At 33.7% G+C, this 72089-nt stretch overlaps 5 protein-coding genes and 1 long non-coding RNA gene across 9 annotated transcripts in view; 5 read left to right on the forward strand and 1 right to left on the reverse strand.

The window, feature by feature from the left end:
- The window catches only part of LOC121219035 (uncharacterized), a 3668-nt gene extending 2734 nt beyond the window's left edge, over positions 1 to 934 (forward strand). The window contains exon 3 of the long non-coding RNA XR_005915556.1: positions 687 to 934. This is a non-coding gene — a long non-coding RNA (uncharacterized lncRNA). The remainder of the gene's footprint in view (positions 1 to 686) is intronic.
- A 3284-nt stretch (positions 935 to 4218) lies between these two features.
- Positions 4219 to 15050, forward strand: LOC121219036 (pre-mRNA-processing factor 39). 3 transcript variants are annotated; one of them, XM_041096465.1, is made up of 15 exons: positions 4219 to 4487; positions 4911 to 5128; positions 5249 to 5332; positions 5722 to 5831; positions 6393 to 6622; positions 7201 to 7368; positions 8084 to 8450; positions 8947 to 9090; positions 9775 to 9927; positions 10016 to 10132; positions 10850 to 10930; positions 11027 to 11164; positions 12211 to 12519; positions 13654 to 13770; positions 14656 to 15050. In XM_041096465.1, exons 2-15 carry the CDS (start codon positions 4951 to 4953, stop codon positions 14773 to 14775), a joined length of 2316 nt encoding a protein of 771 aa, XP_040952399.1. In that variant the 5' UTR covers positions 4219 to 4487; positions 4911 to 4950; the 3' UTR covers positions 14776 to 15050. The 3 variants fall into 3 exon arrangements, with proteins under 3 accessions (XP_040952399.1, XP_040952397.1, XP_040952398.1); XM_041096464.1 differs by having other exon boundaries at positions 4255 to 4487; positions 5246 to 5332; XM_041096463.1 differs by having other exon boundaries at positions 4253 to 4487; positions 4911 to 5332.
- A 14287-nt stretch (positions 15051 to 29337) lies between these two features.
- Positions 29338 to 34010, forward strand: LOC107952729 (nuclear transport factor 2). The gene is made up of 9 exons (XM_041096852.1): positions 29338 to 29735; positions 29838 to 29972; positions 30090 to 30399; positions 30827 to 31143; positions 31493 to 31703; positions 32010 to 32143; positions 32224 to 32292; positions 32989 to 33067; positions 33613 to 34010. Exons 1-9 carry the CDS (start codon positions 29703 to 29705, stop codon positions 33753 to 33755), a joined length of 1431 nt encoding a protein of 476 aa, XP_040952786.1. The 5' UTR covers positions 29338 to 29702; the 3' UTR covers positions 33756 to 34010.
- Positions 34011 to 35086: 1076 nt separating this feature from the next.
- On the forward strand, positions 35087 to 37952 carry LOC121219037 (uncharacterized). 2 transcript variants are annotated; one of them, XM_041096467.1, is made up of 5 exons: positions 35088 to 35306; positions 35689 to 35823; positions 37103 to 37290; positions 37604 to 37805; positions 37919 to 37952. In XM_041096467.1, exons 1-4 carry the CDS (start codon positions 35248 to 35250, stop codon positions 37795 to 37797), a joined length of 576 nt encoding a protein of 191 aa, XP_040952401.1. In that variant the 5' UTR covers positions 35088 to 35247; the 3' UTR covers positions 37798 to 37805; positions 37919 to 37952. The 2 variants fall into 2 exon arrangements, with proteins under 2 accessions (XP_040952400.1, XP_040952401.1); XM_041096466.1 differs by having other exon boundaries at positions 35087 to 35306; positions 37604 to 37952.
- Positions 37953 to 45769: 7817 nt separating this feature from the next.
- LOC107952733 (auxin-responsive protein IAA11) lies at positions 45770 to 49001 on the forward strand. The gene is given in 6 exon segments (XM_016887895.2): positions 45770 to 46341; positions 47252 to 47577; positions 47851 to 47890; positions 47892 to 47984; positions 48486 to 48547; positions 48627 to 49001. Coding segments are annotated over 6 exon segments (939 nt in total). The 5' UTR covers positions 45770 to 45976; the 3' UTR covers positions 48680 to 49001.
- Positions 49002 to 49037: 36 nt separating this feature from the next.
- On the reverse strand, positions 49038 to 52704 carry LOC107952732 (MDIS1-interacting receptor like kinase 1). Its single transcript, XM_016887894.2, has 2 exons — positions 49775 to 52704; positions 49038 to 49685 (listed from the first exon to the last, which is right to left on the reverse strand). Exons 1-2 carry the CDS (start codon positions 52458 to 52460, stop codon positions 49279 to 49281), a joined length of 3093 nt encoding a protein of 1030 aa, XP_016743383.2. The 5' UTR covers positions 52461 to 52704; the 3' UTR covers positions 49038 to 49278.
- Positions 52705 to 72089: the final 19385 nt, after the last annotated feature.

Raw genomic sequence — 72089 nt, forward strand, 5'->3', positions numbered from 1 at the left:
GGTGGTAATTACATGTTTATGATGATCTAAAGGATTGAATGGATCGAATATGGAATTAAGAGCCAAGTGAACTTAGTGAATGATTAGGATATAAATGACATGTCATTAGGGTTTAAAGTATCAGGTACTATGTACCGGTGATTATGTTATAACAAGTACTTTGTACCGGTGTTTATATTGTATCAAGTACTATATACCGGTGTTGGATACCTTATTGATGGTTGAGATCCAACATTTGTTGTGGATTCTCCACAGCTTGTGTGAGCAGCATCGAGTAAAAGGTTAATGTCCCTATTTATAGCTCGTGTGAGCAAAGATAATTACAGCTCATGTGAGCAAATCTATCCCGAGTATCCGAGGTTAATTTACTATAGTTCTCCAGATGAAACTAAGTTATGAAATCAAATTGAGATGAAAGATTATTTGTATAGAGATATTAACCCTGAATTGAGTATGACTACTATAATTATTGTGTTACTTATATGTATGTGATGAGCATTATGTGATAATGTACTAACCAAGTTGGTTATGGCATGAATTGTGTAAGGTGACAAAGAATACCATGTTTGTATGTTATTTTCAATTATTGAGATATTAAAAAAATGTTAGGTATGTTGTGTTTAATTTCATACGAACTTACTAAGCTTTGAGTAAACTTACCTTTGTTTCGTTTTTCTTCCTTGTAGATTGTTGAAAATCGAGATTCAGTTGGATCAAGTTGGAGCTCACACTATCCACAAATTCCTTTGGTAGACTTTTGAACATTTTGCCGATTATAAGTGGCATGTAATTAGGTGTAAATGGTTATATATATAGTGTGAAGTTGAAAATTATGTTTTTTTTTTATTTTGTCGAGGATATAAATGTAATGTTTGAAAGTGATGATATTATTTTGGTTGGTTTGTAACATGAGTTGCATGCGTGTTTTGGTTAATGTTGTGCATATTATATAATGAGTTTTGGCACATTGAATTGATATTTATGTGAGGAATGCATAAGTATTGATGTTGGGACATGTTTGAAAGTGAATGTTTTAATTTAGCTTTGTTGAAATGTGGTGTCAGTAGTGGCATATTGGTTAGGTAATTAGGAAGATGTTATAAGTGGTAAATTGGCATAAAATGTGTATGTTTTGAACATGGTTAGGTTGGTGGAAAAATATACATATTGAGTTCCCTTGTAATGGTTGAAATGTGCTATGCATTTAGAGACTTGTTGCATTACACGGTTTGACACATGACCATATGTCACACACGGGTCAGTGACACGACCGTGTGCTCTTTAGATATTAGGAAGCATGTGTACACACGGTTCTTGAATGTCATATGTGCTGGCCACATGCCCGTGTGAGCATTGTTGATTTAGTCATCTAATTTTCACACGGTTCCAGTAGGATAAATGGTCCAGCTAGAGGGGAGTGTTCAATCAAATCGAACGAAAAATTTTTGAGTTAATCGAGTTGACGAATCCTATTTTATCATCCTAACTCGATTTGAAATTTTCTTGAATCGAGTTGAGTGAGATGGAATTCGAATCAAATATATTCATTCGAGTTAAATTTTAAAAAATTATTTGGGGTCATTGTAATCACTGTCATCGTAATCAAAATTGCCTATCGTAATCAAATTTGTTATTAACTTTCATCCCCTCATAATTTATTTATTAATCTTTTATGTATGGGTTAGCTTCTTTGCTTGCTTAGTTGCTTCAATTATTTTCTGATTTTTGTCATTATGTGTTTTGAAATTAAAAATATATTAAATGTAAAAAAAAGAGATTCTTTTAATAAAAGTTATCTTAAAGATAAAATGTGAAATTGATACAAACATAAAATTTTAACATGAATATTTTATGGCATTATCAATAATTCAAATTTAACAATAAATTATAAAGATTTAATATGATTAAACGATTCGGTAATATAAATAATACAAAATGTGAAATTTAATTTAATAATATAAATAGTAGATATAGATAAAATTATTAATATTTAGGTTTAAGAATTTCTTTTGGATGATTTTAATTTTTGATTTGGGGGTAAAATGTGGGAAGTAAAAATTTAGGGGGAAAATAAAAAGTTTTGAAGGTTGATAAAGTAAAATTTTGGGGGGAATGTAAATGAGGGGTAAAATTTTGGGGGGATATTCAAAAAGAATTGGGGGGGATGGGTTTGGGGTAAAAAGGGGTGGGATGAGAGGGGGAGTAAAAGTTTTGAGAGAAAATAAAGAGGTTCGAGAATTTGGGGTAAAAATGTAAAATATTATAGTTTGATATTCAGTTTATTTGAATTCAAAAACCAAACTTGATTCGAACTCGAAATTTGAAAAAAAATTGAGTTGACTTGAATAATTCGATTAACTCAATTCGTTTAACTTGAAATTCGAATTTTTTCGAGTCGAATCGAGTTTTACTCACCCCTAGGTCCAGTTACACAGACATGTAATTCTATGATGATTTTATGTTTTTTGGTCCACACCACTTCAATGAGTTTCATAGCCTGACTATACGACTGTGCGATTTCCTTCTACACAGTTGCAGTTTATCACACAGCTTGAGCGCACGTAAACTTGATACTAACTCACAATTGTTGACAAAAACATAATAAATAATTGTAGTGCATTTATTATTGTTTATCTTATGTATTTATGAGTTTAAAATTCGTTTTACTCACAATTTAATATATTATTTATTTTAATTTCGTACATATTTAATGTGTTATTATGATTAATTAATTTTAAACCATCCGTTTCATTATTTATTATTTGTTATTTTTAAACAATTATTTATATTCTAAATCTTTGATTTTTACATGGATACACGTGTGATAAAATTTTTAATATTAGGACTATAATTTTCTTAAAAAGCTTACTGCTGAGAAAATATATTCAATTGAAAATGTTTCACCTCTTAAAAATAAAATATATGTTAAACAATAAAACTTGAATAAATTTCAAAAGATTTATACAAATATAAGGTTGATTTAAATAAACATGCTGAATTTTTTAAAATTTAAAGATTTGTGTTGATTTTTTTTACTTATTGATATATACTATTTTTAAAAATAGAAAGTGAAAATGCACCATATAGGGGGCGTTTTCACTAAAAACTAACAACTTAACATTTGGTCAGATGGTTAAATGTTAATATTTTTATCATTGATTTCTCTTATAAACATTTTTGTATTTTTAATTTCACTTGTTTAAAGCTTTTTATTTTTATTTTTAATTAATGTTTATAATTAATAAATATATTACTTTTAAGTTTTTTTAATTAATAACTCTTTTATTTATAAAATCAAATAATAAATATGTAATTATTTTTTGAAAACATCAACTAATTCTTTTGATATATATATATTTTTTATATATAATATTTATATGTCAAATATTTATTTTTTTCACCTATATTGTGAATATGGTGATTTCTAATATGGATTGAAAAATAAATATTACACATATAAAAATTATATTTACTAAAAAAGTAATATTTGCAATAATTATTTTATTTTATAAATGAAAGAGTTATTAATTAAAAAGGTGAATTAAAAATAAAAAAACTTGAAAGCAATATATTTATTAATTATAAACATTAATTAAAAATAAAAAATTGAAATAAAATGAAACAAAAAATACATATTAAAATGGCTTACAAGAAGAATTAAACTTGGGACTCAAAGATAGAAATGTAATTATTTAACCATCTAATCAAAAGAGATAGCGTGTTAAAAATATTAATTAAAAAAATTAAAAAAATATTAAATAAAAAATACAAATGTGAAAGAGAAGAATTAAACTTGAGATTTAAAGATAAAAATACTAACACTTAACCATCTAAGCAAATAAGCAAAATTATTAGTTTTAGTAAAAACTTAGTCCTATAAAATGCATTTTCAGTTGACGTGACGCATTTTCACTTTCTCTTTCCAACATATATATATATAGATAAATATAAAAAAATTAAAATTTTAAAAAATTCAACCCAAATATAATTATTAATTTTTATAGTGTTGTAAAAATTTCCCGTAAGTATTTTGAAAGGCGAACGTGAAATATGGGATCCCCAGTAGTTAAATTTATTAATCTGGTTCATAAAATGAAGAAGGGAGGCCCAGTTATGTAGGTTCCTAAATTTCCGCCACCTGGCACCACCAAAGCCCTCCTGAAAAAGGCCACGGTCCAGAATAAAGCCATCACCCAAAAACAATAAACGGCTCAGATTCACCTCCACCTCCACCTCCACCTCCACGTAACCCAAAGAATAAAAACCGCCACGCCCACTTACCCTACCCTTTCCTCTCTCCTATTCGTTCTATTTGCTTCGTTCCTCTCTCTCTCACCAAAAAAAGAAAAAAAGAAAAAAAAAAGAGAGTGCAAAACTCTTAAAGAACTTTCCAAGAAAACCTAATCTAATTTTACCAACTCAAATCACTCCAAACTGTTGAATCCAGAACTCGCCTCGCAAAACGACGCCGTCTGCTGCTCCTTCCGGTACGTACCCAGCCTTTTTCCTTTTTCTCCCTGTATCAATTCCTCCAACTTAGGGTTTTGTTTTGCCGAAACCGTTTAAAGATTGGCTAGGGATTTGTTTTGAAGTTTGGAGTTTTTAGATTGCACTCTTTTACTTTGTATTGAAGTTTTCTCTGCGATAAACAACTTTATTTTTCCTGCTTATTAGTTCTACTTATAAATTATTAAATTTGGCCATTCAGTTTTTCAGCACCTTTCTTTAAAAAAAATTACGTTTTTTTCCCTGTATATTTGTTTGTATGTCCGAGTAAGTAAAAAATTAGCAAGTTAGAACTGAAAAACAGGCGTTTAGTTAATTCTTTTATGGAGAAAAGTTTTTGTTTATTTTTGGTTGGTATAGTTTCCCTGTAAAATAATGACTTGAAATACTTCTCTTGTTGTTAGTTTGAGTGTGCATACTCCAGGTTTAAATTCCTGACCTCGAATGGGAGATAGTGAAGCAGTAGTTGCCGACTCATCAGCAATGATGGATTATACTTCAGCAGCTTATAATTCTGCCGGTTCTGGCGCTTACTCCTCCCAGGCTACTGGAGATCCTACTGCTTCTGGTGGTTACCCAAATTCTGCTGGTCAAGAAGGTCAAAGCAGTGCAATGTATGACGGTAAGCCAGCTGGTGGATCAACAGATGAGACTGCTGTTGCAGTTGAAAATATTGCAGCAGATGCATCAAAAGCTGCTGGTTGTAATTATCCTCTAAATGGAAATGTTATTAATGCAGCAGGAAATGCAACCACAGTTGAGAATGGAAATGCTTTTGATAATTTAGGTGGAGCTTCTGCTGCACCAGAGTTTGTGGATGGTTCTGGTATGTTTTTCTCGGGCATGTTTGTCATGTATATCAGTTATGCACAAAGGCACTAACAAGTGGGCTTAGTAATGATTTTAATATTTTGATTCATTTTTCTGCTATTTGTATCTCAAGTTAACAAGCCTATTGTATGCCATAATGACTTGAAACTCTGTTAGCACAGAAACAGCCTTTGTCTCTTGGCACTCTGCCATTAAGCTTTGTTCCTGATCAACGTGATGTGGGTGTTGTTCTGGGGACATCTGCAGTCTACACTTAGTTTTGATTAAAAGCATCTTATTCAACATTTTACCTTCCCCTTTTATTATTGTTATTATAGTGTTTAAGTTTTAGAAAATTTGAAACTCAATTGTTTCTTTATTTTTATTTTTATTTTTGACATCTAGCACCAACCATGTCTGCTGAAGAAGAACGTTTATGGAGTATTTTGAGAGCCAATTCGTTGGATTTTAATGCTTGGACTGCATTGATAGAGGAAACAGAGAAGGTTGCAGAGGTATGTGAGCATGAAAATTTGTTGCATGGGAACAATTGCACAGACTTGTTATCTTTTACATGTTGGAAATTTCGTGAGCTAGTTACCTGTTTCATGGGTTTAAATTGCATCTGTGCATGTGTTTTAAGCCACGGACATAATGGATTCTTATCATGGTTAATTATGTTATTGGTGGCAGAGAGAGCAAAAATTGCGGAATAGCAACCGTGATGCCATATCGCATGTGCTATTTAAATCAGTGATATGTTGCCTAGTTAATATCTAATTTTTTGCCATCTTTATTTTTGTATAGTTTAGTGGAGACTATGTAGTTGAAAAGAGGCCCGATATGCTTAAAATGAATATAATTCGGGGAGGGACTGGTGGTTCACCTTAATAATTTTGTGAAAATTAACAAAAGTCGCATGTAATTTTGTTGAACTTTTCTTTAGTTAATATTCTATTTTCTTGGGGGTTTTTGCGTTGATTTGAATTCCTAGGTTATGAACTTATCCTCATTAATTTTCTATCTAAGTTTGCGTCTCTTGTCTGCCAATTGAGTTTTCATCTGTCCATATGCAGAACAATATACTGAAAATTCGGAAGGTTTATGATGCTTTCTTGGCTGAGTTTCCTTTGTGTTATGGTTATTGGAAAAAGTATGCGGATCATGAAGCACGCATAGGCTCCATGGACAAAGTTGTGGAGGTCTATGAAAGAGCAGTTCAGGGAGTGACATATTCTGTGGATATCTGGGTGCTATATTGTGCTTTTGCCATTGAAACATATGGAGATCCAGAGACCATCCGAAGGTAAAAACTGCTAATCTACCCATTCTTCTTCCTGGTTTGCATTAGGAGACCATGCTTGTATGCTTTTCTCAGTTATGTAAATCTGGTGATTGTTGCTGCTTTCAAATTTTATTTTTGTATGCCTTCAACAGCAACTCCTTACATTCGTGGCAGAGAGGTTTGATAGGGATATAATTTAGGAAGTCTTTCCCCCCCCTTCTGTTTATTCCCTTAATTTTGAGGCTAATGTATGGGTGATCGTTGAAACAATTTTAGGTTTTTGACCATGTTCCTGAGCTCTTTACACTTCATGTAGTTATCTTTGAGTTATTACTTTAACCTTGATAATTTGAGGTGCATCAATATGCAAAATGCTTTTAGGAAGATATCATCCAGTTAAGAGCTATATGGCCTCAATCACTGCTCTATTTTAAACATTTGATTTTTACCTGGAAGGTAATGCAGCATATGTACACGTCTAGAGTAAATTGTTCCTTCATCTTTAACATTGCTCCCTCTGTCTTCTGTTTGTTGACTTGTCTGCACTGCTGTATGGTTTTTCATATGTGTAATAACTATTCTGTTTCATGGTGTTTCAGGCTTTTTGAACGAGGATTAGCATATGTTGGAACTGATTATCTATCTTTCCCTCTTTGGGATAAGTACATTGAATATGAATACATGCACCAGGAGTGGAGTCGCCTTGCTGCTATTTATACTAGAATATTTGAGAACCCTAATCAACAGCTAGATAGGTATTTCAACAGGTAAGCCTATTTTGTGTCTCTTCATATTTAACTGTTCGTGTTATTGGCACAGTTACATTAGTTTACCATGTTCCTTCATTTATCTGAGGTTTTTTTACTGAGATTGGCTTAACTTACGCAATAACCTTGTTATCATGGTTCATTTAGTCGTTATTCTTAAAAAAATTACCTACCAATTTCGGCGAAATTTTTACTTCAATCCATTAAATCCTTTTTTGCCTTTGCATCTTAAGATAAATCTCTTTCCTTCTGGTATCAAAAGTAGATATTAAATGGAGTATGGTGCAATATCCTCTATTTACTAATTGAATTTTAAGTAGTAGTGGTTTCCTGTCTTAAGTTGTTTTTTCACATTGTATAATCTTAGCAGCAATTGCTCAGGGTTGTTTCAAGGCTACAACATGCTCATCCAAAGCATTGTTTTTTAATTGTTTGAATGTTAATGTTTGGTGACGTTTCTTTTGATTTAAAAGAATGCATGTGTAGTCCTGAAGGAGACACTAGAAAATTTGGGGCTTTTAACTTGGAGACGAGTTTGAATATTGGGGTGGGGGGTGAGGTTTATGGGTTGATAGAGGATAGTTCAAAATGCAAATGCATTTTCTCATTAACTTTTAAAATAGTGATTTTATGGATAATTATGCAGTAGTGCATCATGTTATTTTGCTTACTATTCCCACAACTTCATTATTCCTTGATGCCTATTGTATTACAGTTTCAAAGAGTTGGCTGGAAGTCGACCTTTGTCAGAATTAAGAACTGCTGAGGAAGCTGCTGCCAATGTATCAGGCCCAGTTTCAGAGGCTGATGGCCAAGTCAATGAAGGAGAGGTTCATCCTGATGCTGCAGAACAAATGCAGAAGCCTCTAACTGCTGGCTCAACAGAAGCAGAAGAGTTGGAGAAGTATGTTGCCATTAGAGAAGAACTATATAAAAAGGCCAAAGAGCTCGATTCTAAGATCATTGGTTTTGAAACAGCTATCAGAAGGCCTTACTTTCATGTGCGGCCCCTCAATGTTGCTGAGCTTGAGAACTGGCATAACTACCTGGACTTTGTAGAAAGAGAGGGTGACTTCAATAAGGTATTTGAGTTTGTTTTTTCCATCTTTCAGTTTAGCTATGGTTCGTAGTGTTCAGTTGCCCTGTTTGTTATATATTGACTTACAGTTAAGTAACATCTGCTGCATCATTTGCCTTATTGGCTAAATCGTTGGGTGAAGCAACTTTTTAAAACGGGAAATGTACTGAGACTAAAGCATGGACCTTCGATTTGGTTTCTTTGAGGCTAAGTACTTCAAACGCTTATTTTTTCAGTGGACATTTTTAGGTTTGTAATGTATTGAACAGTGAATTCATTTTATATATTTTAAAGTTCCAATGTTATGCCTGCAGGTGTGTTCTTGTCTTCCTAACCATTTATGTGTCAGGCAATGGGGGTCCCATCATATTTGAGGGGCCTCTCTGTTCCAACAATGGAGTATTTCTTATGCATTTCTCCTTCTGCTTTGTATCATCCATTGTTCATTGTTTTGCTGCACCAGATCTCTGTCTAATTTTATATTTTCATTTGTGAATTAGGTGGTCAAATTATATGAAAGGTGCCTTATAGCATGTGCCAATTATCCTGAGTACTGGATACGATATGTTTTATGTATGGAAGCCAGTGGAAGCATGGATCTTGCTAATAATGCACTTGTGCGTGCTACGCAAGTCTTCGTCAAGGTATGAAGTGCAGTTTGTGTTTGTTGTATAAATACTACTTGGATGAATTTTATCTCCCTTCTAGAACAGCCATTTGAGTTTTAGTTGTCATAGTTAAACCTTTTCAACTTTTTACTACTGTCATTTAAATATTTTAAAGAATTTAAGAAAAAAAAAGTTTGGAGCATATCTATCAATGTTTTTGCTTTGGGGTTTGTTTTGGTACAATTTATCAAACAGTTGAATAACACAATATTAGTGGGAAAGTGGGAGCAGTATGGTTTTCAGTCATTTTCACTTGTAATTTTTAAGTTGTTATTAACGTATAAAAAATCATTGCACCTCTTTAAAGATGGCGCAGTTTAGGAGTTCAGAGCCTTTTGTCAGAAAATATTATTTGATGGAAATGGCACTTCCCACTTGTATATTCATCTGCTTATTCTGTGCCCTGACTGAATTAATTGAAGAAAGAACATGTGTTTCGTTTATTTTATTTTCATGGTTAGGGAACTATTTGAGCTTGTGATCTGGTTTTTACTATCACACATGGCTCTTGATTATATATATTAATTTTGGCATCAGTGTGCAAAATGAGTATAATTGCTAGGTGTTATGTGGCAACTTAAAAAGTGACATCATGCTAGTTGCTGCTATTTGTGGTGTGTTGCATTTTACTGATAATTATTAGTTATCAAAATTCTACAGAGGCAACCAGAGATCCATCTTTTTGCGGCTCGATTCAAGGAGCAGAATGGGGACATAGAAGGCGCTCAAGCTGCGTATCACCTTGTTCACAGTGAAATATCACCAGGTCTTCTTGAAGCAATTATCAAGCATGCAAATATGGAATGCCGTCTGGTATGAATACATAGCATACAGATGTGTTTTTACTTCTGCTAAATGTTTTTACTTGTTCCAAAGGGGTTGTTTTATCTTGATTCTGCAGGGGAAACTGGAAGATGCCTTCTCTTTATATGAACAAGCTATTGCCATTGAAAAAGGAAAAGAGCATTCTCAAACATTACCAATGCTGTATGCACAGTATTCTAGATTTTCTTACTTGGTAGGTGGCTGTGTTTGTGATACCTAATTTTTTCATTATGAAATGGTTAATGTGAAATGGAAATGGGATTTTTCATTGGTCCAGGAGCCAATGTTAATATCATTATCATTGATCTTTCTTAAAGAATGAGTTGAATTTTATGCGTCACCTTTGTCTGAACCTGTGTCAAATATGTGCTTTCTAATATTATACTGCTAATGTTCCAAATAATTACTCTGTTACCACTGCCATATGCACATCTCTGTGCTCTTTTCTAGTTCATTTTATGGCTTGCATGACAACCAGTGTCCAATCATCATTCTTAATTCATCATATAGTTCACATATGTACTTTCTAAAACTAAATGGGTAGTATGTTGTATCACAGAATTACTTTGTTACCTCTACCATATTGACATTTCTGTTCTCTTTATAAGTTCATTCACATGGCTTGCCTAACAACCAATGTTCAGTTATTATTTGTAAATCATCGTATGATTCACACCAGAAGCCAGATTAACGTCTTAAAATTCCTTAAAGAATAAGATGAAACGTACACCTGACATATGTTATGTCTCTTAAGGATGTTTTTATGATATTAGGTCTGTGTCTAAGACTACAGAAACTTTTGTTGAACTCATTTTTAGTCTGATTGCCTCTTACTTACAAGTGTTTATTATCTTTGTTAAATTCTCACTAATGTCCCGATTCTTATTCCCATTGATATTTTTTTGGGTAGGTTTCTGGAAATGCAAAGAAGGCCAGGGAAATTTTAACTGGAGCACTTGACCATGTCCAACTGTCTAAACCATTCCTTGAGGTTCTGTCTCTCTCAAACACAAACCCCTTCGTTACATCATTTTGATCATTCTCCTCAGGTATCTGATTTCTGATTTTTCTTTTGTTGTACATGTAGGCCTTAATACATTTTGAAACAATTTTACCACAACCAAGGGAGATTGATTATTTACAGTCATTGGTTGACAAGTTTATATCCCCAAACTCAGATGGCAGTGCTGCAGACAAGGAAGATCTATCTAGCATATTTTTGGAGGTAATAATTTTTGTGAAGATGCAAATGACCTGCTTATTGACTGCAGTCTGTGGGATTTCTACATTTGGCATTGAGTGCTTAGTGATTAAAATGTACTCTGCTTAAGCTTTGTTTATGTTATTTCTGGTTATGGATTAAATAGTGAGTCACGTGTGGAGGTTTGGTTTGGCTGTGAAATGGAAATTGCTGATAATCATAACCTTGATATCAGTTTCTTTTAACACCAATGAAGTGGTGCAGCTAACTTCTTAGTTTTTAAGTTTCTTTTTTTCCTTAAACTCAGATACCATCCATTATTTCCTTCACTGAAGTGGTGAAGCTGACTTTTCTTACTATTTATTTTAAAACTTAAAACATATTCTAATTTTATTAAATATGAACTTACTTCAATTTAATTACGTTAAAACTTTGTTAAATCATCAAAACTCTAAGCTTCAACATCCTTCAAACATTGAAGTCCTTCAGAACCAAATATAGATATTGCCAATCAAAAGTGAACATGTATTTTTTTCCTCTATTCTTTATCTATTCTACTATTTGTTTTCGTTTTAATTCATTTTCTCCATGTGTAATTTAACTGATTTTTGTAACAGATTAGCCAGGGAAATAGCTAGCTAATGTCTAATGATGACTTCTCATTTCAAACTTTGTTTTATTTTGAAATAGATTAGTAAGTGAATTGTTAGACTTGAACAACAAATTGAGTTTATAAAACAAATTATATTAAAATTTATCTAAAGTAACTATTTATTATATATTACATAAAATTTCATTTATATTTTACATATATACTTTTATATGTATGCGCCTTATTTTACTCTGGCGAATGCTTTTATTTTGTGTCTTGTGCCTCGGGCCATACAGCAGACTTAGAGAGTGCACCTAGTGCCTTTGACAATAGTAGTTTGAAGATATAGTCGTCGAATGCTGTTGAAATATCTCAAGTTTGAAGATTTTCTTTCAAGATTGTTGAATGCTGTTTGGAATTCTTAAATATTCTAAGAAAGTTTTACTGGTAGCTTACTATTGAAAAAGTGATTTTGCAGTTCTTGAGTCTCTTTGACGATGTACAGTCCATTAAAAAGGCAGAAGATCGGCATGCTAAACTATTTTTACCTCATAGGCCCATGTCGGAATTAAGAAAACGTCATGCTGAAGAATTTTTATCTTCAGATAAGACAAAGCTTGTGAAATCTTACTCTGGTGCCCCTTCACCTGGCCAGTCTTTGATGGGTGCCTATCCAAATGCACAAAACCAGTGGCCAGCTGGTTATGGGGCACAGCCTCAAACTTGGCCCCCTACTACACAGGCACAGGCACAGGCACAACCATGGACTTCTGGCTACAGCCAACAGGTAGATTGCACTTCCAGATATAACTTTTCATTGTAACTGGAACATCCTCGTCTTATTTTCATACTATCCCAGCCTGTGAGTATGTTTGATATTAGGAGATATTGTTAACTGGTACTACTTTAGCATACACCAAGGGCGAGTTCAGAAAAACTGAGACACAAGATATTTTCGGGTAAGTTGATATTAGGAGATACTGTTAACTGGTACTATTTTATTTGGTGATGGTTTAGACTTGTATAACTGGGCGCCTTTAGTTTATATCTGCTATTACAAGAACTTCGTATTCCATGAAAAGTTTAAGAAGGCTACCTTGTTTTGATCAATATAATGCCATGTTCATAATAACTTACCGGAAAATATCTTGCGTCTCAGTTTTTCTGAACTCGTCCTTGGTGTATGCTAAAGTATTGAGGTTGGTATCTTTTTTCATGTCATTCTAGATTCACTTTTACAGCTGTGATGATCTTTGGCTTGCACTTATTATTGACTGGTTGCAGGAGTTAAACATAGGATTTCAGAGCGGTAGATGAAATGGAGTGGATTTGCAATTTGTGTGATCATAAGTTTCACTGGAGCTTGATGGATCATTTTTAGGATGCTAGCTAGATCAGTAATGTTGTGCAGTTTAAATGCTCAGCAAATAAGTAGCAACATTTCATGAGGAGATGAGAATGTTAGGATTGGAGGTGTGGGTGTATGAGGAAATACGGCATGATGAATAAATGTAGAAGATAACATACATGGCAATAAACTTACATTAGTTTGGACATGAAATAGGATATACTCTAGTGGTAAAGTGTGATCTAATGGATATTCATGTAAATAGGAGAGGAACGGATGGAAGTATAACTTATTACCTTTCTTTCAAATTAGTGAGCTGATGGTATGATCTTAAATAGAGGATAATGATTCCTTACGATATATACATATATGGTAGACTATGTAAAGGTGAAAGGCTTAGTTTGTCAGTCCTATTTCTTTGTTATGCATGCTATTACATGTTTGGATTATGTTGCCCTCTTATGAAGGGAAAACTAGCTGAAATGTGAGCATGGGATTTACGGTGGCAATTAATTCTTTGTTGAGTTTATATGGTTTCATGGATTTCATACTGTGTTCCTGTTCAATTTGTAGGCTGCATATGGTGCATATAGCAGTTATGGTAGCAATTATGCAGCTCCACAAGTGCCCACATCAGTTCCACAAATTGCCAGTTATGGTGTTTACCCGACTACAACATATCCAATGCAGGTATTCAGTTTTCTATAATTGCACCCTATACATTTCACAGCTGATTCAAACTATAATTTCACAGACTAGTGATACAACAATCACTCTAGTGCACCAAGATCATTAAGGCTTTTCTTGGTTATGTGGAAAAGAAATGAAAAGAAACTTATTAAGATGGAAATTGGAGGAAATAAGTAAAAAGATGAATATATATTTATATACTTCTTTCATTGAAGTGCTTGGTGGGAAAAATAGAAGTCCAATAGAATGGAATTTTCTTTTTATCCTGTTCTTGATAGGGTGGAAAAATAACAAGAAAGTCAAAGTTATATTATTTTAGTTACTATACCTTCTGTAAATTAAGATAAATAAAAAATAAAATTAGAAAACGATGGATAATCTTGTAAATGTGGACACTTAGTTCATATTTCTCTCATTTTTTGTTTTCTTATAGAAATGTATTATCTTTCCTTTCACCTTTTTTTTTTCCTACCAAGGGCACTTAAAAGTCATTTTCTTTTTACCTTTTTCATCGTTTTTTACAATCTTTTCACTTTCTGCCTGACTAAGTGCACACATAAAGGCATCAGGAATTTCATCCCGGTTGCTGACTTGCTACACCGACCTTTTGAAACTTGGACCTCATGTTCCTCAACACCAAACAGTTGGGAGAATTTTAGATATTTATATATATTGAGATTCTTGTATATAATTACAAAGGGTTTGAATGATCCTTGGCCCTTAGTAGTCCCATATGTTACCGAATTTTGTAACAAGAAACTTGTCCCTCGTTTGATCTACTTAATAACTTAGGGTAGTAAGTCAGTACTGGAGTTTAATGTTTTTGGATTGATCAACATTCAAAGTTGATAGTTTGGGCTAATGTTTGGCTTTGATTTTGTGTAGAGCTTTCCTCAGCAAAGTTATGCCCAACCAACTGCTGCCACGACTTTAACCCCAGCGCAGCAACCTCCTCCTGCTGCTGCTGCAGCTCCTCAGGCTTATTATGGTGGACCTTACTACTGAGTATCCAGTTTCTTTGGTGTCCCTAATTTTTCCTTATTTGGGTCTTATGCTTATCGCGGACTGTTTCTAACATGGAACAGCTAATCAGTTAAGCCGAGGTGGACATTTTTGGGTCTTCGAGCGGGGGGTAGATTTTGAGAATACTAATATGTTTTAGTTGACAGTAGTATTGTGGTGTCCTTTTTTTCACTTCCAATTTTAGATTTTTTGTCTGAAGTTTGTACAAATGCTAGTAAATTATGAAATTATGATGTGATCTGTAGTTGGGTTTCTTATTTGAGTGACCAAATTGGAAAAAGTAAACACGAAAGAACTTTTAATTTCCAGAATAGGTGCAAATTTTGTTAGAATATCTTCTCAACTAATGGGCTATCCCCTGCATTTATTCAAATTATTTTGAGCCCAAAAGAAGTAGCTCGAGGCTTGTTGATTCCATCAATCTTTGTAATGTTAAAGTGATTATTATATAAAAAATTGAAAAAGAAAATAGTTTGAAAGAAAAATATGGGCAATTTATCAGAAAAAGTCTTTTTTTTTTTAATTTACCGAAATGGGCTGATTTTTTGATTATTTATCGGAATAGACCATTTTTCGAGAAATCGCGCTCATGTCAGCGCGATGTCAGGGTAAATGGCAGAAGGTCGCGTCCACGTCAGCAGGTCACGCTGATGTGGACGCGACCTCTGTGCGTGAACAGTACCCCCAACGGTCAAAAATTTGACCGTTGCCCCTCCCCCAACGGTAAAAAAAAAAAAACATAAATACCTCCCACCCCTTTATGTTTTTTCACAAACAAATCCTATCTAATTTTTCCTTTCTAATCCTCTCAATTTCCTTTTAAAATTCTCTCAATTTCCTTCTAAAATTCTCTCAATTTCCTTCCAAAATTCTCTCAAACTCATATTTAATTTTAATTTCATTCCAAAATTCTCTCAAATCCATTTTTTAAAATAATTATAATTTTTTTTTATATTTTTTTAAAATAATTTTAAATTTTTTTATATTTTCATCAATGGCCAGATCATTTACTCGTCTTGATAGCAATCACATATCGATGGAGCAAATGAAAATGGTAAGTATTAAATTTAATTTGTAATTATTATTTAAGATTTTTTTATTTATGTATTTTTAAATAATTATTAATTTATTGTTTGTTATAAAAGTCTGAAAATCGGGTATTGGAATGCCATATCCGGAATATGCATGCTCCTCCATCACCGTTAGTAGAGAACTACCTGCGGGAAGCGGGTTTTTGGCACGTGGCTACGGTAGGCCGGGGATTCAAGTTAGACCCGAAACTGATTAGTGCGTTGATCGAGAGGTGGAGACCCGAGACGCACACATTTCATCTTTCATGTGGAGAGTGCACTATCACTCTAGAAGATGTCAGCATGCATTTGGGATTGCCGGTGGAAGGGCACCCAGTCACCGGGTCTGCCCAATCTAGCAATTGGGAGGCGGTGTGCTACGAGCTTTTGGGCGCTATTCCGGAAAAAATGGATGGAGGTAATGTCGAGATGGGTTGGTTACGTGCCACCTTCCCCGAGCCGAATGTAAATTCAACCGAAATTCAAAGAATTCGATATGTTCGATCATACATTCTTCAAATAATTAGAGGTTATCTGATGCCGGACACGTCACGGAGCTGTGTACATCTAAGGTGGCTGCTAAAACTCGTTGATTTTAGAGGAGCCGGTGAATTTAGCTGGGGGTCTGCCGTCTTGGCAACATTATATCGGGAGATGTGCAGGGCGACGCGACCGAGGAGAGCAAACATTGGAGGTTGCCTTTCACTACTGCAATCATAGGCACGGTTTCGCTTTCCATTTCTACGTCCTCGAGTGAACCACCCATATACATTCCCACTTGTAACGAGGTAAATTTTATATTACATTTTTGAATTATTATGTAGATTTATACAATAAAAGTATGCTAAAAATTTATTTAATTAGGTGGAACCATCGGGCAAGTTTTCGTGGATTACTGTCTGAACTTGAAGATATACGGCTTCTATTGGACCAACGGTCGGAAGCAGAAGTAAGTATTATTGCAAATAGATATTTCCATACATTCGCTAGTCGATTGATATTTAGTATTTAGTATTTAGTATTATGTATATAAGTAATATTTCTATCATGTTCATATAGTTTCAATGGACACCATACGAGGATCCGGCAATTCGGGCAGTAATCCCGGAAGAGTTTTTACAAAATCCGAACACTTGGCACGTGAAAGTGGTGTTGATCAACTATGCAACCGTGGAGCCCCACCAGACAGACAGAGTGCTACGACAGTTTGGATGTAAACAACCGATTCCTGCGAACCCTGAGGAGTTTGACGAGAACCACAAAATCGACCTTCGGCTATTAGGTACGGATTGGCCTAGATACTGGTCCGAGTACACGGAAATGTGGGAAAATCGGCATGAATATCTACCTACTCGGGAAGCAATCATCGTTCCAGAGTTAGCGTGTGTTCCAGAATACATGCCATGGTTTAGGATCCATGGCAACCCGTATTTACTTATGCCAGAGAAGAGGCAACGGCAATTACGTCTCGGAAGGGAAAGGCGCGGGCCTCTAAATCCAAGAAAAGAAGACTTCGAAGGCAGCCCCTCAATGAGGCCCAGACAGTCACCCGACGCATCATCAGCGGGCATGCAATCACCGGCCCCAACGAGAGCACCGACACAGTCACCTGACGCAGCAATTCAACAGATGATACCCACGCAACCGCCTTTCCCTATGATGCCAGGTATGTTTCCTAGCCCTATATGTACCATAACCCTTACATGTATCCTTTTCCGAATACTATGGCAGGTTGGAGCCAAATGCCCGGTTCAGCTCCATTTCCTGTTATGCCGAGCGGACCGTCGATATCTAGGCCAGCGGCGCAGGAGGGATTGACTATGCCTTCGGGGAGCTCTCCTTTTTACCAATCGCCAGCAACGTATGGCTTTCAAACACCGTCGCCGTTCATGATGCAAACACCTCCACATACACTATTCTTTGAAGGTGGATCATCGTCCCAGGTCCGACAACCAGATGCGGAACCAGAAGAACCATAACAACCACTGGAGGAAGGACCACAATCACCACCAGAGGAAGAACAACCGCCGCCGGAAGCTAGAGGAAGGAGGAATCCAACGCGCAACCGTCGACGGCCGCCATGTGGAACCGAATCCCCCGGTCATAGACATTGATTGCCGTATTTAATTTTATTATTTGATGTAATAAAATAAAATTTTATTTGATGTAATACGCATAGAAATTTTTTAAGAAAATTTTGATATTATTTGATATAATAAAATAAAAACCCTAATTTAATTGAAAACCCTAACCTAACCTTAACCTAAATTAATTAAAAACCCTAATCTAACCTAAATTAACTAAAAACCCTAACCTAACCTAAATTAATTAAAAACCCTAAACCTAACCTAAAATTAATTAAAAACCCTAAACCTAACCTAAATTAACTAAAAACCATAATCTAACCTAAATTAATTTAAAACCCTAACCCTAACCTAAATTAATTAAAAACCCTAATCTAACCTAAATTAACTAAAAACCCTAACCTAACCTAAATTAATTAAAAACCCTAAACCTAACCTAAAATTAATTAAAAACCCTAAACCTAACCTAAATTAACTAAAAACCATAATCTAACCTAAATTAATTTAAAACCCTAACCCTAACCTAAATTAATTAAAAACCTTAATCTAACCTAAATTAACTAAAAACCCTAACCTAACCTGTAACACCCCCACGCCCGAAACCGTCACTGGAGTCAAGCTTGAGGTGTTACTAAACTTATATTACCTTTTAAACAACTCTAAACCACTTATTTTAATTTTTGGAATAAACTGTTTTTCTGCGTCATGGTTGCTTAAAAATTCATTTCTCGAGTTTTGGGAAAGAACTGAAAATGACAGCCATGGATGAGCTCCATTCGGCCAAGCTTCTATGGCTTATATAGGTACGGTTTTTGTCTCGTTTTTAATGATTTTCGTATTTTTGAGATCCCTGAAGCTTAAATTTTCTATTTCTACCAATTGATTGAAAAGAAATTAGAGTTTAAAAATTTACCCATTCATGATATGGTTGTGTTTTGATGATTTATAGTGGATAATGAATGTTTGATGTGTTAAATATGAGTTTTATTCAATGAATTTCGGTAAAAATATCAAAAAGGGGTTAAATTGTAAAAGTTATAAATTGGTCATAAGTGTGTGAATTAGTGAAAATTTGGAGTTGCCATAGAAGAGAAAAATGTTCAGCATGTCTTAAACCTTATAGAAATTGAATAAAAATTAATTTACGAGCATTGGGGCAAAAGTGCAAATATGCAAAAGTTTAGGGGTCAAAATGAAAATTTGTAAAAATATGATTTTTAGACCCATATGAATATTGTGACTGATTGGTAGGCTAAATGTGATGTTATAGATGATGAAAATTGAGACTTGGACCTAGAACGGAAAGAAATCGATTTATGGACGAGTATGTCCTTTTCACCTTTGTGGTATTGAGGTAAGTTCGTATGTAAACAATACCATGCTATACATGTATTTAAATGTTATCATTACATGAATTGTACAGATATTAAGGTGTATGTGATTAATAGAAATATGATAAGACAAAGCCTTAATAGACGAGGAAAAATCCCGTTTGAACCTTAGGAATAGAATAGGATACGAGTGACATGTCACTAGGAATTATGAGTCTATATGACTAGCTCGAGAGTGAGCATTGAAATGTAATGAGATATGAGGTAGCTTTAGCTACAATTGAGGCACTTATGTGCAAAGGCTTTTCCGAGTATCCAATTAGTATTCCAAGTGTTCAACGGGCAATCCAAGGAAAGAGTTGATGATGGTCCCAATGAGGTAAGTCATTGGTGAGTATGCACTCGAGTTATGTTACGAGTTGTGCAAGTATGTATACTAATCCTATGAGAACGCCTTGATATGTGATGATCTATGGTGCATAATATGTGTTCTTACCATGATGGATAAAATGGTGTTGTATTAATATTATGAACGATGACCATGAATGAGTAACTTAGCCTTAACAGATTTGAGTTATTGCAGTAGTGTAATTTTGAAAATACACTAAAAATAGTGGAAAATGAGTTAGAGGCAGAATAAAATATGGGATTAAAGCTTAATGAGTCTATTTTTAAGGGCAACAAACAGCATGGTCATTGGAATTCTGTACATGGAGAAATTTGATTCGTAGTGCATAGGGGTCAGAGTAGTCATACCCTGAAACAGGGGAAAATTTAACTAATAAAATGTACTAAATGGATTTACCAAAAATTCTAGAAAAAAATTAGTAAGTAGAAATATGAGTCTAGTTTCAAGAGAAATAGACGAGAACATTATTCGAATCCTGTACTATGAGATAATTGAACTTTAGTGCAGAAGGGTTGAAATTGTCAGACAGTGAATCAGGAGCAAACTTGAGGAATAAAATGTACTAATTGGCTAAGTCAAAAATTCTGGAAATTTTATGAAAGAAAGATAAATGAGTCTAGTTTCAGGTAAAAATTAACGGAACTTAATTTTGAGTTTCGTAGCTCCAGATATAAATAATTTAGTGACTGTTGAGCAGGAAGACAGCTTGTAGTGAACTTGAGAATATGTTGTAAACATTGATAAAACAAGTTAATGAGTTGCTTATTGTTTTCATATGAACTTACTAAGCGAAAGCTTACCCCCCTTCTTTCCCATGTTTTCTAGAGTTTCCAGGTTAGCTCGGGTTGGAGGCCGTCAGAGATATTATCACCCTATCGAGTTAACGTTATCTGAGTAAGTAAACTCAAGTGATTTGAGTCTATGGCATGTATAGGGTTTTAATGTGAGTATGTAATATTATGATTTAGCCAAAGGCATTGGCTTGTTATTAAGGTAGTATTAGTCTTGTAAATTGGCCTATGTTGGCTAATGACATTATGGGCCTATATGATTATTCTTATGCATGTATGTTATTATCTCTTGTGATGTGGCTTACAACATGTATGCCTGGAGATTGAATTGAGATTCATTGATGAGCTAGTAACTAATGCAGGATTAAGTGATTGGTAAATAGTTAATAATGCTTCATGAATGGTTTGTGATGTAATGATAGTTATGTCTAGTATGTGGTAATGATATGGGCAAATTCTATAATATTTATTGCATAAGAAAATAACTTGAGCATAACATGTTTGTAGATGTTTAAGAGCTCATTTATGCCACGTTGTTTGTTATTGGATAAGTATGTATCTATGCATGTGGTGTGAGAGTGACAAAAGGCTTGATAATTAGCCTATTTCTGGCCACACGGCCTGAGCACATGGGCGTGTGAAGCCTTAACGCAAGAGATTTTTCTAAGTTTTTCATGAGTTTTCGATTGGGTCCCGAACCGCCCCGAATGCATGTATTGGGCCTCGTAAGCTCGCATAAGGAACAAATTGCATGTGAAAAGAAAAGTTTTTAATTATTTGAGATTTTATGGCCCTATTTAGTATGAAAATGTTAGTAAAAGTCAGGTAGCACCTGGAACCCCGTCCCGGCGTCGGATGCAGGCGAGGGGTGTTACATTTAGTGGTATCAGAGCATGGTTTAGTCGGTTCTCGGACTAACCTAGCGTAAGAGAGTCTAGCTATACATGCCATAGTATTACTCGTGATAGTGTGATATCTCTCGGCCCTAACAAAACTGTTGATTAAGACAGGAATGAGTTCCAACCGAGCAAATCTTGATAGAGATAAGAGTAAAGTTGAGATTATTGAATCATGCTTATGATATGCTGAAAATTGGGAAAGGTATGAAAAGAAATCCATGATTTTTCTATATGAACTAGTTTTCATTATGTGATACTCTTGAGATAAAGAATGTGAAATAGTGGAGTAAAACACAGTTAAGTTGTGAAAAAACGCTTTTATGCATGTTAGTATTCATACGATGTTAAATGTCCAACTTGATTTGGCCAAGTGTTTAGGAAAAGAAAGAAATTTGCTTGAAATGACAGAATGTATGTATGAATGCTTTTATTGCATGATTAATAATTAGTATATACATGAGGTTGACATTTATGTCTAGATTGATGAAGTCAAGATGCAGTAATGTTATGCTTTATAATCTCAGTTACAGAATCATAAATGTCACAATAGCATGAAAGTTGTAATGAAAGATCAAATTGGGTGGAACGCAGGGAATGAGTACGATCGTTCACTAATGAATTGACGGAAAAGACCATTGTTGGACCATGGCAATACATGAGATTTGTATGCCAGTGTAAGACCATGTATGGGACATGGCATCGGCATTGAGGCAAGGGCTAGTGTAAGACATGTTTGGGACATGCATCAGCCACAGTATGAGATCCAGTGTAAGACATGTCTGGGACATGCATCGGCCTCGAGATGTTAGCCAATGTCAGACATGTCTGGGACATGCGTTGGCTACGGGATGTGCTAGTGTAAGACATGTCTGGGACATGCGTCAGCACGATTACATGTGTCAGTGTAAGACCTGTCTGGGACATGGCATCGGCACAGATGGATGAGAGCTAGTACAAGACCATAGTTGAACTATGGCATCAAGTAAGCGATGTACTCAAAAACCATAAGACGTTCTCCAATTTGATAAATATTGGCAAGTGATTAAGACTAAATATGGAAATTTGATAAAACATTAAGGGTAATTTGAGAAAAAGAAATGAAAGTTTGAGTTATGATAAATTCACTTATGTTTAGCTAATATTCGCACGAAATAAAGTTGCATGTATTACTCAGATATGTGAAAATGTGTTCATAACAAGTTGGAAATTTGAAATGTTTGAATCGATGTGTGTAATGCTATGTTGTTGTTGAATATGTATTTGCTTGAGAGTCAAAAGTTTAGAGGCTTTACAATCTTCGCCCCCTTACCAGAATAGAGTTATACGATGAGATTTTCGAGAGATATGTTGCATATGCTTGCAAAAGTGAAACTGAAGAGTACAATAATGGAATAGTATGAGATTAGCGAAGACAGAATTAGTTAGAGGAATAATGTCGGACTTGCACAGATGTCTGAATATGACGGATTCAATTAAATAAAGTGATGGCTATCTTTCTCTTCTGAGTATTCTATGTTTTCCTCTATTTTGGGGAATATGTATGGTTATCCCTTTCGAATCGAAATTCTATCGTATGAAGATGCTAGTGACTATGATATTAGATGAAAAGTTCTATTGGTCCAGTTAGTTATGATCGACATTTCCCCATCTCTTCAGATTTCTATTCTGATATACTGGAATGAAGTTGATAGTAAAAATCTATATGAGATTATTCTGATGTTCTATTGATTATGGTTTATATATATTGGAGAATTATATTATCTCTGTTACGAGAAATTCTAGAGCGTACAGACAGTAGTTTCCTTCTGGTTTTCTCTGAGGGATTTTCTGGATCATATTTATTATTTTCTTCTGGATTATATTCTCGGATTTCTGGTATAGTCTTTATATCTTGGAATTTCTTATATTGGCTTTTCTCTCGTTCTTGTTTCAAGAATTATCAAGCTTGGCTTATCTTTACGAGTAATCTTTGACTTGCGATATTAGAATCTGTTATGATTAAGCTTCTGGCTCGACCATAGAAGTGTGAGGATTTCAGTGTCGAGATTTCTTTAAAATTTCTGGGGTAAAGAATAGTTATTCTGCAAAAGTAAATCTGAGTTATGTGCATTTAAGTTTATTCTCTGGTTCGAGAATACTGTAACGTGTTCTTTGGTAAGTAGTCGTACAGTCAGAAATGATGGGTTTTATTCTTGAAAGTATGTTATGGAAACATATTAGTTGGATTTCTCTTGTTCGAGAGATGTTATAAGTATAGTTATCCTGATTAATAAAAAGACCACATCTATGAAGTTGGAATCATTTTATTCATGTTAGTAAAGTTTCTAAACAGTTGATGATCAGAGTATAGAAATGTGGCTATAAGTGGTAAATTAAACAAGTACAGCATGATTCGACTTTTAATTTGGAATTGCAGGGAGGATTTGATTTCTGGTTTCTATTACTATTAATTCAGAGTAAGATTTCAGTACTGAGAAACTCTGGGTATACAGAGATTTGAGTACAGAGTTCACAGTAGTATCTTGTTTATTCGTTCAAAGGATGTCGAATTGTCTATAGGGTAAAGCCGAATATCAAATGTATTCGAGATTATTATTGTCAATGATGACAGTGGGAAGAAAATGAGAAAGGACTGTTATGAATTTCGTATCGGGATGTCTCTCATTTCCAGGAAAAAGGAGAGATGCAAGTTGAATTGTGAAAGATTGATGATGGAAATCTGCATGATTATTTTAGTATGTACAGATATATTATTCAACAGATGTGACTGAGTTGTATGTTTCTGAGTTTATAGTTCCAAGAATGTCAGTCTCCAGTGTTTCAAATTGAGCTCCGAGGTTTATACCTCAACTATGGAAAAACTATAGGAAATCTTGAGTATGAGCTTGTGCGGAGTTGTTTTGTAAGTTGTGAGAAAAAGATATAAGTGACTCGTGAAAGTAGAGAACAATTTTTTCTGGTAAGATTTTCGGGGACGAAAATCCCTAAAGGGGGAAGAAATGTAACAGCCCGATTTTGGGTCTAGTCAGAACAGTGGTTTCGGGACCACAAACCCGATGAGAAAAAAAAATTTTATTTTTATTATATTTTTATAGTCTATAAATTTATGAAAATATTTCGTAAAAATTTCATTCGAAAATTTTGACGTTTGAGCACTCAATTTAGTCAAAAGGACTAAATTGTAAAAAGTGCAAAAGTTGAGTTCTTTATATATGAGGTGCCTAATTGTTATGAGTTTTAAATTGAAAGTCCTTATGTGATAATTATTCCTTTAATAAGTTAGTGAATGGATATTTGTTTGGTATTTTGATATTTGGTTGAAATAAAAAGGGTAATTTTGTAAATTAATTAAAATAACCTAATAAGACAAAAATGATAAAAGCTATCATTTTTTTTCCATTCTTTCTTCTTCAACCGTGGGAAAAAAATGATAGCTTTTATCATTTTTGTCTTATTAGGTTATTTTAATTAATTTACAAAATTACCCTTTTTATTTCAACCAAATATCAAAAATACCAAACAAATATCCATTCACTAACTTATTAAAGGAATAATTATCACATAAGGACTTTCAATTTAAAACTCATAACAATTAGGCACCTCATATATAAAGAACTCAACTTTTGCACTTTTTACAATTTAGTCCTTTTGACTAAATTGAGTGCTCAAACGTCAAAATTTTCGAATGAAATTTTTACGAAATATTTTCATAAATTTATAGACTATAAAAATATAATAAAAATAAATTTTTTTTTCTCGTCGGGTTTGTGGTCCCGAAACCACTGTTCTGACTAGACCCAAAATCGGGCTGTTACATAACCTAAATTAATTAAAAATCCTAAACCTAGCCTAAAATTAATTAAAAACCCTAAACCTAACCTAAATTAACTAAAAACCCTAATCTAACCTAAATTAATTTAAAACCCTAACCCTAACCTAAATTAATTAAAAACCCTAATCTAACCTAAATTAACTAAAAACCCTAATCTAACCTAAATTAATTTAAAACCCTAATCTAACCTAAATTAATTAAAAACCCTAAACCTAACCTAAATTAATTAAAAACCCTAAACTAACCTAATTTTTTTTGGCTTAATAATTTTACATATTTTTTTGGCTTAATAATTTTACATATTTTGAACACTTTAATAACCATTAACACAATTTTTGGACTTAATAATTTGAGATTATTTGATAAATTTTTCTAACCATTAATAAATTTTTTTTGGCTTAATAATTTTACATAATTTTACATAATGTTAGATCTGGTAAAATGTTTTGACTGGTACTAACAATTAAGAAATTAAACTAATTTGATAATTTTACTAACAATTGTTCCGTTTTATCAATTAGTAATTGAAGAAAAAATATTTTTTTTCTAAAATTACATTCAGTTATTGCGATTAGGGCATAATCGACTTGTATGGCCTGGGTTCCTACACCATCCGCACAACTTCTGCTGACTGGATGTTTCTCGGATATCCATATTGTTCCGTATTCTAGTGGAGCAAGGTCGACCCTTTGGTTTGTGACGCAACTCTCTATCTGGTAACAACTTAAAAGGAGCAAGAGATACGGGCGGCCACTTACGTTCATCTGGGACCGGTGGGAAAACATGTCTCCAAATGTTGTACATGTTTTCTAGTTTGTACACTTCGTCCACATAACTCATTGAATCCAGACGAAGTTTCTGGCAAGCTGCAATAACATGAGCATATGGATAACGAAGTGCATCAAACTTCCCACAGTCTCAAGTCCTGTTTCGCAAGTGTACACGATACTGCCCGCTAACAACACCTTGGTGCGGTCTATCAAACTCCGTCACGCGAAACCATAAATTGTCTCGATTGTGACACACTATGTGCATGATGTTTGCCCTCGCCTTCGCCTTGTTAATTTCTTGAACTACCTTACTGCACCATACATGGCCACCCTGCATCTGGCCAACATAAGTTGCTGCTCGCTTTGGAAATAGCGCTGCCAAACGGAAATATGTCTCTCGCACAACCGATGTTATCAGTAGATGGCGCGTTCCTTTAAGAACATAATTTATGCATTCAGCCAGGTTCGACGTCATATGGCCATATCGTAGGCCTCCATCGTATGCTTGTGTCCACTGTTCAAAACGTATGTTACAAAGGTAGTCCGCCCCTTTTCCATTTTGGGATCGTAAAATTGCCAACATCTCTTGAAAACGATCTTTATTTATTTCATACCCTGCCAATTGGAAGATAATAGCGAATATTTTATACCACTTCTACCAATAAAACTAATTCAAATTGACAAACGAAATAATACAGTTATAAACTAAATACTCATGTTGATCACTTGTCGTCGTTCGCTCTTGGATGGATATTGCCTGTAGTAGTTCGAAGCAACGTGTCTTAGGCAATATTTATGGTGTGTGCGCTGCCATAAGCTTCCCTCTCGATCAAATGCAGCTAGTATACAGGTGCCCCGATCTGAAATAACACAGATATCAGGTTGGGGGCAGACATGCCTCCTTAATCTAGAGAGAAAGAAATCCCAGTCATCAGATGACTCCCCGGTGTTATTGTAAATGCAATTGGAAGAATTCTCCCAACGCCGTCCTGTGCCACTGCAACCAATAGCCGATGAGTATACCTACCGAACATGAAGGTACCGTCAATTTGTACCAACGGCTTGCAGTATGGAATTGCGTCTCAGCATTACTTAAAGGTCCAAAATAGGCGTTTGAACACTTGACATCCACGTAGCAATTGGCTGTTGTAGTATGCATGTTCCGTTTCAAGGCCTGTGATGGCACCTGGGACGTATCTCTCTAGCACTTGACACCACTGCCATACTTCATTATATGAGGCGTCCCATCCACTATGCATCTTCTCCAACGCCTTTTACTTAGCTATCCAAGCCTTGCGATAAGAGGGCGTATACCCTATTTGGCTATTGATATTGGCAATTATCACTGGCACTGAAGTCCTGGGATTTGCTTTTATCGTGGGCATTATCAAGCTAGCTAACATAGCTGAATCCATTTTGGGATGATCTTGTGAAACACCTACAGAGGGAGTACATTAGATAATGCAACATTGCAAAATAAAATTATTATTCAGATACATTCAATCCTGTACCTGCAGCACATGTTTGTGGACCTTTGTACTTTTTTATCTCCCACAACCCCGTCTTTTTCCTTAACGAGGTAACGATTTTCCATGAACATGTGCCGTCTTGCACTGCACACTTGGCCTCAAACTTATCAGATTTTGATTTAACGACGTGGTAATTAACGCCGTTTTTGATGCTATGCTGTTTCAAAGCACCAATAAAATTATCCTTGTTGGTAAACTGATTACCAACTTCAAGTTCATCGTAATCTACCCCCGAACTTGTACGATCGCGCAACCGGTGTGGTAGATCTGGAAACTCTAACGCATCATCTGCTGACAGATCGACATTATGCATATGGGCTGGAGGTGAGTATGCTCTGAATCGTGGATTTTTTCATCATCTGAACTTCTTTCAGCATCTTCACCTTCTGTTGGAATAGGCTCCGGTTCAGAAAATAATCCCACTTCTGCACCATCCGGCCCGGGCTCTCGAGGTGGATCCACATCGGAGTCATCTTCTAACCCACAATCATCTGCAGCGTACGACGTCCCCTCATCGGTTGACGTCGTAGGTAGTACGTCATCCCTTCTTCTAGGCATTTGATAACGTCCCCAATTGGATGTAGATTGCCATCCACTAGAACTTGACGCAGTTTCCCAGTACGTATTTCCAGCATCAAACATCGAGCCACCGACGTATATGTCCCATCCACCAACAGAGTGTCTTGCGGGGCATGTGCATTTGACACCTCTATCGAACATTGGCTGTTTCGTATTTTGTAACCCGGTTACCGAGTGTCGGCTAGGGGTCGTGTATGCATCTCGAACACTGGACGGAAGTACATCAGTTGGCGACGTAAATTGTACATATAACTCAATATAAGTTGCTCCACTAGCAAGATGAGTTTGCACCATTGCCTCCAAGCTACGAGCACCTTTTATGTCGAACGAGTCATATGTCACCGGATCAACACAAGAACAAAATCGATACGTGATTAACAAAACTTTCATTGGCGTCGTTCCGAAGATTTTACGCCTAATTCTTTTACGAAGTTCTGTCAAATCTATGTTCTGGTTAAATGACAGTCGCACCGTATTCTCCGACAAAAAGACAACACCATTATCGGTGTGGCAAACCTCACCATCGTAGTAAATAACAGCACTAATACGTTCACTCATTTTGAAACTCTAACTTTCTTAGCCTCTCTAAATTGTTTCTGCTATGACTTATGAATTCTAACAACATTTTCTGCTTAATTTATAGCCTCAGCCCAAACTTGCTACTGTAGTAAAATCGCGTCCATGAGGGCGCGATTTCACAATTTCTTCTCAAATAGCATCCTCGTAGAAACGATTTTATACTATTTGCTCAGAAAAATAAAAAAAAATTATTTCTTACATGACCTACTGTAGCAAAATCGCGTCCACGAGGGCGCGATTTCACAATTTCTTCTCAAATAGTATCCTGGTAGAAGCGATTTTATATTATTTGACCAGAGACGTCAACTCGAAATATTTTTTTCGGGACCCCTAAACCCTAAAAAACCTACATCCTAAACCCTAAAATCCAGAAAACCCAAACGTGAAATCAACGTCAAAATCGCGCCCACGTCAGCACGATGTTAGGGTAAATGGCAGGAGGTCGCATCCACGTCAGCGCGACCTGCTGACGTGGAAGGAAATTGCTCCCTTGAGGGCGCGATTTCCCGAAAAATGGACTATTCCGGTAAATAATCAAAAAATCGGCCCATTTCGATAAATTTTTTAAAAAAAGAGCTTTTTTTTAATAAATTGCCCGAAAAACATCATATGCAATTCATTCTCTTCCGAGCAAGATCATAACAAAGACGCTTTTTATATTTGCTTAAAACGCCGCGGTTATAGTTTAATAGCCAACAATGGGCTGGGTTGTGATATTCATATTTATTGACTCTGTTTTCAAATTGCGAACAAAGGATCTGGTTTTTAATAATATATCAATTCATCTTCCTGAAACTCTACCGTATTTAGTTTTTTGAAACGGAAACAAATCGGCAACTGCTTTTCCCCCGTCATTTAAACTCTGCGCAAAAATCATTAAATAGTTCATGAAAACAATCACTAGGGTTTCGGCTACTTCAACTATAGGATTTCAAGACTAACAATAACTTTTGGTGGGGGGTGAGGGGGTTAGATTAGATCTACATCCTCTTCACTGCATGTTTTTGTTTTGAGGTCATTTAACTAACTCATCACAATGCCTGCCACTTCCTACCCTGGACCTGCTCAGGTGATTCTTTTGTTCTTCAAAAAAAAAAAAACGTTCTATGTTTCTCTGTGGATTTTTTTTTTGTTTACTAATCAATGTTTTTGTTGTTTTTAAAAATTTCAGGTTGGTTCATACTTCGTCGGACAATACTATCAGGTACTTCAACAGCAACCTAATCTAGTTCATCAGTTTTATTCAGATGACAGTACCATGATTTGGGTCGATGGAGATTCCTCTGACTCTGCTTCGGCGATGCTGGTAACTTCTCCTTTATTTTCAAGCTTCCTCTTTTCAGGAATAAACTTATCTCAATCCTTTTATTTTACATCATTATTGATTAATTTATAATTTATTGTTTTTAATCTTTCTCTGCAGCAAATTCATGCCATGGTAATGTCACTAAATTTTACTGCAATCGAGATCATGACAATTAATTCTCTTGATTCTTGGAATGTAGGTGTTCTGGTGATGGTTTCTGGTTCCGTTAAAATCAAGGATTTCAGTAGTAGAAGGAAATTTGTCCAAACCTTTTTCTTGGCTCCTCAAGAGAAGGGTTACTTCGTTCTTAGTGATATCCTACAGTTTATTGATGATGGAGAGACTTCACAACTTCCAGCTTCCACATTACAAGAAAACAAGCATGATGCTCAACCAAATCTGTCAAGCCCTGTTGCAGAGCCACAATGTACCGTGTGCAGACTTTTTTCTCAATTTAATCTTTAAGTTTTTATTTCAAGTTATAGCATTTTGTGGACTTATTATCCGCATGCAAAATGTAGATGACTTAAGTTCTAACTAGTTTAGAGGTTCTAACATAGATGGTAGAAATAGTTAAGTATATTTGTACTCAATTGCTAATGTTATAGCTTTTACAAAAATTGAGGGATAATTATATCTTTGTGGCTTCTTGTTACCTTAAGTTGCCTGCTTATAATCCTACCACTTGAGGCACTGAAGTCAACAGCTTATTGTGGTCTTTACTTAACAAGAACAAGTTAATCTCTGGGAAATAGTTCTTCTTCCGCCTGGTCTTTGTTATGTGCTATTCTGATGGTAGCATTTTGATTTGTTTTCTTCTTTTTTGGTTTGGCCTAACATGTTGAATTTGACAGATTCTGACTATGTTTTGGAGGAAGAGGCCAGGGAATATGTCAACCCTGTTCATATAGATGATGATCCTATTGACAAATATAGTCTCCCTGAGCAACCACAAGAGGAAGATTTTGAAGATGAAGTTGTGGTGGAGGAGGCTCCTGCAGATGAAACTCTTGCTTCACATCACAATGTGGTGGGCATTGTGCAAGAAATCCCTGCTATGCCTTTGGAGGAACCTGTTGGGGAGCTTCCAAGGAAAACATATGCCTCTATTGGAAGTACTCCCCTATTGCTGATTATGCAAGTTATGTATGTTTATGACTCTTGCTTTTTTTAGGTTTCTCATTGCCTATTCTTTACTTCTTAAATTACTATCATTTTACGTGAACGAGTATATACTTTCTTTGTCCCTAATGTAACCAAAATTCAGTGAATTCTACTCAAGTGTGTTGCATACAACATCCGGTCTTGCATTACTGAAACATGCCCATTCATGTAAAAAGTAAACTGTTCAGACATGAACAATTAATAAATTAACAGAGGGGAATTATGGACACTTGCCATGAGTTATCAAATGAGTGTCGAGTATGATTTCACTTTTTCCTATCTGATACCCAGACCACAGATTAATGGTGTTTTATTTGTTGAAATTTAAACAATTATGGTTGGTTAATCAACGTTAGTTGGTGTTAAAAAAGGTGCAGTTGCGTGTTCCAAAGGAGCAAGCCGTTTCATCTGTTCGAGTGCAACCATCTTATAATAAGGTTTCCCAGAGTACTTCAGAGTGGGATCATATTCCCGAGCCTACTAGTCAGCAGTCACATCTTGCTTGGTTAGATGTGTCTGAATCTGCAGCAGAAAAAGCAGTAGAGGAAGCGTTGGTCTCTGAAGAAGGTTAGTCTAGCTGTATCTACTTTGGTATGTTTTTTTTAATATCAGGAGTTACAGTGATATAGTTTCTATTTGATATTTTGGTTTGGCTAATCAATTGCCCTTCTCTAGCATATGTATTGGTTACTAAGCATCAGAGTTTCATTTCTACTCTTGAGGAATTAAAGGTTTAGAGGCGGGATATTAGAAATACCTTTCAGGTTTAGAGTTGAGACAACTAGACAAGATTTAGAGGTCGCAATTCATATAAATGTTCATGATACTTGGTATTTGGGGTTGCAATCCGATTATTGATTTTCATACATTCAGGTGAATATATTGGTGAATACAAATCTGTTTACGTGAGGAACTTGCCCTCTACTGTTACTGTTACTGAAATTGAGCAAGAGTTCAAGAATTTTGGTAGAATCAAGCCTGATGGTGTGTTTATCCGGAACTGCAAGGTGATTTTCTTCTTCTTCTTCTTCCACCTCCTCCTCTTATATGGCTTCAAACAAACTAAATTTGTGTTGGATGCATGCAGGATGTTGTTGGTGTTTGCTATGCTTTTGTTGAGTTTGAAGACATTTTTGCTGTTCACAATGCAATCAAGGTATGAATTTTCATTGTTTTCTCTCAAGCGTATGTGTTGGATTGCAGCTAGTAGCCTAGTTACTTCCTGTATTTCTTTTAGAATTTCAAAGCTCAACACTTTCTCAGATTCCTTGCTAGTTTCCCTTTTGAATTATTCATCAAAAGTTTGTAACTATTTGTTTGACTTATGTTTGTCTGTAACATTGAGTTTACTATAAAAGGAGCTTTGAGCACTCCTTAACATTGCACCACTGTGATTACATTTTTGTTTTATTTTTCATAGTTGTTCATATTGTTGGGAAATTTTAAGCTGCATCCATGTACTTTTGTGATGCTTTTATTTCACTGCTTATGATGGATGAGATTGAGATGACTAGCACAGCCATGAAAGAGCTTCTTGCGTAAATACATGAAAAAAGAAGCAGATTTTGAGAGGACAGTGAAGGAAACCATGCACTTTTGTGATGCTTTTAAACGAAAATTGACTTATAGCACCCTTAAGTGTCAAGGCTTTATAGTTTCTCTTTGTATGAAGGACGCTTTATATACATAGATATACTACAATGGCAGCTCCAGGTGGTACCGTTGAAATAACATAAATCTACTTTTGTAGCAAATTTGTATGTTTACTGCCATCCTGAAGCTTTGTGGTTTTCCTTTATTGCTTTTGTATTTATATTTTACATAATACTGACCAAGTTTTGTTCTTCTGTAGGCATCTCATATACAATTGGGGGAAAGGCAAGTCTACATAGAAGAACGCAGGCCAAATAGCAGCAGTACATGGGGAGGAAGTATGTACCTTAATATACACTCTTTTGTGCCCTAGGATTTCCTTCTATGGTTTCAGTAAAGTTCTCTTTCGTGATTGCTGCTTTTAGATATCTCCAGAACAACTACAAAAGCATTCTTTTTACTTGTACAAAAAAGTCACTCTTTACAAACTTGAGTTACTAAATTCTTCTGCCTCATTTTACTTGTTGCTTCACTAAATTTCTGCATTTCTATGATAATACTCTTGGTGGCCTGGTTTGGTAGTCACTAAATATGATAGTCTATTAAATATGATAGTCAGTAAAATTGACAATCTTGATGAACAGTAAGAAATTTGTTCTATAGTGTCTAACATATTAGGACTGCATTACTACATTCTTCTTCCTTGTGCAAAAAAAAAAAAAAAGCCAAAACAAAACTATTCTTCCTGCCTATTTGAAACATGCATGTGCTGTAATTAATTTGCATTGATGGGTTAGAAATGGTAGTCAGCTTTCTCATTATGTAAGTGAATTTGCTTTGAGTATTGCTTTGTTGACATGATTCTGCCATTCAAAATTACCAGGAATGGGAAGAGGCAGGGGCAATTATACAGCTGAAGCCTCGAGAGGTCGTTTTGGTTCTCGTAGTTTGGGTAGAGGAAGCAACCAAGAATCTGGTGACTACAGATCAAGAGGCAACGGTTTGTATCAGCGAGGTTCTAGATAAGACACAGTGTTTGGCTGAATGAACATTTCAACTTGTGGCACACTGTTGGATCATTTGGGGGGGGGTGATTGAGTTCTGAATGAACATTTGCCATCAGTGAGTTAAAAAGTTATGCTTGTACCTTTTGGAGTGTTTGATTCCACAAAACAAGTGTTGGGGGGATAATTTTTCATGTCATCCTTTGATGAGTGTATGTTGCTCTCCCCTTGAATGCTTTTTATTATGCAGTTGAAGCGGATCATCTTATTTTTGTCTTATGGTTTTGAGATGGTTTATGACCACTTAGATTTGGCACACCTTTATTTGAGTGAAAAGAATATAAAGTTATGGTAAATTTTTGTTTCTGTTGATGTCAGTTGACTCCAATTATCAGTTGACTTGGAATATCAAAGTTCTTTTTTTTTCCCATTAAAAAAGGGCTTCATCCCCAGTGTTGAACATTTCTGAACTCTTGCAAGTTTCTCAAAGGCAAAAGTGCTTTGTAGCTTTTTGGTTTGGAAAAGCAGGAGTTAACTCTCATCGATGATTATTATTATTATGGGAGCGGTCTATTTACATTTTACACCTGTTTTATACATTTTCATAACTTAAAATGATTATAACAATCTAATCATTATAATTTTTTTTCATCACAAATATAGTTATATTGATAAATTCTATGGTTGAATTATTAAAAAATTAATCATAAAAAAAATTATGATGATATAATTGGATTCTATATTTATATTTTAACGAAGGCAAAACTAGAAAATTTTTTTAAGGGGCGAAATTAATTTGTAATTTTTACAATAGTAAAAATATAATTTTACCATTTTAATGATTTATATTTTAAAGGATTGAATCAAATTTTTATATTTTTAGGGATCAAAGTGTAATTTTACTTTAATAATTTAAATTTTTAAAAATTCTAAAGGGTCTAAATGAAAAATTTTATATTTTAGGGGGATCGTGCCCTTACAAGCCCCTAGTTTTGTCCCTGTATTTTAATATTTAAACTATGTAAATTAAGTTTTACAAATGATTTATATTTATTGCTTGAAAAAGTATTTAAAATTTATATTTCATATATCAAAATATTAATAATGAGTTACAATATTATTTTTATTAAATTATTATAATTTTAATGATAAATATAATTAAAATGGTTTTTTTAATTTGAAATGAACATTTATTTTCAACCACTTTTTTAGTGGTGTTTTTGTTTGATGTAACTTTAGGTTATTTTATTTTATTTTACCACCAAAAAAAAACATAAAAGAATATTTAAACGTTGTAAAGAAAGATTGGGCCTCAAGAACTTTATAATCCATTGGTGAAAGAAATTTTGAGAGGCCCAAAGCATAATTTTTGCTAAGGAGTTCAAATGGAGTCGAGCCTTTTGGTGACATAACAGAGAGGAGGAATGCAACAGAACTGAGGTTAAGGGAGGAAAAAAAAGGGTTTGAAGCAGTAGGTAGGAGCCTTTTTGGGGGGCAGAACAGAGAGGGATATCATGTTGGCCAGAAGGTTGGTTTCTTTCTTCAAGAATTCTCCCTCTTCCAAGCTTTCCAGGTACTTTTTTTTTTAGTTTCCAGTTTTAGGATTTTAGCAATTCGTTTTCTGGGATTGAATTAGCCATAAATTTCAAGCACCCATAAATTTTCGTAAGAGTTTTTGTCAGATACTGAAAGTGGTTAATATCCAAACCAGGAGAAATCAAGGGACTTTGAGTTTATTTATACTTTGGTTTGTGATAAGAGTTCACCCCAGATGATGTTTAGGCTCAGTGTCAAATCCCAGTAACAGAATTACAAATTCAATGTTCAGATAGTTTATTTTGAGTTGCCACTCTGGGTTTTTTTGCAACATTAAATTGTTTTTTGTTGTTGTGGTGGTAGTTTTTAGGTTCTTCCAAAAGATAAGTTAAACTTCATCATGTTTTACTTATTTGCAGCAATGGAACTTCTGTGAATGACGAAAAGAACAAGTCGTTTGCTGGGACAGCGGTTTCTTTTATCTTGATTACCGTAACCGGCGGTGTTGCTTTGAGTGCTCTTGATGACCTTGCCATCTACCATGGCTGTAGCAGGTATGATCCATTTCATCTGGCTCTGCTGCAAGAGTTTTACTAATTGGAGGACTTTGTTTTTCAAATATGCAAAACGAGATTTGAGTTATAAAATGGAAAATACGAATACAATGCTAGAACCTTATTATGTAGAAAAGAAGTAAAATGCTAATTAAAATTAGATAGCCTAGTTATTTGAAAAGATTGCTATCAGATGCATAAAGTATAAAATTAATTTCTAAATAGTTCAATCTCTTGATTAGCATACTCCGATCTATATTAATATTGGATTTTACATGTTCAACTTCGCCAACTTTTGGATTTTGATCATCTTCTGGACCAAACAGAAGAATAGAGGAAGTTTATTTACTTATTGTCACTGATATTATAATAGGATAGGAATTGTTGTCAATGGTCCATGACTCCACTTGCGAAATTAACTATACCTTGGATTTCCTTCTGAACTTGGAATGCATACACTGAAACTGTAAGCTTATGTGCTTGAATGTTGTATCTATTTGTTTTTTATAGAACGTAACATCTTTGAAATATTAGACTTTGGGTAAAAGTACCATGGAGGCCCCTGTATGAGGAATCAGATTGCATTTTGCTCCCTTCACTCAAAAGATGAGAAAATTAGTCCTTTTCCGTTAGATGATATAGCAAACTGGTCATTTCTATTAGACATTCATCAACTTCTACTGTTAAAAACTGGTATGCCTAACGAAATAACCAGACAGTTACACATGATATGCCATGGGTACCTCATACTGACGTACATTGACAAGTTTTTAACAGTAAAAATGGATGATTTTTTAACAGAAAGACTAGTTTGCTCTTTGATCTAACGTATAGGAACTAATTTGCCATTTTTTGAGTAGAGGGGGCAAAATGCAATCGGCTCCTAGTACAAGGGCCTCCATGGTACTTTTACTTAGAATTTGTTAGCGTTGTAACTTGTATTGTTGTTATATGATCTCCTTACGCACAATGTTGTACTTGATCCCCTGGAGCATTCGTTTAGTGGACATAAAATATTTTCATGGATATTGGGTGAAAGGATAGAATTTATTGCTATATAGTTTCTGGTTTCTAATGGAAATAGCTACTTCCTTTTTCTTCCAGTAGTAATCCCAAGTATGATACTTTGTTTTTCATTTTTTAGCAACTTCCAAGTCTTCTTGTCTTGTTGTTTATGTTCCAAAAATTGATGTACAATGTTGGATTTTCATTTCATTCTGCATTTTCCATTTGCAATGATGAACAAGTTATCCTTATAATCGACCCTACAATTTTTTAGAAAGGCAATGGAGAAAGCTGGTAAGAATCAAGCAATTATAAATACTATTGGGGAACCGATTAAGAAGGGACCATGGTACAATGCTTCTCTTGCTGTAGCTCACAAGAGGCATTCTGTATCTTGCACATTCCCTGTATCTGGACCACAAGGCAATGGAGTATTACAATTGAAGGCAGTTCGTAATGGAGGTTGGTGTCGTCTGCTTTATGTTCTTCTTTACACCTTCTGTCTTTTCATTGGTTCAATCTCTCAAATCCCTCTCATTAATTGCATGCGCAACACACATATTCTCCTAGATCTCTCACCTTTGATGTATCAATTGTCTCAATTTTTAGAAGCCTCTTTTGTTAGTAACCTCTATCCGGAAAGTGTTGTATTAGTGCTTTTCGGGGTTTTTTGAGCAAGTTTTAGTATTAAACCAGCTTATTCCAAACAATTCATAAGTTGGTATATTACTTCTGTTTTAACCTGATACGATTTTGAAATGGGATTCTTTTACAGATGATAATTGGTATTCATATGTCCTACCTCGGGACTGGGAGATCCTAATAATGGAAGCCCTCCTATATGTCCCGGGGAATGAAGAGAAGCAGCAAACATTACGGATTAGTCTCCTCGAAAATGCACCTTCTCCGGCTTGCGTAGCATGCACTGAATGCAAGCCTCAACAATCTGAGAATCAAGAGAAGAAATAGTGGAGGAGGTGATGAATCTTATATTTTTTATCTTGTTAGTAGCAGAGAAAGACGTCCATATCTAAACGTATACCTGAAAAGTATAAATTTTGAGAGACCAATTGATGTTTGTCATTTTCAGGCAGGTAGAGTTCAAATAAAAATTCATTCCGAGATATTTGTTTGATGAAATTGCAGTTCCAGGTTGATACATGAGAAAATGTGAATGATGTGTTTGTAGTTGTGAATTAAAATTAAATTTTGAGAGTTGTATAATCATTATCCCTAGTATTCATTGCTTTAACAATAAGCCCCCTCCCAGTGAATTGAATTTAAAAACGAGAGAGAATGGAGCAAACGCGGATTGATTCCAATATTGGTGTGGGTCGGCTATGTTAGGGTGGAGCAGACATTAATGTTGGGTCTTGAAACAGAGGGAAGCAGAGACTCTTTTTCTTTTTGCTTTCCTCTTTTGTATTTCTCTTCCGTAGCTATTGCTCTCACTGTTAGCTTTTCAGTCCTCCTGTTCATTCATGGTTGACAAACTGAAAACTTGAAATAATTTCATTGAAAATTGTTTAATCTTACTGATTCGAAGTAGCTAATTCAAACCCTTTTATTATTATTATTATTTATCAACATAAATGATGAATGAAAGAGATGATGGTAACAAACACCAAGTAAAGCAGAGGATTGGAGGTGGGAACAACATATTATGAGTAGTCTTAATTGGAAAAACTGAGATGTTGAGCTGTCCATTTCTTGATGATAGTCCGACGTGCCCAGCCTTGTGATCTCTGGGCCCACCCTTGTCGGCTTGTCCTGCTTCTTGGAAATGCCCCTTTCCCAACCTCCTTTTAACTCTTCTATTTATTTTAAAACGATCTAATTATGCTCTACTCCTTGTACTTTCTCCACCTTTCAAATTTAATCTCTTTACTTCTAATTTTAGGAAGTTTAATTATCCCTTTAAAAACACTAAAATTTTTAAACTACGCCTTCCAATATTCAAATTTAACAAATGCTTGTTGATGGGGTTATGAAAATCGACTTTGATTTTTTAATTTTTGAAATTAAAAGTAGATAGACTAAATCTTAAAAATTCAAAATGCATAAGGATTAGGCATAATAAACCCTATAATAAGTTCAAGAAAAAATCTTTATCCTCACATATACGTTGAAGTGTGTAGATGTTTAAATTTCGATCACCCAACTTTCAAAAGTTACATAATAATCACTAACATTATCAAATTATTACATTTTCTATCACTCCCTTGTTAAGACTATTTAAAAAGTAAAATTGCACCTTAAGTCAAAGGGTGAATAACTAATTTGGTCCTTGAGCTATAGTGTAAAAAATCATTTTAATATTTTAAATTTTTCTTAATAATAATTGTAAAAGAACAAAAATCTTAAACTAAAAATTATTAAAAAATCTATAAAATATAATAAAAAGTTATTTAAAGATTTATAAATCTAAAAAATTCTTAAAACTAGAATTTTTTTTAAACTAACGTTTCTTGCGACTTTTTATTATATAAAAAAAGTCTTAAAAATTCCAAACTAAGGGTCCGTTTGATTACCAGTAAAATGTTTTGCGTAAAATGATTTCTGAAAAATGTTTTACTTTTCTGTAAAATGATTTACTAGAAAATATTTTTTGGTGTTTGATTGAATCTGAGTAAAATATTTTCTGCTGTTTGACAGATTTCCTGAAAATATTTTCCGGAAAAGTTATTTTTACATATATTAATATATATTAATAAATTTTTATATTTTAAATTGTTTTTACATATATTGCAATAATTTATTTATAATAATACTCAATTATTAAGCTACAATATTAATCGTTAAATTGAAAAAAAGAAGATGAACACACAAAAATGAGGATGAAAATGAAGACACCCGAGCAGATCTAAGAAAGTACACATATTTATAGCAAAGGGTAGCCTAAATCATAAATGCCAAGGAGGTCTAAAAATTAGTTAAAAGTCCTTCTTTTCAGTTTCTGCCTTCTACACAACATGCATAAGTCTTTCATTTCGTTTTCCGCTGTTGTTGAACACTTTCATTCATATCAATAACTTCATGTTATTTTACTCATAAATTGTTTTGCAAATTTTGTTTTGTTTTATTTTTGTCTCAAAGCTCTAGCAAAATATATCTCAATGCAATATTCGGGGCTATTTTACCTAAATGACCCAAAAAAATAATTAATTACATAAATGATCTTGGTTCAAAAATAATTACTCAAATGACCTAAAATGAATAATAATCTTGGGTTGGGGGACTTAATAGCCGGCACCACTTAATTTTCTGACACAATCATTGCTTAATGATTATGTCAAAGGTTAAAAAAATATTTTTTAGATGCTGAACACTATATGGTCAACATTCATGTATTTTTTTCAAATCGTAGCATATTGGTATACATTTATATTAGTATTTAAAATTTATTTTTTTGGTACTGGACACTAAATGGCCGGCACCACTTTTTCATATGAAAAAATTATTTTTTTTGGGTGCTGGCACACTAATGACCGACACCCTTGTACCAGATTAAAAAAAAAGGGTACTGGGGCACTGGTGGCTGACACCTTTGTACCAAAATTAAAAAAAATGGTGTTGGGATACTAATGGTCAGCACCCCAATACCCCAATACCAGTATCAAATAGGTGTGATGTAGTAGATTGCATATGGGAGTATTTGGGTGTGTACCATCAAATGTGCACTCCCACACACTCCCAAAAAATATTTTTTAAATCTAGTATAAGGGTGTCAACCATCAATGTCCTAGCACCAATTTTTTTTAATCTGGTACAAGGGTGCTGACTATTAGTGTGTCAACATCCAAATTTTTTTTCTCTTTCTCCTAACCCAATTTTTTTAATCTAATAAAGTGGGTGCCGACCATCAATGTGCCAACACCCACAAAAAAATAATTTTTTATATGAAAAAGTGGTGCCGACCACTTAGTGTCCAACACTAAAAAACTTTTTTTAAAAACTTTTTTTAAATATTGGTATAAATGTATATCAATATACTATGATTTAAAAAAAATACATGAGTGTCAACCATCTAGTGTCCAGCACCCAAAAAAATATTTTTTAACCCCTAATACAATTATTAGACAATCATTGTGTCAAAAAATTAAGTGGTGTTGGCCATTAAGTCCCCCAACCCAAGTCTACTATTCATTTTAGGTCATTTGAGTGGTTATTTTTGAAATAGGATCATTTATTAATTAATTATTTTTGGGGTCATTTGGGTAAAATAGCCCCGAATATTGCATTGATATGTATTTTGCTAGGGCTTTGAGACGAAAATTAAACAAAATAAAATTTGCAAAATAATTTATGAGTAAAACAACATCAAATAAAATTTGCAAAATACATCTCAATGCAATATTTGGATTCCACTATTAGTTCAATTGCTACTGCTCAAGTTTTCAAGAAATAAAATCTAGACTTGTAACGTTGCTTTTATTCTTGAAAATTGTAAAAACTTTTACCATCAACGACTTGTCTGTAGGATTTTCTTAATGATTATGAAAAAAAGAAAGAAAGGAGAATAAAAATTAAGAGAGAAAATGGAAAGGGAAAAGAGCAAAATGTTTTATTATATTGTTTAGGTTCTTTTATAAGATTCAATTTTTTGAAATTTGAGTTTTTTTTCTTGAAATTTGAGAATTTTTTTCTTTTAATTTATAATACTCTATGTAACACCCTTAATCCATTTCCGTCGTCAGATTAGGGTCACAAGCATTACTAACGAATCAAACAATTAATTCAATCATAATCAACATATAAACTAACTAATAACATTATAATATGCAAAGACAAGTCACGACAATGTAATACTTTCATGGTAGATTCTTATACATTCGAATAATAAATTATGCTATGCATTTCTAAACTTGGTTTTCCACTGCCTACACTCTTATCACTATTTATACATTGCTAAACTTAGTCTTCCACTGTCTACACTCTTACCACTATTTATCCCTTCTTGAATGTCAGAATTCGGATACATATAAGACTATTCCAATTATTAGCATCAGAGTATTGGTCCATACTTCTTTTACGATTATCTTTTTAATATATCTTCGATGATGTTAGTGGAATGCACTTAATTTAAGTTTGCTAATCCACCTCAATTCAAAGTAAAAGTTACTTTTACAGCCTCTATTACGAGTCCACGGGACCTTAAAAGTAGTTAAAAATAGACAGGGACTAATTTGAAACAATTCTGGGAGTTTAGGAAAAAATTACAAAAAATTTGATTTCAGGGGTCACACACCCGTGTGGCCAGACCATGTGCCTCACACGGCTGAGACATACGCCTGTGTCTCAGGCTGTGTAACTCTCTGACTTGGGTCACATGCCCATATGTGTTGCTCATGTGTGACACACGTCTGTGTGGGTAGACCGTGTGCACCCAAAAGAACCTTAAAACTCAAGTTTACCATTTCTTATTTACTTGGACACTAAGCAACTCAATTACCAATCGTTTAACCTATTCAAAACATGATTAAACATGCCCAAAATACACCAAATTATCACCTAATATGCCTAACCAATGTACCTTTCATTGGTACCACATTTTATATGTTCAAATACATCAACAACACATCAAACATTCAAGACTTTCATTCATATCACACTTACCATATTTGAACTAACTTTCGAACTTCTAAAGTTACCAAATACGAAGCTAAGCACATACCAAGCATTTTGCTAAGCTACCAAACTTTAAACTATCGCATACCAAATATAAACTAGGTTAGCATACCAACATAGCCTCAACCACAACTATATACACATTTAACCATAATTTCACTAGCAACTAAATTAACAATAGCTTATAAACGATATCAACAAAAGACTCCTTAGGTACATGCCATTACAAAATGAAATATCACCACACTTGAGCTCGAAATTTGTGATTTGATGTTGAGTTAGCAATAATTCGAACAATACCTAGCCTGCGCACAGAAAACAAAATTGCATGCTGAATAACACTCAGTGATATAAGTATTTAAAATGCAAAATGCATTAAGTAAGCTATATTCATGTGTTTCAATTCAATAGTATAATTTTTGGTCATTTATTATTCACATCTACTAAGATTTTCACATGTTCAAATATATAAGTATATATCAATGGCATTTCATTTAATATTTAAATACATCATCTCATGCAATGGCATGATTCATATATTTGATCAATACTTGAATTCGTTCAAGTTTCACATCTCAATTCATCATTTCATATTTGATTTCTCATCTCATAATCATTTCTCATTTTTTCCATTTCAATATTTTCTCATCTCATATTCATTTCTCATATTTGTCATTTCAATATCAATCACATAAACTATTATTTTACTTTCCCCTATTAATACGACATAGACTTGGACGGATACATGGATCCAACCAACACACCAGTTTGGCACCCAGTGCCTCATCAGATAAATCCGAAGTAATAACTGCGCCTAGCGCTATCTAAATTGACACCAAGTGTCTCATCGGTTAAACCAAAGCAAATTGGCACCCAGTGGCTCATAGACTCGAGGTCGAAGTAATCCCTGAACTCTTCCTATCCTATGGCATGCCATCTATATCGACTAAGCCCGATACCATTAATAGGGTTTCATTTCACTTTTCAAATACAACCAATATCCAATTTCATGAATATATATATCATCACATATAAGCATTTATTCAATTTGATAATAATCACATTTTTCTCAGTACATATATATTCATAATCAATATATTTCATAATATATTAAAATCAATCCATTTCATTTCAATTATGAATTTAATTCAATTCCCAAGTATCAAAATACTCACCTCACATGCTTACCATATACAAACAATTATATATGCAATAATTTACTATTTAATTCGAATTATATAAACACAAACCGTGACTTTCGAGCTCTTTTACGTCGATTTTATCCTTTCCCTTTTTACTCGAGGATTCCGGTATGACGTTAGCTATTGGATAAAACAATTAAATCACATTAATATTACACATTTCAATTTCACATTAAATTTTAATTTTCACACTATATTTTGCTTATTCTTCAATTTAGTCCCTAAACCGAGACTAATTTTAATCATCACATTTAACTTCATATTTTAATACTAATTTCACTCTAGACCACATTTAGCTTCGTCTTTTCTAATTCGACCCCTTAATTTCAAAATTTTCACAATTTAATCCCTATTGTTCAAAATCAACAATTAATTCCACAATTTAGTCCTTTTCCATTTCTAACTTAAAAAGCTATTTATTTAACCCCTAATATTTAAACTATTCAATAATGTCAACATCTAAAATCTTAAACAATATTGAAAATTACAATATGGGTCGGGTAGCCCTAAGTATTAGGATTTCAAAAACATAAAAATTATAAATGTAGGGGCTAAATTGCACTAACCGATTTGAACTTGAACTTCGAAACCCCTAGTGCCGTGAGTTCTCTTCTCCATTTTCTTTCTTCTTTTGTTTTATTTGCATGTCTCTACTTTCTTTTCTTTTATTATAACTTTAATTTTAATTATTATAATATATACATTAATGTTAACACACACATATATATAATATATACATGCATTTTACTTAGCCATATTCGGCCACCTATACACAACCATTTATTAAATGGTTTAATTGCTATTTTAGCCCCTTTAGTTTATTTCAATTTATAATTCAATTTTTATCCCTTACGTGATTTAGTCTCTGTATCTTAATAACTCCTAATTTCACAAAATTCACTAATCCAAAAATTAATTAGCTACCCAACTAACTTTGTAAATATTTAATTAAATATTTACAAGTCCGGTTTACGAAAACGGAGTCTTAGAAATACGTTTTTCGACACCCCCGACTATCGGGTCGTTACACTCTACTTCAAATTTAACCCCATAATTTCTTTTATGTAATTCCAGTTATGAGATTATTTGGGGTTTTAACTAACTTTCAATTTTAGAATTTTTAAATTTATAACAAAGTGCTCTTCTTCTTCTCCAAAACCACTATTTATTCTCTCAAATTTCAAGTTTAAATTTTACTAAAGGTGAAAATGAAAAAATGCGTAGGATTAAAATGAATGGGTATTTAATGTTTTGTTTTTTTTTCTTCCAAAAGTTCAAAAGCAATGAATTTTTTTATGAGATTGGATATTGAAAAATTAGTTGCAAAATTTTTGGTTTCTCCTTGCTGCAATAGATTTTTTATATGAATTTTTATTTATTTATTGTTACATTTTTTTATTTAAAATTATTATAAAGAAAATTTAAAAAATATCAAAATAATTTTTTAACTACAAACTAAGGACCAAATTAACTAATAACCCTTTAATTTAAGGTGCAACGTTACTTTTTAATGGAAGTTATCAGTCGAGTGGATCGGTCAAAATATAATAATTTGATAACACAAGTGACTATTATATAACTTTGAAAGTTGAGTGACTGAAATGTAATTTTAAACCATGTTTGGGAATAGTTGGTGGAATTTACGCTTATGTTTATGGCTATTTTAAGGTTAAGCAAAATATTTCCCTAAATTAGGAAAATAAAGAGAGAGAGAACACTTTCATTTTAAAACAAGAAGGAAGGCACAAGAATAAAATGAGAGATTCCTGTTTCCAACCATTATTAAGAGCTCAAGTCCAAACATAAAAACAACAAACTCTCCAAATTTTCTTCTCAAGGTTCCTGGGAAATTAAAGATATAGTCCTAAACTTTTTTAAAATTGCTAATTTGGTCCATGCTACAAAGCAAGCTAAGCACCTTGGGTTAAAAGGAAAAAAGGAAAAAGAGTTTGATGGAGGCACATAATAAAAGCAAAGCAGACAAGGTAGGGGCCCAACTAATGACTACAAACCCCCAGCAGCAGTACCACCATACCCAACACTTTCCCAACCTAACCAACCTTTCCTTTAAATCTCTTTTATTATTATTATATATTTTCTTTCTTGTTTCCTTTCATTTTCAGTTTCCCAATGCCCCCACCAAACTTTAGCCTTAGTACCCCCTCTCAAATTCTCCTTTCTTTCTTCCTTTTGCTTTTTTTTTTATAATTTTCCCATTTTTCTTTGTCTACAAAGTTGCAAGCTTTACCTGTGATTTCTCTCTTCTAGACCTATGAAGGTTTGAAACTTTAGTTGAACCAAGGAGGATTTGATTTCCAATGCAAGGAGGTGGTGGTGGTTCTGAAAGTGGGTCTATGTCTACAGTTTCAAGGGAGGACAACATGGTGATGTCCTCTGAGGATTCTTCATGCCCTGATGAGTCTGAGTTGGAGTTGGGTCTTGGTTTGAGCCTTGGTGGTTTTAAGATGCACCAAGTCTCAAGAGGTGGTCATTATGCTAGGATTTTGACTGCTAAGGATTTCCCTTCTGTCATTTCTGCTTCTTCATCACCTTCATCATCATCATCATCATCTTCTTCTTCTTCTTCTTCTTCTTCTTCTTCTTCTTCTTCTTTAAGGAGGGCTAATGTCACAGCTGGGACCAAGAGGAATGCTGATTCTGTGGCTGCTGCTAATTCCTCTAGGTATGCTTTACTTTCACCCTTATTATTTATTATTGCTTCATTAGGCCGGCCCTGACATGAATTATTCTTATGTTCTTGGATATAATTGGTATTTCTATGAATTTATCTGCTTTACTATAGTTATATTATAACATGTAGTTACCTTTATAGGGTATGTGTTCATCAATTACAAAAAAATGGTACTGTAAATCCAAGATCAGGAGAAAGACAATCAACAAAAGGAAAGTCAAATTAGAGTCCTCCATTTAGGCTCCAAAGAAAACTTGGTTTTAAGTTGAATGTACTAATGTTGTAAGTAGATTGCAATTAGAAAGATATATTCATATGATTATTCATTCAGAAAGGAGTTGGCAAGGGAGACAACTTTATTGGTAGGTTGTTGAGGATTTGGGAGTTTAGTGCTTCATCTTATTTTGATGATATAAATGTTGATAGATGAAACCTACTTCCTGGTTTTCGTACGTCATTCCGAATTCAATATATGATCCTATTTGCTTGGTGATGATTTTAGTAATTATCTCTGGATCAGATGATTGCAACTGTCTCTGTACCACACTCCCAATATTTATATAACTGATCCAATTCTAGAGTTCTGGAACCAAGTCTTAAGCACAAACTTCTCTCAACCCAAAAGAGGGAAGTCCTTTGGGCCAAAAATTGACATGTGCCATCGATTAATAATACACCATTTTATATGGAAACCTGCATATCTCTGGTGCCTTAATAACTAGGCCCCATCTTTATTGACAGGTTTAATGTGTATATTTGTTCTTTCGGGGTAACCTTTTTGACACTTAATGATTACTTATCTTTCTGTTAACTGATTGTGGAGATTGGATGTTAATAACATATTGGGAGCTTTTAGGCCTTTTCTTAATTTCTGTTATTTTTTTTCTTAAATTTGGAACAGTCAAGTCGTGGGATGGCCTCCGATCAGAGCTTATAGGATGAATAGCATGGTTAACCAAGCAAAAAACCAGGCCACCGAAGGATTTAACTCAACAATGGAGAACCATAAAAGTGAGACCTCTACTGTTGAGAAGGGTACTACTGGCATTAGCAGCTACCAGAATAGTGGCAATGCTAAACTCAGAAAATCCCTGTTTGTGAAGGTGAACATGGATGGAATTCCAATTGGAAGAAAGGTTGATATGAATGCCCATGAATCCTATGAAAAGTTGGCAAAAACTTTGGAAGATATGTTTCTGAAAACCACTCCGAATGTCAATCCAGCAGGTGAGATTTCCTTTCTTTTTTCCTGGTTGTGGGGATGTCCTGTACTATGTGAATATATGGAATTTAACTGAAGTGATATAATGGTGTATGTGTAAAACTCGCACTACTTGTGCATTATGCAAAACCTGAGTGTGGACATGCGCGAAGCAAATTTGACAAGCATGTCTTGTGTTTCTCAAGTATTGCATCAAAATAGGAAACAGTAGACTGGAACTTTGAGAACTTTTGTAAGTGTTTCTCTTTTACGAATGTTGTCATGATTTCTGTGATTAGGATTAAGGGCTCTAAAGCTTGGTATGATGAACAAACTAACAATCCTCAAAACTGCTGAATGGATCATCTGATTTTGTGCTCACTTACGAGGACAAGGAGGGGGACTGGATGCTTGTTGGGGATGTTCCTTGGAAGTACGTATAGTTTCAGTTATACGTGTTGCTTTACATTTTCATTTTCCTATGGTTTTGCTCACATGAGATTTATAAAACCAACTACTGTTTTGCTTTATCTCCTGTTAGGAAACCAAATGTAGGATCTCCATGAGTTTCACTTTGACTACATGTGTTGAATGAATTTTAAACTATGGAAGTGCATATTCTCTTTTAGCTGTATAAATAGTTGCATTTATAGGATGCCCTCTGTTGGTTCTGAATAAAACCGGAGGAGAGTTAAAGAAAAAGCTTGAACTCTTCATGAATGCGTCTTTCCTCAAGTTCCCCCGAAATTAATATATTCTCTAGAAGACTTGCTGTATATATCTTGGTGAGTCATCACTTCCGGTTTGTATCTTTTAATTGTAAACCGAAGTGGGTCAACTTAGGACTTCATGATCATAACTTGGACAGATGCATTATGTATTGAAAGTTGTTTTCTCTCGACACTTATTGTGAATCTTCTCTGGTTTGCTACAGGGTGTTCCTTAGCTCCGTGAAGAGGCTTAGAATCATGAGGACATCCGAGGCTACTGGATTGGGTATGCAAATTCATATTCTCTCTATGTTTTTGTAGGTTTTGTTTCTTATTCTAAGGTTGCTTTAAATCATAATTTACAGCTCCACGATTGCACGAGAGGAACTGCCAGAGACAAAGAAGCAAGCACATCTAGAATATGCTAGCAAACATACAAATCAAAAAGGAAATACAGAATAGTTAAAGCACTTTGACCGAGTAAAGTTTGAACTCCGAAGACTCGGTTTGTTCTCGATTACAATATTATTTTGTTACATGTTTTCGTCAACCTCTCAATTACAGTCTTGAGGAATAGTTGCCATACTTATTAAAGGCACCAATATCTCAGTTTTCAATATGTAATATTATATTATACAAAGGCACCCAATAAATGCTGTAATTTTTTTGTTGCTGTAAATAACACAGCCATTGTAACTGTATTATTTTCAAAAGCAAAGAATTGAGAAGAATTCTCAGAACTGTTATGTATGGCTTGTGAAAAAAAAAGCTGGATATTCCAAGAATTAATCTATAGATGTTTACTACTACAAATACATTTGACAATGAGAGTCAACAATTTCAGGTACTATGGGTTTAATCTTCTTGCCTGACACAGGAGAAATCCCAAGCTTGATTTACTTGTTAATTTCCTGAACAACGATATGAACCAGTGACTACATGCATTAACAAAAAACAATGCTACATACAAAGAAGAATATAGTTTAGTTTTGGCCCAAAAAACCAAAGGGGTGGGTGCTAAACGTGGCCATTTACAGGTGACGTGCTAAACACGGGGGTTTCTTTGTTAGATGCATTTCCGCCGTTGTTGCTACTGCTTTTTCTTCGGGGCTTTGCCTCCGCAAGCATTGTAATTACATCCCTCATGGATGGTCTGTCTTTGGGGAGCTTGGCAGTGCAAAGAAGTGCTATCCTAGCAACTAATAGTGTCTCTTCTTGAATGTACCTACAGTTTCCTAAATTGGGATCTAATGCCTCTTCTAAACTTTTGTTATCTCTAACTTTTCTCCGGATCCATTCCACTATGTCTACGGATTCTCTGAACTCCGGGTCTAAAGGCTTCTTTCCAGTGAGAAGTTCCAGTAAAACCACCCCAAAGCTGTAAATGTCAATCTTTTCATCAACTTTCAAGGTGTAACCATACTCTGCAACAATCAATAAATATGGAATCATCAATGATTATATAAACCGAGAATGAGATCCATTGAAGAGAGATGTTAATTTGTAAATTTACCAGGAGCTATGTATCCATAAGACCCTGCCACCATTGAGACTGTTTCATTCTTTCTCACCATCATCCTTGCCAAACCGAAATCCGCAATTCTTGCCTCAAGGTTTGCATCGAGCAGTATGTTGTTGGACTTGATGTCTCGATGTATAACTGGCGGATGACAATCATGGTGGAGGTAAGCAAGCCCTTGTGCAACTCCGAGTGCTATGTTATACCGTGAAATCCAATCTACTAACAACCTACCGGCTTGCTTGCCATGCAAGGCTTCTCCTAAGCTGCCATTTTGCATAAACTCGTACACTATCATCATGCTAGTGTCATTGTGAAGAAATCCCAATAACCGAACTATATTTCGATGCCTTAGCTTCCCCAAGAGATTCACTTCTCCGATGAAATCATCACTGTTTCCTGTCTCGATGTCGGTTCCTGATTTCCATAACTTTTTAATTGCTACAGTTGTGTTCACCTGCGGCATCTCAGCTTTGTATACAACACCAGTGGCTCCCATTCCGACCACGTTTGATTCTTTAATACAGGCTAAGATGTCGGAAGCTGTGAAATCCAGTCTTTGAAATGCCATTAATCTCCATGGCCATTCTCCATTGCCTGCTCCAAACCTTCGTTCAAAGTAATTGCTGTTCAAGTACCAGTTTTTATACAGCAACCGCCCACCGATAAATAAAATTCCAGCTGCTAAAATTGATGAGATCCCAATGAGCCACCCTGCAACAATATGCTTTGCTCGCAAGCTTCTCTGCCTCGATGACATCGGTGAATATCTGTTACATGGAGGGAGAACACCACCACAGAGGCCGGGATTGCCAACAAGGTCATTGGGATTGATTGTTCTTAGCACACCATTTGCAGGGACGGGACCCTCTAGTTTGTTGTATGAAATATTGAGCATTTCTAGAGCTGGAGAAGTTCCAAAATTATCAGGTATTCCTCCTGTTAGAGAGTTGTTAGATAAATCAAGAACAGCCAATGTCGGCATCATAGAAATCGATTTTGGAATATTGCCGGTCAATTGATTATTGCTCAGATTTACAGTAACTAATTTCTCACATGAAGCAACGCTAGCTGGTATACTTCCTGTAAAATGATTTGTTGAGAGCTCTAGCACAGAAAGTGAAAGGCAATCTTGAAACTGATCTGGGATTTCACCAACTAAGCTATTGTTCGAGGCAATAAAAGATTGCAAACACGGGATCGAAAAAATGCTAGAAGGGAGAGAAGATCGAAGGCGATTACTCGAAACATCGATAAAAGAAAGTGATGTAGAAGAAGCAATATCATCAGGGATTTCACCAGTGAGACTGTTATTTGCCAATTCTAACCTCTCAAGACTCCCAAGTTTGCCGAGTCCAACAGGAATGGACCCCGATAAATGATTATTATGCATTCTGACTCGAACAAGTGACGGACAATCCGATAAGCTGACTGGCACTGGACCTGAGAAAGCATTGTTGAATAGAATGAGCTTGGTGAGATTGCCTCCATCGCACAAGGTTGCCGGGATTTCACCCGAGAACGAATTTGACGATATGTCCAACCACTGCAATGGTGAATTCTTGCCAAGATCAACCGGTAATGGCCCTGAAAAAGAATTGTTCCACAACTCGAGCACCTGCAATTGTGTCAACCCTCCAAGTCCAGCCGGAACCGAGCCTGAAAATCGATTGCACATCAAGTTCAAGAGCTTCAAATCCTTAAGCTCAGCAATCTCAGCAGGAATTTCACCAGATAAATGATTATCAGACAAATCAAGAAGCTGCAACGAAGTGATGTTGCCAATGGATGATGGAATCTTGCCTTCCAAATTGTTCTTATACAAGAAAACGGTTTCTGATACTTGGAGCCTCCCTAGTTCAACAGGAATCTCACCACTAAGGTTGCCAACTGCTAAATCCAGATACTTTAGGTTTGTAAGGTTACCAAACTCCATTGGTATCCCACCTTCAAATCCATTATACCCCAGAATTATAGTCTCCACTGATGAAAGCTGCCCCAGCTCTCCTGGTATGTAACCAGTGAGATTATTTCCTGAAAGACCAAGAAATCTCAGCTTCTGCAAGCTCTTGAAAGACTTAGGAATAGAACCCTGGAAGAAACTTCCTCTCAGGTCTAGAATCTCCAATGAAGTAGCATTGCCAAGATCCTCAGGGAGAATCCCTGAGAAGTTGTTGCTTGAAGCATTCAACAAAGTCAGTCCGGAAGCCCTTCCGAGACCGGCAGGAAAGCTCCCAGTGAATAGATTTTGGCTCACATCAATGCTGTTGAGTGAGGTGAGATTGGAAACAGATATGGGCAAAACCGACGACAGTTGATTGCAGGACAAGTTGAGAGATGTAAGGCTTTTAAGGCGTTGAATATCATCTGAAACTCGTCCACTGAGGTTCATATGGGAAAGATCAAGCTTCTCAACTGACCCATCAGTGTTGCACCATACACCAGTCCAGTTACATTGAGCAGAATCCTTGAGACCCACATTTGCAGGCAACCTCCAATCATGGAGCCTATCCAATGGATCAATGAAACCAGCTTTAATCGACAGTAAAGCCAATGCTTCCTCATTCAGGTTGGAGTTTTCAGACTTAGCGGTGGTGCCCCATAAGAACAACAACAGAAACAAAAACAAATGGAATTTCAACTGCATAATATTGTTCTTCTTACAAACTGCCATAATCATCAATCTCTTAGAACACCATTTTGAGTCATTTGTATGAAAAACATTGAGGAAGATTAGTTATAATTTGAGAAGAGGTGTTGGGGTTGTGAAACAGCAAGTACTGACAGAGGAAGGAACCTTTCCATGTTAGAGTTAAATTAAAGACAGATCATCATCCCCCATCATGTCCTAATTAATTGAACACAATGTCTGTGAGTGGGTTAGTTATTCGGTATGATTGAATGGCAAGGAATCTTTCCATGTTATGGGCTAAGTATTAAGAAAGACAAAAATCAAATGGCCAACATTTTACGTTCTTTGCTTCAACATCTTTTTCATACCTTATTTGGATTTCTACCTGCGGATAACAAAATCTATTATCTATATCTTTTTTTTCCTTTTCTCTTTCCTAACCTAAATAATAACATTTCAATCTTTTGCTATTAGTCCTATGTTCATCATTTTTAGTTTCTACACTTTTTCTAACCGATAAATTTCAAAATTTTACATCAACTTTGATTTAATCTGCAATTATACACGTGAAACTCTAATTGTGGTTCAAATGTATATTTAAAACTTTAATTTTAATTTAATCATACACAATTAAATAGATAAATACATTATTTTATTTTTATATTGGATAAATATAATTATTTATGTATGCATTATATAAACATAAAATGATATTATATTAATAATTGTGTTAACAATATATAAGAATTAGATCAAATCATAATTTATGTATAAAATCGCACAAAATTAAAATTCATATATATAATTACATATTAAATCATAGTTTATGAATAATTTTAAGATTTTTTTAATTTTAAACTTTTAGTCTTAAAATCCTTAAAATCTAAAAAAAAAGAAAAAAGAAAAGAAGCACATTGCCTAATAATAAAGTATCCCAAGTTTAAAAGTGGAGTGGAAAAAGCTTTGGTATCCAATGAAAGGCAATGGCAGTCTTTTTTTCTCTCTTAATTAATTTTAAAATGAGAAGAGATGGTTGGAGAGAAGAACGCATGTGGACATATTTGTCCCTTTAGAAACAGTGAACCCCCAATTTCATTATTAAAGAAAAAGAAACTCCCAAAACTCATTAACTCTTCTTTCATTGAGATTTTCGTTTTTCTTTTTAAAAGAATATGTTAATTTGTAAATTATACTTTATTTCTAGAAATTTAGTTTTTCTTTTAGATTTCAAAATTCAGTCTAATTGTTCATGCTATTAAAATTATTTTGTTAAATTCAAATTTATTACCGTATCATTTTTTAGTTTCAAAATATCACACCAACATATTTAACAAAAAAGAAAAAGTAATATTAACAATTGCAAAAGGAGGACACGGGTTTGATCGTGCTAAAGTGTATTTATTTTTCTATTTAAAGGTTGGAGAAGGATTATGTATAATTCTAAGCATTGTATAAAAAAAACCAATGAATCTTGAAATTTGAAAATTGAAAAGTAAGACTAAATTCAAAATTTATGAATAGTAGAAGGACTTAAGACACATTTTAACCAAAAAGAAAAAAGAGAAGGAGAGAGTGGAGTTCACCAACCTCCATTTTCATCACCTAGAGATATAGGAAATAAAGAAAAGAAAAAACCAAATCAATCAGAAAAGGGGAGTAATGTCAGTGTCACATGGCAACATGTGGGGGTGATTCATCGCTACCTGCATTTCCTATAACTAGCTATTGCTTATGTTTTTGAATATGGATGCCATGTGAACCTGCTAATCTCATCTTCGCCTCCTTTCTTTATTTCCTAATATTATTACACACATTTCCAGTTGGTGGTATAGTAATGGCATAAAGTAAAGGGTATTATGGAATATGTATGATGAAATGAAAGCTGACATGCTGCTACCCACATGTATGCTATACCTAAACCACCATTTACAAAAGGAATTAGATCCAGAATAAGGCAAAAATAAAGGGGTTAGACTATCATTTTCTTTCTAATCTAACCATCTACTTCTACTTGTAAATGTACTACAACAGGACCAATACCTTTTTCTTCTTTTTTTACTTGCTTATCTCTCTCTTTCCCTAGTGATAATTTTCTAAATGTATAAAAAAAAAATTAATGCGTTTAATATTTTTTTAATATGATACGTGTTATGTTTTGATCCAATGTGGTACTTGTATCTAACGAACGTCAAACATTTTGATACTTGAAAATAACTTTTTAGTGTTGAATTCGGATTTTAGAATTGATTTTATGAAATTTCATAATTAGTTAATAATAATAGCAATAAACTTCCAACAAATCAACCCTAAAACCATAACTAATTCACATCCATGGAACTATATTTTACACACTAAACACAAAATTAAACAAAATCATAACTAACATCGATTTTTATTCTATTATCAAAATCATGAAAAATTCAAACTTAAATAATATTAACAATTAACTTTCATCAAATTAATCCTAAAACCTGAATTAAGCACTAAAAAGTTAATATATAAATTTTGTCAAATATAAATATTAGACTAAAAAACATAAATATCACATTAAAATAAGTGCCAAACTCGAATAACAAATGATATATTAAACCATAAATGTATAAAAATTAAGTCATGTATAATGTTGAAGATGCTAATTAAAGTGACACATTCATGAATTTCGAGATCTAGTCATTTTATCTTCAATATTTAAATATTTTCGTTTTATTTTATTTAATATGATAAACTCCCATGAATTAACGTAGGTCCCTTTCCTTTCGACCTTAAGAAGGCCACGAAAATGACTAAAAATGGAGTCTCTTTCATTCACGGATTTGATTAAATTATTTTCTCTATTATTAAATAATTTAATTTAATTTTTATATTATTAAAAGAATAAGATCAAATTAAAATAGAGTTAACATTTTTTTTTGTTTAATAGCATTTATGTTTTTGAAGTTTTTATGGTTCAGTAAATATAATCTTTTGTTTTAAATTCAATTGTAATTGAATAAAAATTCAAGATATTTTTTATATACTCATTGTTAATTTTGTTATAATTCGAATTTATTTAATTTTTTTAATAGTATAAACACTAAATTGATATATTTAATAATAAAAGAACTAATTTAATCCAGTCCCCATAATACATGGACCTCCTAAATACTTTAATCGTAAAGTATCACTCATGAAGTTAATGGCTAAGGCTTCCTTTGGATCATCGATGAGATTGTCTCTAGTACGGTTACAAACAATGATGATGATGATGATGAGATTAGTTACTGTAGTGGTGAGATTTGATACTATAATGGTGAGAATAAAAATTTAAAATCAGTGGTGAGATGCGGTGAACTATAATGAGAAGAGAAAATTATTATTGAGGATATTAGAGTAATATTTGTATTTAATGGACCTTATAACATAATAGAAAATTTAATAAATAATTAAAAGTATTAAAATCACTAAAATATAGTTACATTGTTTTAAATATTTTGATTAATTAATATATAATTATATAAATTTATTATATTAAATGAATGAAAATATTTAAAATTTTAAATCAAAAGAATTAAAAGGGAAATTGTAAATAATTAAAAATAATAAAATATATATTGAAATTTTATAAAAAGTGAATAAATTTTAAAATTTGCATGAAGTGTAATAATGTAATACCCCTTACCCGTATTCAATACCGGAATAGGGTACGAGGCATTACCAAAACACATGCACTTGTAAACGTATTTAACCGAGTTATAAAATTTCATTTAAATTAAAACTTTCAAAATAATTAACATGCTTCTATAACTTTTCACAGTATATCCTCAAAATGTTATAATCATAATAATTAGGGCTTACGAGACCCGATACATACTCATGCAATTCAATGCTTCATTTCCATTTCTCTCAATTCGCAATTTCTCATGCTCACCATTTAGATCATATCACTAGCAATTTCCATTTAATTCACGTACAATTCAATGACATCAAGTTCAACACTAATACGTATTTACCATTGATTATACCATTCAATAGCACATTTATGAAATTCTCAATTTTGCAACGAAAATATCATTTTAGCTTGAATAACAACATCGTCCTGATATAAATACACTACCACTTATCCATTTACTTTAATTCTTTTGGGCCCATTTGTCACTTACCATCCTTAATCAAATTAGGGAACGGTTACGGAAAATTGAGTACTTCACTTTCACTTTGCCATAGTATAACTATGGTCTTACATATGATCACTTATCACTTGTCCCTGATCAGATAAGTGTAGCTAGGCTACCACTTATCACTTTGTCACTTGATCAGATAAGAGTAGCTAAGGCTACCACTTATCACTTTCTCACTTGATCAGATAAGTGTAGCTAAGGCTAACACTTATCACTTTGTCACTTGATCAGATAAGTATAGCACTTATCACTTTTTCACTTGATCAGATAAGTGTAGCTAAAGCTACCACTTATCACTTTGTCTCTTGATCAGATAAGTGTAGCACTTATCACTTTTTCACTTGATCAGATAAGTGTAGCACTTATCACTTTCTCACTTGATCAGATAAGTGTAGCTAATGCTACCACTTATCACTTTATCACTTGATCAGAAGTACTCAAATCCGGCGTTCCGCTCAATTTGATCATTTATTCATATATCAGGCTTACCAACATGTGTTAATTCATAAACCATTCATGACATTATTTCATGCCACATCATATATTGAATATACCATACACACATACTATGAAACTTTATTTTCACACATGAATTTAAACCATGACCAATAATGCACAAATATAAGTATAATTCATATTTCATCGTTTATCAATTAAAATCAAGCATATGACCAATTATACACAAATCATTCATATATTTCCCAATTTTTCACCTCCTCCTCTCCATTCCACATCCTTAATGCGTATAACACACTTAAACAACATTAGCTATAATTTCACTATTCACTCACATGTATATTCAAAACTGTTTATCCGAGTCAGAGTCACTAAATTCTTTTTATCCGGAGATACAGAGCTCCAAATTAAGATACGTTAATTTTTCCTGAAACTAGACTCACATATCTTCATATCATAAAATTTTCAGAATTTTTGGTTCAGCCAAATAGTACAGTTTATTCTTTAAAGTTTCCCCTGTTTCGCTGTCTGACAGTTCCGACCACTCTTCACTAAAAATTAATTATCTCATTGTAAAGAATTTGGATGATGTTTTAGTTTGTTTCTTATAAAAATAGACTCATTAAGGATTCTAACCATATAAATTATAACTCATAATAATTTTTTACGATTTTTAATGATTTTCCAAAGTCAGAACAGGGGAACCCGAATTCATTCTGACCTTGTCTCACAAAATCTATTATATCTCATGATTTACAATTCCATTGCTCACACCATTTCTTTTATAAGAAACTAGACTAAATAAGCTTTAGTTTCATATTTTATTCATCCTCTAATTCAATCTCTACAATTTTTGGGGATTTTTCAAAGTTACACTACTGCTGCTGTCCAAAACTGCTTTAGTGCAAAATGTTGATTTCCATTTTGCCCCAAATTTCACAGTTTATACAATTCGGTCCTTTCTCAATTAACCCCTCAATTAATCTAATTTTCTCAATTAATACTTTACCTAGACATTATAAGTTGTTACTCAACTATTGAAATCCAGAATTTCCACATATAACTCTATCTTCAAACTCTTTTACTATTAGGTCCCAAACATTCACTTTCTATTCAATTCTTTCAATAAAATCAGCATATGAACAATTTAAAACTCTAATTTCATGATAAATCATCATATAATTCCAGCACATATTCATATCAACTTTCAAATTCTTTCATAAAATCAAAAACTAATGAATTTAACAAGTGGGCCTAGTTGTAAAAGTCATACAAATACAAAAATTTCAAGAAATAGTCAAGAATTGAACTTACTTGTAATAAAAATATGAAGAACCAGCTTGAATAAGCCCTTCCATGGTGTTTTAGCTGATGAGAATTCAGAAAAATGAAGAGAAATCTAGATAATTCCTCTTTGGTCCTAACTTTATTAAGCAAATTTTGCAATATTTCAATTTTGCCCTTAATTCTTCTCACTTTCTTGCTGATTTCATGCCTTTGCCGTCCAGCCCAAATAGATCTTGGGTCTATTTGCCTTTTAAGCCCTCTTCCTTTTATCATTTAAGCTATTTAATCATTTCCCAAAATTTTGCATTTGTTACAATTTAGTCCTTTTTGCTCAATTAATTATCGGAACTTTAAAATTTCTTAACGAAACTTTAATACTAACTTTTTAACACTCCATAAATATTTATAAAAATATTTATGGCTTGGTTTAAAATCCCCGAGGTCTTGATACCTCATTTCGATTCTAATTATTTTAATATTTATTTCTAGTGCACTATTCACTATTTCAAAAATTTTCCTAACTTCACATTTAACTTATACTTACTAAATTAATAATATTTTCTACCCATTTGTCGAATTTAGTGATCTCGAATCACCGTTCCGACACCTCTGAAAATTCAGGCCATTACATTTTTTTTTCTCGTCGGATTTGTGGTCCCGAAACCACTGTTCCGACTAGGCCTAAAATCGGGCTATTACAAATAAAGTACTTGAAAGCTTTTAAATAATAATTGGTAAAAGTTAAGTAGTGGAAATAAGCCAAGTGATGTTGGTGAGACTTGAGTGGAAGAAATTTCTCCCGTTTAAAAAGATAAATCCAAAAGGGTTTTGATGGCTGATTTAACGAAATATGCCAGGAAAAAATTGAGCATGTATGTCGTTTTAAAAAAATATATATTTATAAATGTTGTTTTTGAAAAAGAACAGAAAAACGCGTCCTACAGGATGTGTTTTAGGACGCGCTTTCAATACCACATCAGTGAAAATGTGTCTTGTAGGACACGTTTTCACTTTGCTGAAAACTATTTCTTTTTTTTTCTTGCTGTTGGATATTAAAAGTTTGCAGATTTATTTTTGTTCGTGTTTGAGATAGACATTGTTATAGTTTTAAGGTATGCTTGAATTTACAGTGATGTTGTGGAGCTGAGTGACCTACAAATTTCATCTTCCATGTGATTATGCGGTCTTGGGTTGAGGTGTAACTAGGGCTTCAAGTTTACAAAGGTTATACTGTCAAAGGATGAAGTATAATTGGGGCCCTAGTTGGCAGTGGTATTATGTGGGCACGACAACGAGTTTTTCCTCGTCAGAGGAGGATGCTATATAAAACCTATACAGAATTCAAAAAAGAAAAACATAATGGCGTTTCATAATCAAGTAATTCATTTTATCCATCTCCACCGAAGGTGGTGACCCTGTTACTATAACTGTAACAGAATTGGGGTGTAACAAGTGTTAGTAATTGACAGTGACTTTTTCGGTCTAGAACTCAAGTGCAGGTTATATTCAAGCAATAAAATATCAAAAGTCTGAGGTTGATCCATAGGGAAATTGATTAAAACTTACAAGATTACAAGTATTATATTAGAACAAAAAATTAACACTTAACTTTTGAATGAGTATCAATAATGAAAGTAATAGCAAAAACACTAGAAATGAAAATAAAAGTCAGCGCAAGAAATTAAATAAAAACAAATACCTAGAAGAAAATATAATGAGGTTAGAGGATCCACACTTGGTGTCATTTTAAGATTTAATTTTAGTACTCAATATTATTACTCAATTAGAATCTACATAAAAATGGAGGTCCCAATCAGATAATCTAGCAATGTACGTCCAATAATTAATCATATGAATCCATGAGCAAAAGTATGTCCATTAAAAGAGTGTCCAAAATTATTGTCCAATAAGTCCAAGAGTTTAGTAAATAAATCCATAAGCAAATGATGGTGCAATATGACAATTCAACTATTCAAGTTCAGTCAAAAAATATATTATAATCACTTGATAGCTTCAAAACTTAAGCTCCGTTTGTTTCACTGAAAATGACTTTCGGAAAATGATTTTTGGAAAATGACTTACTTTTTTGGAAAAAATAATATTTTCTGGTGTTTGGATGAATCTATGTAAAATATTTTCTGTTGTTTGGCAGATCCTGAAAATATTTCATAAAAGTGTTTTCAATGAAACAAATATACATTTGAGATTTTCTTATCTTTTCATTGTTTAGTTGAGTTTATTTTATATCTATAAATTTATATTTTACATTATTTTTTTTAAACAAACACGATATAATATATTTATTATAAAATATCATAGTGCAATTTCCTTTTAACAATCGAATAAGAAAATATTTGTAATAATCAATGTCATATATAAACTTAATAATAAATAATGCTTAGTTAAAACTTAATTTAAATTACATATATGAGAGTACATATTGACACATTAGAGTTGTAAGGGATAAATGAAGTTAAATATTATTTAAGCAAATACTCATATTTATATAATTAAAATATTCATATTTTTATACTAAGTTAAAATATGTTATAAGTCCTTGTACTCTTTGTAAATTTGAAATTTAGTCCATGTACTTTTATTTTTGGGTTAGTTGATGCGATCTCGGCCGCATCATGTCATGATACAATTCGACGACTTCGGAATTGGCCCAAGCATGAGGGGCCCAAGTGCAAAATGAAGTTTTAATTTCAGTTGGTTAATTTAATTGCTGGAATAAAGAGTTAATTCGGTTATAGTTAGTTAATTAAATTAGTCTAAGGTTCATAATTATGTCATGGTTTGAACATCAATAATTTGAGTTTTAAATATGTCATAATTTAAGCATTTTTAAATATGTCCTAAGTTTATTAATTTTGTCTTATTTTCATACAGCTTTATTATGTGTTTAATTGGTCTTAGTTCAGACACTTTAATTGTGTCTATTGTTTGGACAAATTAAAGTGTGTCTAAATTAAGTTTTATGTTTGTATTAAACCGAGTATTAATTTTGTCTTGTAGGCTGAATACATTGGCTGCTCATCAACAGATTCAATGGACAACATTTAAGGAGGAAATGTACCTCGATGTGCATGCACCAAGAAGCCGTTGTTTGCTCTCTCCCAAGCACCTCTTCGTGGAAGCCAATGGTCAATAGCTCCTTCACTTGATTAACCAGTTGAATAATTTCAGTTCACACCTAGTTGTCTACCCAACTCCAGCCGTTCACACTTGGTGGCTGTTTGTGCGCCAACCAGCAATAAATCAATGATGATTGTTCGGCTGCCCAAGGAGGATTAATTCATGTTCATACATCCTAGCTGATTAGATACTTGTATGAATTTAGCTGACTTCCAAGTTCATCCATCTGACCATTCGGGAAATGCAAAGACCATGGTTGTTGGCATCTCCTAAGCTTAGAAACATCCCTTTTGCTGGTTCATGCATTCGGTGCACCAAGAATATATTTACTTCAGCTTTCAATACAAGGACTGAACAAGTAGATGAATTTCCCAGCTCAATTATTGAGTTAGCTCCGAGGCTGTTCGGGGATTTCAAGTGTCACATTGATACATTAAATTCCTTCAAGGTTCATTCAGCTGAAATTAATTTGAACTCCAGCTATCTTTAATTGTATTCACTTAGTGTCCATTCGGCTGGTACAAACAGCTTATAAATAGCTCATTGTAATTTGTTTTAAAGGTTACTAAACTTTGAATCTTTTATGAATATTAACCTTATTGTGAGTTATTCAACTCCCTTTGTTCTTTTGTGACTCGATTGACTTATCTAGTTAAGTCTAGTGGAGTCAACCCGATTCATTTCGAACTTATCACTTCCAGCAAGTGTGACGTTCAACCTTTATACCGTTGGTTCCTATTTCTTTAAATAGTGGGTCACGGTTTGTCATCTTCTAAACCTATCATTGTTAAGTGTTGACATAAGAACCGGGTCAATATTCACCTATAATATTGGTTCGTTCTTCGACCTTAAAATTAAACCCAACTTAGCCTAAATTATCCATCCATCATTCCCTTTAAAAAAACTGACCAGCTTGAAACCATTTCAAAATTAGCCTTCATTTACGATCCTTCTTAATATACGATCGGGAACATACACAACTGCTAATCAACTCTGAGCACGGGTTTGCATCATTAGTCCTATTTTTTAGATATCAAAATTTAGGTTCAGTTGTTAGTATTATTAAAAATATTTTGTTAAATTCATGTTCATTATAACGTCATTTTTTAGTTACATGAATACTGAGTATTTTTTATTCAAAAATGTGACATCAACAAAATTGACAAAAAAAATTTAACGATGTTAACAATTGGACTTGATTTTCAAATTTGAAAAGTAGAGGGACTAAATTCTTGAAAATAAAAGTATAGGCTAAATTCTAAATTTGTGAAGAGTACATAGACTTATGGCATATTTTAACTTTATACTACAAAACATTTATTATTAATATATTTATAATTATAATAAATATTTATTATTAAAATATTAATATTGAATATTTTTCAATAATATATGAAGAATATTATTTAAAATTATTGTTTTTAAAATTTATTATTAAAATAAAATTGAAATATTAAATAATTTATTAAAATAATAAATTATTTATATGATTAGATATAGATAATTAAATATGTATGTTTAATAAAATTGAAAATTATAATATTTTTATATTAATATTTTATTAATTTTATATATTTTTAAAATAAAAATAAAAAATTATTATTAATATAATAATATTAAGCTTGATTTAAGTTAATTTTTATATAAAAATAAAATTACCTATAAATGAGCTAAGCATAAGTCATTTTACAATAAAAAGGTTTATTTCATTGACGTGTAAGTCATTTTCCGTTGACTAAATTGTTTCCCATGAAACAAACACAGGAAAATGTAGAAACCATTTTCTGGAAACCATTTTCAGTGAAACAAATGGAGTCTTATAAAAAAAATTTCAAATATTTATTATGCCAATTTTTATGTCTACAACAAATCAAAGTTAATTTATCCAAGCATTTATTGTATCATATATTGTCTATAACAAATAAAACATCTTACTTTACAAGTATGATTATAACAAGTGATTGATAATTAATTTTAGCTCAAATGATGAGTATGAAATTTACCTTAATATTTGTCAAGAGTTTCACCCTTTCACTTCGACATTGAAAACTTAGAAAAACATATCAAATTTAAACAACTCAAACTTAGATGAAAAAGACATATTAGATATAAGAATCTTGAAATTTTACACGAATAATGAAACAAATACTTAACAAGAACTATTCTAAAACCAAAGGCTATTTATAGAGGTTTGTGAAGCGGAAAATGACAATGCAAAGGACTTACTAATAATAAATTTCTAGGTCTACTTTTTTGTCATCTTTTGAGCCTTTTTTCACATGTTAAATGATGACTTCTTTTATCCAAGTTAAAGTCTCCCAATGGAAAAAGTCTAAGATTGGTGGTTTGCATCTTGTCTATTCACTGTAGAAATTTCAACTCCAAACTCCATGTATAGGAGATATGATCCAAACACGAAAATACGTCAAAACTGTCTATCAATGTGAAACTTGTAACTTTATCTTTACTTTTGGATTTATTCCTGATGCATTTTGGTGTTGATATTCCAATATTTGAATAGATCTTCAAATTCTCTTTCCGACGATATAAAGTACACCTAAATTGGAGTCCTGAAGCTCGAGACATGATCGAAATACTAAGAAGTGTTCCGAGTGGAAGTTTTGAATGTGTACAAATTACAAATTTTGAATCTTTGAGCATTGAACTTTCACTCATCATCTTGGATCAACTTTAAGCTTAGTGCATTTAATCTCATGGTTCCATGTATTGATATTTTCTTCCCAAACATGTTTTACCTACATATTCCACATGGAATATTTTATTGAAACTAAATACATGAAAAACACTAAAAACACACTATTTATAATACAAACTACAAAAAAATTCAAATCACTAAAATGAATTTAAAATATATAAAAGTACTCAAGAGACTAAGTAAATGTAAGTAAGATATAGTCCAAAATAATCATATGATGATGTCTCATTAGTAACAGTGCCATTGCCTTCGGTGGAGATGGACAAAATGAATTACTTGATTATACTGGAAGACCCCTGTGTTTTTCGTCTTTGACTTCTGTATGGGTTTTATAAAGCATTCTTCTCTAATGAGGAGAAACTCGTTGTCATGCCCGCTGTAACAGTACATTTTCAGTGAAATCAGAATAGTGGTTTCGGGACCACAAATTCAAGTCCGAAAGAAAATTTATTTTCATATTATTTTATGGTCTGCATTATGATATGAATATTGTATAAAAATTTCGTTAAGAAAATTTTATCGATTACATGATTAATTGATAAAAGGGCCAAATTGCATAAAATACAAAAGTTGAATTCTAGTAGCTAAAAGGATCAAATAGCTATGGAATTCAAAATTGGAGGTCTTTATATGGAAAATAGACCATTAAGAAGAGTTAATAGATAAGTATGCTAATTCATCCATGGAAATTTTGATAAAGAAAAGGACTAAATTGGAAAGTTGAAATAATAAAAGATGATAAGTTAATTAAATAAAAAAATCATCTTTTTCATCATCTTTCCCAAATTCGTTTTATGGAAACCCTAGCTAAGAGAAGAGAACTCAAGCAAGCTTATTTTTAATTGGTTCCGGATAGACCAAATACGGAGCTAGATTGAGGTAAAGAAAAAGTAATGGATTAGTAGCATACAAGTTCTCGAACATTGTCAAGTAACTCAGAGGCTTGCTAAGGTTGGAAGCTGGTTGGAGACACATCACACTATCCACCAGCCTATTTCGGTGGAAGATTAATTGGGTGAGAAATATGGCTTGGAAATGATCTTATTTCGTCTACTCGGACAGAGACACGGGCGTGTATCTCAGCCGTGTGTGACACATGGCCTAGCACATAGGCGTGTGTTTTAGCCGTGTGTCCCCTGCATCTTTAAAATTTCAAAACAGAATGCTCATAATTTTTCACACGACCTACCATACGAGCGTGTGGCTTGGTCGTGTGACCTCTGCACCTATTTAATGAAAATTATCATGTTCACACGGCCTAGTACACGGGCATGTGACTTGGTCGTGTGACCCAAGCTAGAGAGTTACACGGGTATAGACACGGGCTAGAACACGACCGTGTGTCCTATTTCGAATGTCCACACAACCTAAGACACGGGCGTGTCTCTTGGCTGTGTGAGCCACAAGGCCTGACCACACTGGCTTGTGTCCCCTGCACCTTGGAAAAATTTTGAAATTTTGTGAAAAACTCTCTGAGTACCGGTTTTGTCCCGACTTGTTTCTAATGTATGTTTTAGGCCTCGAAGTCTCATATAAGTAACTTTATGAATAATTTCTAACATGAATGTTAAATAATATGAATTGTCTATATTTGATTTGTATATTCTAGTAATGCTCCGTAACCCTATTCCAGCGACGGATATGGGTTAGGGGTGTTACACCCGTATAACCACCGTCAACTTGGCCAATTATACTCCATCCTTTGGCAGCATAACCTTTGTAAACTTGAAGCCCTAGTTACACTTCAACCCGAGACTGTATATTCACTGCCAACTTAGACCTCAAGTTTCAATGCGGTCCTGACTTCTCAGGTGATGGCTCCATACTCACACGGCAAGTGAAATTTGTAAGTTACCAAGCTCCACAATATCACCATGAACCCAAACACAACTTAAAACTATAACTATGTCTCTTTCAAAGAAAAAGATAAATAAATCTTTAAACCTGGAAATGTTGGTCAATCTTCCTCGAGTCTCTCCCGTAAGTCAATCTTGTGCAGGTCATCAAGCTTTTGGGGGTGGTGGCAGAATACGTTGCGTACACCCGAACTGTCGCATCACTTGGTTGGATTCGTGCATCACAACCGTTGCAAAAACAATGACACTTTGACGTATCAAATGTTACGATTGGCAAAAAATTTGGCCAGGACGATTTTTGAATTCTCGAATCCAAATATGGAATCCATACAAATTGTAGTACGAATTTATAAATTTTAGCACGTGCCTAGTATTTAATTTCAAATGCTAAAATCAATATTATATAACTTTGAAATTCATAAACGAACCTCCTCTTCGGTTTGTTGATTTATGGCTAGTCGAATATCCTCGAGCTCGATCAGAATACCTGTGTGTCTTGCGGGATTATTCCACCTATTCAAATATTATGTTAGTTCAAAATTATAACAATGAAAATTTATAACGATAATGATATTATCAAATGAATTTTACCATATTACAAGTGGGAATCCATAAGGGGGTCCACTCGGAGGTGTAAAAATGGTAGTCGATACCATGCCTACAATTGAAGAAGGAGCATGCAACCGTCGATTTTAGATTTTTCTGGTTTCGTCATCCGATGAGTCTCTTGGTACAATGTTTCCAACGTCGTTGATCCCCAATTAAGTTGCCTCGCTTCTTTCAAGTCAACTAGTAGTAGTAGCCACCTTAAATGTACCAGATTTCGAGATTTATCTTGCATAAGCAGACCCTTGATCAACCTTAAGATGAATACGCGTGCGAATTATTCTTTTTCAACGTCACTCGTGGAAGCCTTGATAGTTTTAAAGTTGTCCTCCAACCATCCCATCTCGATCTGGCTGTCCTTAAACTTGTCTGACACCTTCCTTAGTAGTTGCTCACATGTTGCTCTCTAATCGACACTTGCCACTGGCCCCGTAATGACTTCTCTATCGACTAGTAGACCGAGTTGTAAACTAACGTCCTCGAGTGTAATTGTACACTCATCGTAGGGAAGATGGAATGTGTGTGTCTTCGGTTTCCATCTTTCGACCAAAACAGTGATAAGTGAGGGATCCAATTAAGTCCCCCAGAGCATGCGAGCCACATATAAAAATCTTGCATCTCACAAGTGTCCATAAATGATATCCGATGCACCTTCGCTTAAATTATTTATGTATGTCTCGAAAATCTGATTTTCGGCCTAAGTATATAAACATAAAAATTAATAATGTTAACAACATAATAATGAACTATTTAAAATTACATAATTTATTAATATTTTCTTACCATTTGTAACTGAACGTTGGAGATATCCTTGTCATCCAAGTGAATAAGTTGACTTGCCATTTTACAAATTATAAGGAATAAATTCAAACCGAAGAGAATAAGATTCAGAGAAAGATTTTAAAAAAATATTTGAGAATTGAGAATTAAGAATTGAGAATTGAAAATTGAGAATCGAGGATTAAGAATTGAGAATTGATTATTGAGTATTGAGATAAAAAGAATGAAGTTTGGAGGGGTTTATATAGGAACAATTATTGTTATTGGAGGTATTCTAGTCGTTGGGATTGTGACCGTTGAAAAAGTTACCGTTGGAAGGAAAATGCGTCCTACAGGATGCGTTTTCATTTTTCTCTCCTAAATACGCGTCCTACAAGACGTGTTTTCACTGCCACATCGGTGAAAACACGTTATGTAGAACATGCTTTCCTTTTTCTCTCAACAAAATAGCATACATCAGTAAATTTAGAAAAAATAACACACATACTTAATTTTTTTTCAGCATTTTTTGTTAAATTAGTCTAGTTTTGATTGCATTCAACTTTGCCTCCAAACGGATAACATTAGCCAAAAAGTGCCCTAAACTTGCCTCACTTGAATCCATTTTAAAAAAATAAATTCAATAGGTACTCACTTTATATATATAAGATAAATAATTTGTGTATTTATATTTGGTATTTAGATATCTTATTGAATTATAATCATATTTATTTTAATATAATTTGTATATTTATAACTAGTATTTAAATATTTTATTAAATTATAATAATATTTATCTTAATATAATTTTTAGATTTATAATTGACATTAAAATATTTTATTGAATTATAATAAATTTAAAAAATTTGTAATCCAGTATCATAGGTTACTACCAGAATAATTTATAACCCTATAATATGATATTTAACATTATCACTTTTTCTTTTGAATATAAACATGATCAAATTTAATTGTTCTACATAATAAAACAAGCATGAAAAGAAGTCTATATCGATCGGATACCAAATAGTTTCAGTTTGGTTTCGATCAAAATTTTGGTGTATTTCCATCCATTTCAGCTAAAATAACTTGTAACGGTGCATTGTAGCCTATATTTTAATATTTTAGATAAACTTTTAATATATATTTATTTTAATTATTTTTGTTTTTTTGAAAAAGTTTTGGTAAAAAAGAATTACAACATAACCCTAATATATATAAATTAAATAATACCCACATGAATAAATAAACCATCACTCAGGTCTTTTGGAAGCCACCACTCAAAGTCAGACTCATTGATTTTAACAATAACATACAAAAAAGGGGCTAAATTAGCCTAATATGTCGTTTTTGTTTTTTAATTGTCATATTAAGTTGTTGTTTTTTTTTAAATTTAGGGAACTAGGTTGATTTTGGAGAGAGAGTGTAAAAGCATGTCTAGCTGGGCACGCTCTCGATACAATTAGCAAGAAAGCGCGCCTAGTTGGATGCGCTTTCACACACTCTCTCCTTGGTTTCTTTTTTTTATGTTTTTAGGTTTAGGGTTAGGTTTAAGGGTTTTCTTGGATTAAAAATTAGGGTTTAGTGTTTAGGGTTTTAGGAGTGAAATCGTGAAATTTTATAGGTAGATTTGAGGGGTCGATGATGCGATAACGCGTTTGAACGGCATATCTGTCATATCCAACAGAGGACCCAAAATCTTCGTAGCTATTGAACGACATGGTAGCCTTTGGGATCACACACACCGTAGGTGTTGTATACGACATGTCGGCTCCAACTACCACACAGAATGACCTTCGGAAAGTAAGCAATATCAATGCATTAACATGGGTATGTAGCTTCCACTATTTCCAACATCATGCTAAACCATATTTCGTTCATTGTTTATAATCATGGGTATGCTTTGCTTGACAGGATACGAACTTGTCCAACATCGTTTCCATGAAATCTTGGATAACTTGTTCGCCATCAACAGCGCCGGCGCGGACTACCTCGCTAACATACCTTTCGAACAGTGGACACAATTGTATAATGGGGGTCTACGATATAGGCCTATGACGATGAACTTAGCGGAATGCATCAATTTTTTATTGAAAGGGACACATCATTTATCGATAACCTCGGTGTTCAAAGAAGCATACTTTCGCTTGGTAGCCTTATTTCTAAAGCGAGCTACGACTTATGCTGGACAGATAGCGGGCTATCACATTTGGAGCGAGGATATCATGAAAGAAATTAGACAAAATGCAATGCGAGCGAACACTATGTATGTAGTGTGTCATTCATGTACAAACCTGAGATTTCAGGTCACATAGTACGTTAGGCCCGACCAATACATATCAGGGGCATCAATTAATGTTGACCTACTAGAAGGGACTTGCGATTGTGGGAGATTACATGCACTTTGATTCCCATGCGCACATGTAATTGCCACATGTGCGAATGTACGAATTGAGTACACACCTTATATTAACGATGTGTACAGGCTGGAACGTGTAACACCCCTTACCCGAGACCGTTTCCAGATTCGAGCATGAGGCATTACTTAGCTTATCTTACTAATTCGAAGCATAAAAACTTGTTTTGAAAATTTCCTTAACTATTTACAGCAAATCTATCCAATCGCGCAGCAGTTACTAAATTGATTATAACTCGAGCTATGGGACTTGAAATTTAATTCTGTAAATTTTTCCTCAAACTAGACTCATATATCTTCCTACCATAAAATTTTTATAATTTTTCTTTCAGCCAATTCGTACAGTTTATTAGTTAATTTCTCCCCTGTTTCACCACTTAACTGTCCTGACCTCTTGCCACTAAAAATAAGTTTTCTCACTGTAGGATTTTCATATGAAGTTTTTACTTGTTTCTACAGAAAATAGACTCAATAAGTAATCTATAAATATAAACTATAACTCATAAAATTTTTTTTACAATTTTTAATGATTTTATAAACTCAGAACAGGGGACTCCAAGAACAGATCGACCCTGTCTCACTAAAATTCACATATCTCAAAATATAAAATTCCTTTTTCTAAACCGTTAATTTTCCATGAAAATAGACTCAATAAGCTTTCAATCTATATCATTAACCTTCTAACTCATTATATACTATCCTAGGTTATTTTTCAAAGTCACATCACTGCTGCTGCTTGAAATCTGTTTCTTTGCAAATTTACCTTTCATGATTTCCATGCATAATTTATCACCTAGACTCTTGTAACAACAAACACCTTCATACTTAACTATTTTAATAACCATTCATCATCAAATACTTGCACACCATTCTTTAACAAAATCATAATTACAAACATGCAAAATAACTAAATCCCTATACATGTCATACCTCAAACGTGTTTCATCATAAAATACCGAGCAGTTGTGGTCGATAGTGTGGACGATCTCTGACTTCTTTAGGATCCTTGAAGTAACTTTGCAATACTCGGTACCAAATATAGCCCAATTCACCAACTTAGTCTTCAACTTTATTCTTCCCTTTGTCTAACCTCGAGTTTCGTTCTTCTTGATTATGAAGATTGGAACCTTGAAAAACTCTAAATATGGCTTCCCCCTTGCTGATTTCGTTCACTATCGAGAAGATGATATTTTTGGCCATCTTTTTCCCTTTTTAATTCTTTTTATTACTAGATTATCAAATTGCCCCTAACTTAAAAATTTCATATTTCACTTATCTCATGTCCATTTTTGTCTACCAACTTAACCAATGGTTTAATTACCATATAAGGACCTCCAATTTAAAGTTTCATAACAATTGGACACCTTTAACATATAGAACTCAACTTTTTCACTTTTTACAATTTAGTCCTTTTAACTAAATTGAGTGCCCAAACGTCGAAATTTTCGAACGAAATTTTCACAAAATCATTTTGTGAAATCGTAGACCATAAAAATATAAGAAAAATAATTTTTTCCTCATCGGATTTGTGGTCCCGAAACCACTGTTCTGATAACCTTGAATTTAGGCCATTACAAAACGCATGCACAATGTATGGAGATCTTGATTCCCACCTGTCCCAGATGAGAGTATGTGGCAGCTAATGTCCAGTGCCCCGTTCAAGTTGGCCCTAAACATGAACTTGCATCACGTCCCAAAAGGTCGTCCGACTTCTACTTGGATATGCACCAATATAGACGTTCGGGAGAGGGACAATTAACAGAGGTTATGCGGGTACTGTAAAAACCCATGGCATACGAAACCAACATGTTTCATATTGAGGGATACATTAAGGTCTCAACATCGCTAACATTCAATTTTTTTTGTACAGAAATTGATTACAATGCTTCTTTTTTTTTGTACAAAATTTGTTCATTCATTTTTTTTGTATTTCATTTGTATTTTTAAATATCTACTAACATTCATATAGTGGAAAATTTGCTATTTTAAGTGTTACATCAAATACAAATTACAATTTCTCTGGCGATTGAACTTTTACAATGCTTATTTTTTTTCTTGTGCAAAATCTATTCATTCATTTTTTTTTTGGTATTTCATTTGTATTTGTCACCGTCTACTAACATTCATATAGTGGAAAAATAGCTACTTTAAGTTTTACGTCAAGTACCAATTACAATTTCTTTGGTGATTGAACATTTACCATTTTTACTATCTAGTCACTGTACCTTAATTAATCACTAGTTCGATAAAGGTATCTATCCAAAGTTACATATTTCATATAAAATA

Source organism: Gossypium hirsutum, chromosome D07, assembly GCF_007990345.1.
Source record: "Gossypium hirsutum isolate 1008001.06 chromosome D07, Gossypium_hirsutum_v2.1, whole genome shotgun sequence".
NCBI lineage: Eukaryota > Viridiplantae > Streptophyta > Magnoliopsida > Malvales > Malvaceae > Gossypium > Gossypium hirsutum.

Coding starts and splice junctions, on each gene's coding strand:
- LOC107952732 (XM_016887894.2), bottom strand. CDS start 52,460: ATGATTATGGCAGTTTGTAAGAAGAACAATATTATGCAGTTGAAATTC. Junction 49,686..49,774: donor TTATGGATACATAGCTCCTG/GTAAATTTACAA, acceptor TGATTGTTGCAG/AGTATGGTTACACCTTGAAA.
- LOC121219037 (XM_041096466.1), top strand. CDS start 35,248: ATGTTGGCCAGAAGGTTGGTTTCTTTCTTCAAGAATTCTCCCTCTTCC. Junction 35,824..37,102: donor ATCTACCATGGCTGTAGCAG/GTATGATCCATT, acceptor ACAATTTTTTAG/AAAGGCAATGGAGAAAGCTG. Junction 37,291..37,603: donor GAAGGCAGTTCGTAATGGAG/GTTGGTGTCGTC, acceptor ATTCTTTTACAG/ATGATAATTGGTATTCATAT.
- LOC121219036 (XM_041096463.1), top strand. CDS start 4,951: ATGGGAGATAGTGAAGCAGTAGTTGCCGACTCATCAGCAATGATGGAT. Junction 6,623..7,200: donor GATCCAGAGACCATCCGAAG/GTAAAAACTGCT, acceptor ATGGTGTTTCAG/GCTTTTTGAACGAGGATTAG. Junction 8,451..8,946: donor GAGAGGGTGACTTCAATAAG/GTATTTGAGTTT, acceptor TTTGTGAATTAG/GTGGTCAAATTATATGAAAG.
- LOC107952729 (XM_041096852.1), top strand. CDS start 29,703: ATGCCTGCCACTTCCTACCCTGGACCTGCTCAG. Junction 32,293..32,988: donor CTGTTCACAATGCAATCAAG/GTATGAATTTTC, acceptor GTTCTTCTGTAG/GCATCTCATATACAATTGGG. Junction 33,068..33,612: donor CAGCAGTACATGGGGAGGAA/GTATGTACCTTA, acceptor CAAAATTACCAG/GAATGGGAAGAGGCAGGGGC.